Source organism: Pinus tabuliformis, chromosome 2_1, assembly GCF_031772625.1.
Source record: "Pinus tabuliformis cultivar Carrire ecotype Pingquan chromosome 2_1, CPIR1, whole genome shotgun sequence".
NCBI classification, from domain to species: domain Eukaryota; kingdom Viridiplantae; phylum Streptophyta; class Pinopsida; order Pinales; family Pinaceae; genus Pinus; species Pinus tabuliformis.
Window position 1 is genome coordinate 827,733,505 of NC_142299.1, and position 72,089 is coordinate 827,805,593.

A 72,089-nucleotide genomic window follows, 5' to 3' on the forward strand; every position below is an offset into this window, starting at 1 on the left:
GTTCAATAATGGAGCACATTGAGGAGTTCCAAAAAATGAACATAAGGGTAAGAAATATTCCAGAGGAGCATAGGATTGATTTGTTCATAGGGACTTTAAAGGATAATATCCAACATGATGTTCACCTTTGGGAACCTAATTCATTAGAGAAGGTATTCAGGCTAGCAAGAAAAATGGAAAGAAAAATTATGGCAACCAGGAAGCATACCACTCACAACTATAAAGATGGAAGTGTTGTTGCCCCTAGTCTTCCACAACCTATAAGGTTGACACCACAACAATTGGAAGAAAAAAGAGAAAAAGGGCTTTGTTACAGTTGTGATAGAAAATACACTAAAGGTCATAAGTGTGCTGAGAAGAAATTATTCTACATAGATTGTGAAGAGGAAGAAGAAAAGGAGCAAGAAAGGTCAAAAGAAGAGGATATACTCCAGGAACAAAGCCTAGATAAAAAAGAAGTGAATCTGACCATATCTTGTAATGCATTGGTTGGAATTACCACTCGTCAAACCATCAAGATAGAAGGACAAATCAAGAAGAAAAAAGTAATAGTGTTGATTGATTTAGGAAGTACCCACAATTTTATTCATTGTAAGGTAGCAAAAGAATTGAATTGCTTCCTATATCTAGCACCAGATTATCAAGTGATGGTTTCAAATGGAGGAACAATAAATTTCTCGGGAAAGTACCATAATATCAAGCTATCCATGGGAGAATATGTATTGACTAGCCCAATGCTTTCCATTCCAATGGGAGGTGCTGATGTTGTACTAGGAGTCCAAATGGCTACAATCCTTGGTTACAATAGCTTTTAATTTTCAAGAACTTTTCATGAAATTTTCTGCGGAAGGAAAGGAAGTTGAATTAAGGGGTATTGCAAGGAAACCGGGAAAGATAATCAGCTCTAACGGTATGACAAATCTTCTAAAAAAGGAACAAATAGGTGTAATTTCACAATTATGTTTTCTAGATGTTTCCACATTGAAATCATTTATTTCTCCAGATCTCCAAAAATTCTTGGACAATCATTCCAAGATTTCGAGACTCCCAAAGGTCTCCCACCTATTCGTGATCATGATCATCCTATTCATCTGATTCCAGGAAGTGTTCCTCCAAACATCAAGCCGTACAGATATCCCTATTCCCAAAAGAGTGAAATTGAACATATGGTTGCAGAAATGATAGAGGCTGGTATAATTCAACCTAGTCAAAGTTCTTTCTCTGCTCTAGTAGTATTGGTGTACAAGAAGGATGGATCATGGTGCATGTGTCCAGATTATAGGGAGCTCAACAAGCTCACTATTAAAGATAAGTTTCCCATTCCTATCATTGATGAATTACTGGATGAATTGCATGGATCAATTTACTTCACCAAGTTGGATCTTCATTTAGGATATCATCAAATGACAATGAAGACTAAAGACATTCCGAAAACAGCATTTAGAACTCATGAGGGTCATTATGAATTTTTTGTCATGCCTTTTGGCCTTACCAATGCACCTTCTACATTTCAAGGTTTGATGAATTCCATTTTCAAACCCTTCCTTAGAAAATTTGTGTTAATATTTTTTGATGATATACTAATCTACAGCAAGTCTTGGAAGGATCATGTTGAACATGTTGACAGGGTGCTACAACTATTGGAGGAGAAACAATTATATGCAAAAAGATCCAAATGTTTCTTTGGAGTACAAGAGGTGGAATATCTGGGTCATATTGTATCTCATGAAGGAGATAAGGTAGACCTAGCAAAATTAAAGACATTAAGGAATGGAAAATCCCCACATCCATAAGGCATCTATGAGGATTTCTCGGGTTGACAGGGTATTATCACAAGTTTGTTAAGAATTATGGGAGAATAACAGCACCTCTAACAACATTATTGAAGAAAGATGCATTTTCATGGACTCTAGAGGCAAAAAAGGTCTTCAAACATATTAAAGAGGCAATGTGCCAAGCACCAGTCTTAGCTACACCGGACTTCACAAAAACCTTTATTGTGGAATGTGATGCTTCGAGAAATGGAATTGGTGTTGTTTTAATGCAAGATGAAAGACCCGTTGCTTTCGAAAGTCGTCTAATTAAGGGAAAGTTTCTACACAAAGCTATTTATGAGATGGAAATGTTGGAAATACTACATGCACTTAAGAAATGGTGACCCTAACTAATGGGAAGATACTTCAAGGTAAAAACGGATCATGATAGCCTTAAATACTTTTTAGAACAAAGACTATCCCCTGAAGAGCAACAAAAGTGGTTCACAAAGATGTTGGGTTATGACTTTGAAATAATCTACAAAAAAGGGAAGCAAAATGTGGTGGAAGATGCTCTCTCAAGAATGGACGAGGATGTGGAAGCATTGTTGTGTGCCATTTCTATTATCCAACAAGATTGGATAAACGAAGCAAGGGAGGAATGGAAGAATGATGAAGCAGTGTGGGAACTTATTCGAAATTTAGAACAAGATTCCAGTACATCTGATACATTTAGCTAGAAAAATGATTCATTATGGTACAATGATCTCTTATACCTCTGTAAGAATTCCCAACTCGAACAAAAGATTCTTATGGAATTGCACACTTCTCCCTTAGGAGGGCACTCAGGATTTTTAAAAACTTACCACAGGGTTAAGAAGGAATTTTTTTGGGATGGCCTTAAATCGGATATTCAAAACTTCGTGGCAGAATGTTTGGTTTGCCAACAAAATAAATTTGAAACAATTAAGACCCCGGGTCTATTACAACCTTTATCCATTCCAAGCCAACGTTGGGAGGAGGTTTCAATGGATTTTATCACAGGTTTACCCAAGTCTAAGGGAAAGAGTGTCATCATGGTGGTAGTTGACAGACTTACCAAGTATGCACACTTTTGTGCATTATCACATCCATTTAAAGCTAGTATGATTTCTACTGTATTTATGGAAATGATTCAAAAGCTACATGGAAACCCAATGATTAATGTAAGTGACAGAGATCCCATTTTCACTGGAAATTTTTGGACAGAATTATTTTCTTGTCTCGGTACTCAGTTAGCTCATAAATCATCTGATCATCCTCAATCTGATGGGCAAACTGAGATAGTGAACAAATTTTTGGAAGGATATCTTTGTTGATTTTTATGTGATAAACAGACACAATGGGTCAAATGGTTGCCTCTGGCTGAAAGGTCGTATAACACTTCCTTCCATACAGCAATAAAAATGACCTCATTTATGGCACTTTATGGATATCAGCCACCATCCTCCGCATCATATTTAAGAGAAAATTCTAAGGTTCAAGTAGTGGAACATCACATCGAGCATCAACAACACGTCCTCCAACTCTTTAAGGATAACCTCGTGTTGGTGCAGAATAGAATGAAACAACAGGCAGATCAACATCGCAACGAAAGAAGTTTTGATGTAGGTGATTGGGTATTCCTACGACTACAACCATATAAACAAATGTCCCTTAAGCAAGCTAAGAAAGATAATAAATTATCACCAAAGTATTATGGTCCATACAAGGTGTTGCAAAAGATTGGTACCATGGCATACAAATTGGAACTTCCTGCAGATTCTCGAGTGCATCTAGTTTTCCATGTTTCATGTTTAAAGAAGGTTATAGGCGACAAGCTCCCAGTTCAAACAATATTGCCAGAACATAACGAGGAAGGAAAAATTATATTGGAACCAGAAGTAGTCACAAAAAAAGAACTCGACAGCTACGAAATCGATCAATTTCGGAGTATCTCATCAAGTGGAAGAACTTATTCACTGAAGATTCCACATGGGAGGATGAGAATTTTATACAGAAGCATCCAGAACTACTCAAGTGTTGAGGTCAACACTTTTTTGAAGGAGAGGGGCATGTTAGGTCCCTATAATACTAGTGATTAACCCATTACTATTGTAGTTGTATCCCTTATTAATATTGTTGTGCCCCTATTATCCCCATATTGTTATTACTATGGCCCATAGAATCCCTCTATTGTTATTTTTGTGCCTTTATATTATTATTGTTAGGTCCGCTGGGTTATATTGTGACTCCATAGACTCCTATATATAGAAAGGAGGTTTTGTCATTTGAATCATCAAAGAATCATTCGTTTGTGTAATGTAAAGGAGGTTTCCCCCTTGAAGAGGCTGAATTCTAAAGCGTTGATCTATATTTTCTATCTTTTTGTGAGATAGTTTCACAACATGCAAAGGTGATAGACTTTTAAATAATGCCAATGCTATCTTAGTAATAATCGTAACTTAACACATACATGATATCTATTATATCAGATAATAATTAAATGGGTTAATAATAGTAACATACACATCATTATTTTCATAAAATAACCTTAACAAACTTATATTTTAATATAAACCATAAAAAATGTTAAAACAGATAATGTAAGGAATCGAGATTAAGATGTGAAAGATTTGCTTTTGCAAGTTTATATAAATTTGTTTTATAAATTTTATCATGATAATTTTTACACAAAAAATGGTGAATATCTACATTAAAATTAGTGAACTAAGTGACTTTCTAATTCCTCATTTTTAAAAAGCTTAATATGGTTAAAGTTCTAAATAATGGTATATATTGGACACATTACTAAGATCATTTGTCATTAAATAACTTTATACTTAATATATATCTTGCATATTAATCTATTATTCATAAAGCGAGCCTCAATCAACTTCTTTATTAACATAAAAGTACAAATAATAAATAATAAATAAATTATGCTACTACTCACATTCAACATTTAATTTGATCCTAAATTTATTTTTCTCCTCAACTCTAAAATGGTGCAAACTTCCTACAATAGTATGTAATTATGATGGTGATAATGATGATTATCATCCACTAAGACCAAATATGGTAAATAAGAAGGTAAAAAGATATTACTAAAAGTTATTTCAAATTTTATTGTTATGCTAAAAAAGCATTAAAAGAAGTCTTTCAAGATCATCATAATTTTGTTTACTTAAACAATCAAGAAGGTTGGTAATGTCACAAATATTTTGAAATTTAATTCCAATATGAGTATAATCTAGATGATCTATGAGAGTTTTTTAATCTTCAACCATATTACTAGTGTTGCAAAGGTGATAGACTTTTAAATTGTGCTAACATTGTCTTAGTAATAATCGTAACTTAATACATACATGATATTTACTATATCAAATTATAATTAAATGGGTTAATATTAGTAACATACACATTATTATTGTCATAAAATAACCTTAACAAACTTATCTTCTAATATAAACCATATAAAATATTAAAATAGATAATGTAAGGAATCCAAGATTGAGATGTGACAGATTTTCTTTAGCAAGTTTATATAAATTTGTTTTATAAATTTTATCATGGTAATTTTTACACAAAAAAAGGTTAATATCTACATTAAAATTAGTGAACTAAGTGACTTTCTAATTCCTCATTTTGGAAAGTCTTAATCTAGTTAAAGTTCTAAATTCTAGATACACGGAATACTTCCAAATTTAATGAAATATGTGTTAAAAGCTCAATTCAATCAGAACTAATTCCAGAAATATCATTTAGAATAATCAATTAACAAATCTTAAAAATAACATCCTAGTATAGATAATAACATCATCTCGACATCGATTCTAGAGTTTGACATTAATTTAGATAAAAATAATATAATCACCTTAACGACATAAACAACTTCTAGCACATACAATGCACTTGTATTTCATCAGTTTACCTACCTTGGTCCTTACAATTTAAGAACATTAAATTGACTAAACATTTATTTGTTGTTTCGGGGGAAGTACAAATAGAAGTTAAAAAAAAAATCATCAAATGAAAACATGATATGTGAAGGGAAAGGGACTCTAGAGGTAGATTTGTAGGAAGAGGAAGAAGCTTAATTCCCACAAATCTGCTCACTCCACCACGACTTTGAAGTTCCACACCAACCACTCAAACTTGAATTCCATTCGTAGGTCAATAAAGACTTCATGAAATCTTAAGATATGAAATCCAAGAATTTCACATACTTCATCTACTAAAGCTATAATCAAAGAAGATCCTACATCCCTAAATACATGAGTAGTTTTTTTATCTTTCACTGGTGAACAAATTCTAGGAGAAGAATTAGAAATTCCTGGTGAAGAAGAGGAACAAGAAACTTATCTTGATTATCCATTGATAGAGGAACCAGAAGAAGTAGAAGATGCTTACATTAGTTCTGAAGAATCTATCATGGTTGAAGAAGGAGGAGGAGAAGTACACAATGTCAATGGTGAAAAAAATAGGATTAGAGGAGGTAGAGGTAGAGGATGAGGTGGAGATATAGGGAGAGGAGGAGATAGAGGTCCAGGAGATGAAGACCCTTTTCGTTTTCCTATATTTGATGAAGATACAACCTTCACAATGAAAAATATTTCAACTTCTATTCTTCCTAATTTATTTGGAAAAAGAAGTGAAGAACCAGAGACATTTCTCTTTGAATTTGAAGTATTATTCAGATCATATGGTTATCTACAAGATGCTCATAAATTAAAATTGTTCCCCGCTAAATTAAAGGATTCAACACTGAAATGGTTCATGAGTATAGGAACTAATTCTATAAGGACATGGGCACAAATGAAAGAATCATTATTAGTGAAATATAGGAACTATTGTATGCCTCAGAACATTAGCGACAAAGTCTTCAAAATGACACAGAAAGAATATGAGAATATTGAAGTCTTAGTTGAGATATTTGTTTATAATCTTAAAAGGGAAAAAATGGATAGCCTGGATGAGGAAACTTGGAAAGCCCTCCTACTCAAATCTATCAGAGTTGAGTGGATTGATCTCCTTAACATGAGAAGAAAAGGAGATATTTCTCAACTACCATTTGTAGATATCTGTGATTTATGTGTACATATCTCAAGGGGTAAAGCACGAGTTGGAAAAAGTCTTAGGGACCCTCTCTTATCAAGAATCAATAAATATGATACTTTTAAGAAATATATTTTAGGGAGTATGAGTGAACAAATTGGCACCATTAAAATAAAAAACAAGAAAAAATCTAAAAATGTTGCATTATCCATCTTTTGTCCTAGGTGTGGCATGCTCTAAGAGAATGTCCTATAGATCTAAAAATTGTAGAAACTTGTGTCATATGTGCAAAAAACCATGACACTAAATAATTTCCTTCTCTACCAAGTCTTAAGGTTGTATTTAATGATGAAGGGATATTAGAACAAGTAGACCCTATTATTTTATTGTTAAAAGACCATGGCAGAACTCTCAGGCAAATGAACCACAAGGATTTAAGTCACAACAATTCGTTCAGTCTTCACAAAATAAGTTGAATCCATATTGCGATCCTTGGGCTTAGCCACAATCACAATATTGGAATCAAGGATAGCAAAATCCTTATGGGGCTTATGCTCAATATCAACAATATTCACCATCCTATCCTAATTTTCCACCACAATTCTTACCCCAATCTAGTCATATTCTTCAATATAATCAAATTCCTAAATCTAATCAATTACCTCAATTCCAAATCCAAAATTAAAATCCACATCTCTGCCTATCATTTGTACAAAAACCAGATCAATTACTCGCTCAAACACTTTTGGATCCAAATAATAAATTGTCACACCTTGTTTATAATATGGAAGGGAAAAATACTTAGACCTATGTAATAACTCCATTAGATCTAAATAATGTTCAATTAAGGTCTGGTAGAGTATTGCAAAGAAAAACCCCTGTTGTTATTCAGGAAGCAAGGACAAATCTTCAAAAAGATAAAAATCAATATGAAGAAGGAGAAATCTCTCTTTCTCAAAAAGAAAATAATCAAACAAAAAATGTTCCTTTAAATTATGATAATACTCCTATTATAGAACAACCCTCAATATCCATTAGACCACCCCTTCCTAAACAGTTGAAAATTGATTAAGGAGTAGAAAAAAATCACATTGCCTCATTAAAATATGTTGGATGAATTAAGAAATGTTTGTAGAAAAAATCCTTTATTGCAATCTATAAAAGAAATACCATTTTTTGCAAAAACAATCAAGGAATTGAGTACTCAAATATTAGGAAGAAAAAGAAAATACATAGAAAGAATTCAATTAGTTGGGAAAATTGTAGACATCATGATGGGTAAAGCAACAATACAAAAATATCTAGATCCAGGGAGCCCCATTGTGAAAATTCACATCAATGGAATTGAAATACAAAACACACTGATTGATCTAGAGCAACCATAAACATAATGAGTAAACAAATCAGGGATTCACTAAGGCTTCCTAATCTTCAATACACACCAACATTGTTGTAATTAGCAGATAGGTCTATAATTAAACCTGATGATGTGTTAGAAGATGTTTTTGTATCCTTAGATTATTGGGAATATGTTGTCGACTTCATGGTTTTAACAGTCAAGAATACTCTAGGAGGACATCCATTAATCCTAGGAATACCTTAGTTAGCTATGGTTGGTGCTTTCATTGGTTGTAGATCAAGTGATATGTTTATCTCAGATGGAAGTTATACAAAGAAAGTTACATTGTATCCACCTGCAAAAAAAAAAAAAAAAATAGAGAGTGAGGAATGGATAGATGATGATGATGATATACAACCTATTTTCACTATTGAACTAGTAAGAGAGGAGGACGAAATTTTAAATTTAATGAAAAATAATGATTCCTCCTCACATTATGACCATAGTCGAATTGAATATCTATCATCTAGCCAAGTGTCTCTACACTCTGTGGAAAAATTTCGACACTCTTTAAGAGAATTTTTTCCAGGAAAAACTTTGAACATTAATGAAAACCTGGAAGAATTATAGAAAAACCAATTGTTATAATTTAATAAAAACACTCTTCTACTTATGCATAGGAATACACTGACATGAGAGGAATTAATCCTAAAACTTGCATGCATCATATCTACATTGAATAGAGTGTGAGACCAGTTAGACAACCACAAAGAAGAATGAATCCAAATCTTAAGGAAATTGTTAGGGAGGAATTCCAAAAACTAGTCAATGTAAACTTCATATATCCAATATCAGATAGTCAGTGGGTTTCACCGCTAGTAATTGCTCCTAAGAAAACTGGGAAATGGAGAGTATGTATCAATTATAGGGAATTGAATAAAGCAACATTAAAAGACCACTTTCCAATTCCTTTCCTAGATCAAGCCTTAGACACATTAGAAAAGAAAAATTATTTCTCATTTTTGGAGGCTTTTAGTGGATATAATCAAATCTAGGTAGCACCTGAGGATGAACATAAAACACATTTACCTGTTCATGGAGAATTTATGCTTACCGATTACTTCCTTTTGGATTATGCAATGCTTTAACAACATTCCAAAGAGCAGTCCTCAGAATTTTCTCTAATTTTGTTCATGATTGTGTCGAAGCATATATGGATGATTTCACAGTTTATGGAAATTCGTTTGAAGAAGCACTTGAAAAGTTAGAAAAAGTTCTAATAAGATGTAAAGGAACAAATCTTTTGTTGAGTCATGCGAAAGGTTTTATGATTTTCAACAAAGGAATTGTTTTAGGTCACCATATTTCAAGATATAGTATTAAGGTAGACTCGTCTAAAGTAGAGGTCATTTCTAAATTATGAGTGCCAAATTGTAAACAAGATGTTAGAAGTTTTCTTGGTTTTACTCGATACTATAGAAAATTCATAGAAAATTTCACAAAAAATGCATCTTCACTCTTCAAACTACTTACCAGATATTGTGAATTCAGTTGGGATCCTCATTGTCAAAATGCCTTTGAAAATTTAAAAAAGAAAATCTCTGAAGCACCTATTTTAAAAGGACCTAATTGGAAATTTCCTTTCCATATATCAACCAATGCTTCAAACACAGCCTTGGGAGTTGTGTTAGGACAAAAAGACCTTAATCCTTATGAAATATATTATACAAGTAAAAATTTAACTCCAACAAAGCTAAATTATACTATAATTGAGAAGGAGATTTTAGTTGTATTTCATGCCATTAATAAATTCAGAAATTATATAACTAGCTATGAAACTTTCATTCACACAGACCATTCTTCCATTAGATATCTAATGAATAAACCAATCACTAATGGCAGAATAAGTAGATGGCTCTTATTGTTGCAATAATTCAACATCACCATTCCAGATCGACCTGGAAAAAAAAAAAAATTTGTTGACTTTTTATCTAGAATTCAGAATGATAACAATGATAAACCTTTCGAGGATAAATTTCCTGATGAATATCGTTTTTCAGTATCTACTAAATCACCTTGGTATGTAGATATTACTAATTATTTAGCTACAGGGAAATTACCATTTCATTCGTCTCCTAGAGAAAAGAGGAGGGCAATTCACAACATCACATCTTACTCATGGATAAATGAAGAATTGTACAAAACAGGACCAGATCTCATCATCAGAAGATGTGTTCGGGAAGATGAGATACTTGAGATACTTAAAGCATGCCATGATGAACCATGTGGAGGGAATTTTTATGACAGAAGAACTACTTATAAGATCCTTCTCTTAGGATATTATTGTCTTCCATTTTCAAGGATACCAAGGAGTATGTTAAGAGATGTGGCAGTTGTCAAAGGATGGGGAAACCTACTCTTTCAAATGAAATGCCATTACAACTCAGGTACTCATTCAAAATTTTGAGAAATGGGCACTAGATTTTGTTAGTCCAATTAATCCACCTTCAAAACAAAAAAGGTATATTCTATTATGTATTGATTATGTCACTAAATGGAAAGCTAAAGCACTTCCTTTTGCTACTGAAAATGTTGTAGTTTCATTTATTTTTGAGAATATTTTCACTCGTTTTGGTTTCCCAAGATAAATTGTAATAGACCAAGTAACACAGTTTACATCCGGATTGGTGCAGAAGCTCGTGGAACAACACAAAATCAAGCATCAGAAATCTACTCCATACCATTGGAAATGGACAAGTTGAGTCTACAAACAAGGTGATTGAATCAATTCTCACCAATATTGTACACTTACATAGGAAGGACTAGGTAGAAAATATTCCAGAAGCTTTTTGGGCTTATAGAACTACATGGAGAAGCACTACAGGACATGCTCCCCATGAACCTGTTTATGGGAAGAAGGTATTACTTCCAATAGATTTCCATATCCAAACCTATAAAGTAGTAGTCGATTTGGATCTTAACTTATTAGAAGCACGAAAGAAAAGGACAGGTCAACTCAATGAGCTTGATGAAATAAGACAAGATGCCTTCTAGAAGACCAGCATAGTTCAGCAATAGAGATCCAGATGGCATGACAAATATATCAAAGAAAGAAAATTTCATCTAGGAGATTGGGCATTAATTTTTTATTCAAAGTTCAAAAACTTCCAAGGAAAATTCCAAACTCACTGGCTTGGACCTTATGAAGCTGAAAATGTCTTTGACAATGGTGCAATCAGAATCAGGACTATTGATGAAGAGAAGATTCCTCTTTTAGTGAATGGAAATCGGCTTAGAATTTATTAGAATCCATTGACAAAAGAAGAATTTGTAAAAATTTTCCAAGACAATTCAGAATTGAAGATGGTTGAGAAAAATTATTCTTCTTTTCCACCTTAGAAATTTTTTCTCTGTTTTCATAAAAAAAAAAATTAATAATAATAAAAATAATAATAAATATAAAAATATAATAATGTATAAACATGAAAACCAACAAGTTGTTGGCATGCTTATGCAAAAAATTTAAAGTGAAAACCAACTCTTGTTGGCACCTTAAATTTTCTCTTAATCATTTAAAAAAAAATCCCTTTTTCTAAACATCCCTTTCTTGAAAATCTTTTAGCTACAAAATTAGTGACTTTCTGCAGCTCAAGCAAGTTTCTACAGCTCTGACAAAGTTTCTGCAACCAATCTAACAGGGACACTTGGTGGCTCAAATTGAAGAAATGATTGACTCCTTTCAAAGTGAAAAGTACCTACAAATGACATCAAAGGACAAATAAAGGTTAGCAAATAAATCTAAGGTATGTAACACTTTAATTTTACAATAGGGGTTAACATATTGCATATATGAACTACTTGGACATAACATTACCAAAAAAAAAACCAAAATCATTGCAATTCATGGCTGGTAGTCCCTTGTCAAATACATTGTAGTCTGCCACCATTTTAACTCCTATCCCATACTCATTTCAGATCCATCAATTTGATCACCGAATCATTGAATTAAATGCATCCAAATGACTAACTCATCTCTGCGAACCTTCATTATACTTGCATGTTCTCTAATTCTTCCAAATTCATACAATCTCTCCATTCTAAAAATGAAACCCTACTAAAACCATTTTCCCTGTCAAGTAAAATAGTTCTTGAGATGAAACATCTCTAACCATGGGCGTTATTGTTCAGACATAAGAAACAAGAAGGAAAGTTTTGGAAGGATACCCCGAGACTAGAGAATTATTACAAAAAGTTTAGTGGTTAGATTTCATAGAAAATTTTGATGGTTTCCACAGGGAGGTGACAAAAAGCTTTGCACAATATTTTGATGGAACAGAAGTTGAAATAGGTGATGTCAAGTTCACAGTAATAGATTCCCTAATTGCAGAAGCCACCAAACTGCCTAGAGCTGGAGAAAAATGGTTCAAGAACAAAGAAATTGAAGGGGAAGACTGGAAATTTTTCTTGAAAAACCCAAGCATGGATACTATTTTCTTAAAAAAAGTTATTCCTAGTTCTACCCTCAAAAGTAAATGGAGAAATTTGCTCCATGTTCTTCAGAAATTTATTACTTGTGAAGACCGATTTGGGTGTATTTTTTTCTATCAGATTAGGCTATTGATGAATTTCCTTGAAGAGCATCAAATGAATCTTCCATACTTTCTATTGCATAGCCTTAAGAAAATGTTAGTAAATGTTCAGAAGAAAATCCAGCTTATAGACAACACAATGTACCATCATCGGTTAATAAAAATCTTGATTGAGTTTCATATTCAAAGCATAGGTGATAATTGGGAAGATTTTGTAGTAAGAAATCACTTTGAAGAGAAAACCCCAAAACAACCAAGTGGTAGAAAAACCCTAAGGGGAAGAAAGAGAAAAATTGAGACAGTAATAGAACGAGAACCACAACATCAACAAGAATTATCAAAGGATGATCTACCAATTGTAGAAATTTTGCAGAAAACAAATAGAGAAAGTCTTAGAAGAAATAAAGCCAGCAAGGAAATAGAGGTTTTACCCCAAACAAAAATCCTTCCTCAGAAAGAAAATCCAAAAGTTAAAGAAAAGAAAATTCAAGAGTTGCCAACCACAGGTTTGAGAAGAAGCAACATATTGAACACAGTGAACGAAGCAACCTCAGAAAGTTGCAGAACATATTGATCTTGAGTCAAAAGATCAATCTGAAAATGTTGAGAACTCTCTAAGAGAATCACGGAGACTATCACCAAGGGCATCACCACCACCCTTCAGTTCACCTCCAAGGAGTCCAGTACAAAGCCCAGGTATTGATCATGTTCAACAAGAAATCTATGATTACATAGAATCATTAGAGAGAAAGGAAGAAACAACCAAAGGATCAATTCAGAGCCCAGAAGAAGGAAACAACCATTTTAGTGAGCCACAAGAACCTCCAGCATCTAATGTCTTGAAACAAGAAATCTTTGAGGTGGAGACATTAAACAAGTACCTCAAAAGTGAAAATCAAACCTTGAAGGTACAAAATGGAATTCAAATTCCCAAAAGTGATAACCTCATTCTTCACTTAATTCTATGGTATAAAAAGAACAAGAAATTGAAAAAAGAAAACGAGACCATGAAAAGAGAAATCATTAACCTGAATTATAAGACCCTTATGAGGAAACCAAGGATGCCAGTGACTGGCAAGAAAAAGAATAAGAAAGTGAAATTTGGATGTGCTGGAAAAGGTATACAGGAAAACAAAAATTATGTTTTGTATGAGGACATACTAAACCTTGAGTGTGGGGCAATGTAGAGTCCAATAACTGCTTTATCTTGACATCCCTTTTGTCCATACTTACCTCATCTTTCCTATTCCTATCATCCAAATAAATGCAATAAACATAAGGTTTTCATAAGGTAAACATTCATATGTCCTCCTTTTCATATTTTTCCAATATGCCTTATTGTTTTCTTAAATTTAGATGCATCTACAAAATTGACCTAATTCTGCAGCTAATCCATAAATCTGGAGCTACTTCCATTGTTGACAGGGTTCAAGTGTGTTAGCTCAACAAAGAAGTATATGGGTAGATAGGGAATGATCCTCTCATGGACTTATTCATGTTTACTCCAGCTAATTCATCATGATATCCGCACTACAACATGGTCAACCATGACAATCAACCGCAAGACAGTGCACTGGAACAAAGTCCAAGTTTCAAGAGATTTCATCGATTTTCTTTTTCAATAGAAAATTGATAAACAAGCGATATGATTTAGTTTTGATAAGGATTGTAACGAAGTTTTTTAGGCTTGAATTTCTCATATTGTTAATTAGAACTCTATAAAAACAATGGCAGCTCTATGTAATGGGTGCGCCGTTGTATGTAATTTTGAGCATCTTGTAGAACTATTTTTCATTTAATGCAAAGGTCTTGGTTCATACATTTTATGTGTTGTTGATTTAAGGCGACTGACTGCCTCATCAAGGGCCACTACGCACAGATCAGGTCTTTTATTCACTACAATTAGATTTTCTTTTGTTTCATAGATTTAATTCATGGATGCGCTGTTTTCATATTTTTAAGATGTAGATCAATGAAGTTCGCAACTAACTTCACTTGATTGATCTCCTTATCGTTAATTTCGTTCACTTAATATCTAGCATAAACTCAGTCATTTCATTTGCTTCATACCTAGTATAAGTTAGTAATTTCATTTCATTCATAGCTTAGTAATTTCATAGCTTCGTAATCTTGTTTTTGTTTTACTTTTTGCATTGAAATAAAGTTGCAGTAGATAAGAGTGACAATCTTTCTCAGCATCTGAATTCAGGCACAATTCATTTCCAATTTGATAAATTAGGATTTTCTTTATGTCATTTCATGCTTTATTAATTAGCTTTGTTTATCTGCAACATAAAAATCCAAAAAGAATTTAGATAACAATAATATAATCACCTTAATGACATAAAAAACTTCTGGCACATACAGTGCACTTGTACATCATCAGTTTACATGCCCTCGTTGATAATTTATTCTTACAATTTAAGAACATTAAATTGACTAAACAAGGATAAATAAAGAAATGTACAATAAAAGACCTGACTTAATCATTCCAAGATGTGTTAGAGAGGATGAAGTACCAGAGATATTAAAAGTTTGTCATTATGAGCCATGCGGTGGACATTTCACTAATAAAAGAACTGCCTATAAAGTCCTTCTCTTAGCATACTGTTCACCTTCTATTTCTAAGGATGCCAAAGAATGTGTTAAGAGATGTGACAGTTGTCAAAGAATGGGAAAGCATGTTGCTTTAGATGAAATTCCTCTACAACCTTAGGCACTTATTAACCTTTTGAGATATGGGTTTTAGATTTTGTTGGTCCTATCAATCCACCATCAAGACAAAAAAGTTATATTGTCGTTTGTACAAATTATGTCACAAAATGGGTAGAAGCTAAAGCACTTCCTTTTTCTACTAAAAATGTTGTAGTTTCATTTCTTTCTGAGGATATTTCCACTCATTTTGGTGTCCCAAGGGAAATTGTGACAGATCAAGGTACTCAATTTACATCCAAGCTGGTAGAGAAGATAATGGAGGAGTACAAAATCAAACATCAAAAGTATACTCCATATCATCCACGAGCAAACGGACAATTTGAATCTACAAATAAAGTAATTGAAGCAATTCTTACCAAGACTGTCCATCTACATAGAAGGGATTGGACAGAAAATCTTCCAAAAGATTTATGGGCATATCGTACCACATGGAAAAACACAACAACACACACTCCTTATGAACTTGTTTATGGAAAGCAAGTCCTATCTCCTCTTGAGTTCCAGATAAAGACTTTTAAAACAGTAGCCAAATTGGGTCTTGATCTATCAGAAACCAAAAGACAAAGAATGGAGTAATTAAATGAACTTGATGTGATATGAAAAGATGTTCTTTATAGAACCAATATAGTCCAACAACAAAGATCCAGGTGGCATGATAAGTTTATCAAAGAAAGAAAATTATAGCTTGGTAATTGGGCATTGTTTTTTGATTCAAAGTTTAAAGATTTTCAAGGAAAATTTCAAACTCATTGGCTTGGTCCTTGTGAGATTGACATTGTCTTTGATAATGGAGCAGTCAAAATTAGAACCATTGATGAAGAAAAAATAATCTTCCTTGTAAATGGTCATAGATTACAAATATATCATAAACCATTAACAAAGGAAGAGTTCATAAGAAATATGCAAGATAATATGAATTTCAATTTGGTCAAGGAAGATTCTTCTTCCTCTCCAACTTAGTTGTCTACTTTCTTTTTCAAAAAAACTAAATCTATATATATATATATATGAAAAAAAAATTGTATAAACATGAAAACCAACATTGTTGGCATGTTTATACACAAAATCTAGGTTGAAAATCAAGAATTATTGGAAGCATAGATTTTATTTTTAGTTCCCTATTCTTGTCCCATTTATTTTTATTCCTTTTCTGAAAAAAATACTACAGCTACATGATTGTCAGTAATCTGTAGCTCTCATGGAATTTTGTAGCTGACTTGATAGATTGCAACCAAGGAAACTGAAGATCATGGAAAAAACATATTGAATGAAGATCACAGCTGAAGCAACCTGAGTATAATCCATAAAAGGAAAAATCCAAAGTCAGTAAGGCAAGATAGAAGGTATGTAAATATTAGTTAGATAATAAAGGGAAAAACATTGAATTATGAAATTAAATAGATGAATGACTGTTGCTACTGCCATTTTGTATAATGATTACCTTCATTACGACATGACTTTAGCTCTAACGAAAATATCTTCTCAAAAGGATATGAACCCGATATGAAACCTTGTTATCCTTCAAATTTACTCCCTTCCTTCCGTATATCATCCCACTTTGTTCGCATACCATCAGAGTTCCTTGCATCATATATATTCCACTCAGCCATGTTCCATTGCCGAAAACACCTCATCCATTACCCAAATTCCATCTCTTTGACCTACTCCATAACCAAACTCCTTCCATAACCCTGTCAAAAAGTGAAATTAGGGGCTAAGACTTCTTCAGCATGGGAGCCATTGTACACTCAAATAGGGCTGTATTTCTTAAAGGATACCCATGGGTGAAAAAATAGTTGCAGCAAGCTCATTGGTTAGGATTTGTTGAAAACATTGATGGCCATGAGAAAGAAGTTATGAAATCTTTTTCTCAGGCATATGACGGTATAGAAGTAGAGATTGGAGACATTAAATTGTTCTAACAGAGTCATTTGTAGTAGAAGCTACTAGATTACCAAGAAACAGGGAAAGTTGGGTCATAAACCGGAAGATTAAGGAGAGAGAATGGGAAGTCTTTCTTTAAAATATAGGTATAGATATCTCTGTCTTTAAGAAGGGAATTCCAATCACAACCTTAAAGAATAAATGGAGAAATTTTCTATTTATTATTCAAAAATTCATAACTTTTGAAGGTAGGTTTGGAAACATGTTATTTTACCATGCTCGCCTAATAATGATTTTTCTTGATGGTAATGAAATCAACCTACCATACTTCTTGCTTCGTAGTTTGAGAATAATGGTTGGAAACATTCAAAGGAAAATAAAGTCCAAAGATAATGCCTTGTACCATCATGGGTTAGTGAAAATTTTAATTCAAGCCCATCTAAAAATAAAAAGGAGATAACTGGAAGATTTTCATATTAGAAATCATTTCAAAGAAGTTAAATAAGAAGAGCCTAGTAATAAAACAAGAAAGAGTAGAAGAAAGTTTCCCTAAAACCCTAAGGAAAATTCACCTGCACAACAAAGACAATAAGATCTGTATCATAGTGATGAAACCCCTCTTGTAAGTGTGTTGGAAACTCTTAAGCAGAAAAATGTTAAAAGAAAGGTAGCCGACAATAAAAGGGAAAGTACATCAAAAGGAGAAACAGAACAATAAAAGGTTAAAAAGCATCCTCGTACTACTGAAAAATCACCATCAACTATAAGAACAAGTGCAAGACTTAACAAACCAATACATGAACAGTCTCAGCAATCTCTAGAATTCATCAATTTAGAAGAAGAATACAAACTCACAGTTCCATCACTAGTTGCAAGTCCAACTAGGAGAACTCCAAAAATTGATCTTGTCTAGCAAGAAATATATGACCACATAGAATCTATGGGAAAAAGAGCTACAGGAAAAATTATTGAATCATTTGAAAACCGAGAAGAAATTTTCAGTGAAGGAATTCATTTTAATCTTCTAGAAGAATCCCAAATTGTAAACACTCTTATGCAGGAAATCTATCAATTGAAGGTGTTAAAGAGACATTTGAAGTAGGAACATGAAACACTAAAGGTACAAAATTAAATCCATAGAACTCAAAATGATAACATCTTATTACATCTTGGTTTATGGTATGAGAAAAATAAGAAATTGAAAGATAAAAATAATTTTCTTAAGAAAAAGGTCACAACTTTGCAAAACATGATCTTGATGAAGAAACCAAAGATAACAACAGTAAATATGAGGAAAACAAGAAGAACTAACTAGATGTTCTTTCTTAGGCCTCTAAATAATCTACGTAACAAAGAAGGATTACAAAATTTTGGAATTTTGTGCATGACGACATGCAATGTCTTCTATGTGGGGGAATGTTGAAGCCCAAAATTGTCTCTTTTTGACAACCTTCTTACACTCCATCCTCCTTTTTTATTCTAATAACTCTAATTGAGCACCAGTTTACAAGGTTCATGGAAATAACAGGTACTTAGACATATTTTATTTCATAGGCTTCATAGTTCTTTATTATTTAACTCAATATTTGCATAAGCTATTGAATTGCACCAATTCTACAACTAATGATTGATTATGCAGCATAGTTGAAGGTTCAATGGGTTTCAAAACTCTAGCCGAGGAACGAGACATATGGGAAGGTGGCTAATAGTTGGCATAGTGATATTTACCTATTTTCATGACCTAGATCGATAATGAGAACACCACATAAGCCTAGTCAACATGGAAGTCAGCCAGGGAAGAAGAAGCCAGAGGTGAACTAGGCGAGCGAGAAAATTAATGGAAGCATATATTTAGCCTCATGATTTGCTTCTCTAATAGAAAATCATGAGGAAATCATGATATATTATCTTCTTATGTTATGTTTAGTCTCTGTCGTGTAGGATAGGCTCATAAATCTCTAAAACAGTTATTGGTAGAGGTTATAAATCTACCTCTCGGCATGATAAACATAGACCTAAATATTATTGTGTTTCGAAACATTGTTTGCATTTATAAAGGTGGGTTTGATCATTCTGTTGAGTAATTGTCTTGATGTGTATTTAGTTTCTAAGTAATCATGCGTAACTACAACTTACAGGAGGGCCCCTTGGAGCTGTAAGGTCTTATTTGTTTTTAGACAACAATTCAGTTTCGCATTTTAAATCACCTTGAATTATTTTATCTAACCTTGCAGTCTTGATTGTTAATGACTACTTTTGACAATGATAACAGAGTTCATAACAGAGTATGTTTCGTTTAAGGATCAATGAGTGAAGTCGAGATCTCTTATGCACATGAAAAATAGTATGACATAGTGTGGATTGAGAGACATTACATTTGAGTGAAGAGGATTTCAAGTTCTAATTAGTGTGATTATAGAGTTAATTTCTCTTTTTCTGTTAGAGTGATTTAGATTTAGCTTCATTATTTAGTTAAGAAAGTGTGATATCTATTTTAAGCAAAGTGTGACCTTTCCTTTGAGCAAGTGATAATTCTAGTTTTATATTTCTTTCAAACAAGTGTGATAATTCTAGTTTTATATTTCTTTTAAGCAAGTGTGATAAACTAAGTTTAATTTTTGTTAAGTGTGACATATTTACTTTCATGTAAGAGTGATATTTGTTAGAGAAAACATGTGCATCTGGATATCTCAATTTAATCTAGGAATTGCTTGAATAATAAGGACTTCTAGTACATAAAGTGCACATAGATTTCATGAGTATCATAGCCCTGGTTGATAATTTATGTAGTAATTGAACATTAATTAAATTACCAAACAAGGGGTACATAAAGGAAATGGCAAAGGTGAAGCGGATGATTTTTGATGGAGTATGAGATCATATAGTATCCCATATTTCTAGCAAGAATACTGCCATGGAAATGTTGGTACCTCTCTCCATGTTATATCGGAGTTCTTTCGAACAGTGGAAGATGTTTCTCAAGGAGAATATGAGAACCATCAGGATGCAGAATGGTGAAGGCATCAATCCCTTCCTCACTCATATTTAGGAGGTATGAGATCAGCTAGCACCAATTGGGGAGGCACCCCAACTCCTAGAGATTGTACGACTAGAACTAAACAATGTCTTAGAGGATTGGAAAGTGTTTTCCCAAAGAATATTAGGCATATACACTTTTACTGTTTGGGACATGATGTGGGCCAATATGCATCAGGAGGAATTGAGGTGAGCTCTAGTAAAGAGTACCATTACTGGAAGCAACAACAAGGGACTAACGGGAGAAGAGGATAATGTGGCCCTAACATCTAAGTGTTGTAGTTAGGGATAGGGGGAACAGAATAATAAGAAGAAGAAGAAGGACTTGTCAAAATTTAAGTGATTCAAGTGTGGTGACTTTGGTCACTACAACATGCAATGTCCTCTCAGGAAGAAAGACAAGCGGGAGAAGAAATATGAGCAGGAAACATGCATAGAAATAGAAAAAAAATTCTCTAGGTCAGAGGAAGATATTTCTATGTTAGCAGATATACCTCTATCCTGGAGTGAGGTGGAATGATTTGGTGTTGTAGCCGTAGAGAGCTATAGAGATTGGGAAGGGCCCAGTAAGGATTCCACCTCATAGGATAATTACCTAGCTACAGGGGCCCACAGTATTCAGTAGTAGGATGGATCCATCTTAGAGATGCAGCCAAATTCCAGGGTGACAGTTGCAGACTAGTAGTAGTCAGGTGCTAAGGAGCGCAGTGCGGTGTTGGTAGCATTATAAAGTGGCAGAATTCATAGTTAGCAATATTGCAGATTCTTCAATGAAAGTGTTGAGACTAGTAGTAGTCAGGACTTGGGAGACAAATGCATCACACTGAACATAGTTGATTCAGTATTTTCGATACTTCTCAGTTGTAGTAGTTGTAGTTTCAACAACAATAGATAAGAGGGAGTGGAAGTGCAGATGCAGGGTTGGTAGCAGCATAGCAGTGCTAGCAGCAGGACAAATGTAACATCAGAGTTACATAGTGGTTGGTTAGTAGCAGTAGCTAGACATGAGTAGCGTGACAAGAGATAGTATAGAGATAGGGTGTTGTGGCAGTGTGTGCAACACTAGAACGCAATCCTCACTAAGGGGGAGTTTTCTCTTTTGTAGCATCAGATGTTTTCTAGTCACGAAACTTGGTGGATGGGATAGAATACATTAGTTCTCCATAACCCATAAATCATTTCTGGAAATTCCACCTCTAAATGGCTTAACTAAATTACTATCCCATTTATAATTAGTTCCTCATTTTAAATTTATGGAAAGGGGTCAATTAATAATAATTAATTAATTAAAGGTGAGAATTCTCTAGAAACTCGTATGGATCTATAGGGAATTAATATGGGCCCTTGATTAAGTTTTAATCTTGATCGTTGGAGTACCAAAAGAGGATTATCAGAAGAATTAAATCGGTAGATGCATGATACACTTTGGAGAACACTCGAAGGTGGGGAGCACTTGAGAGTGTGAGCAATTGCAAATACTCTATGATCTAGGTAGATTGATCCTCCAATGTAGGTCAACAAGTTTGATCAAGTCAAAGATCGAGTAGCAAAGTGTTAGAGGGGCAGAGATAGTGATCCAGGGGAATATTTCTAGATCCGAAGAGGAAAATGGTGAGTGACTAAAGTATTCCACATGGTAGCTAGCCTAGACCAGTCGCAAGGGTAACACTGATTTTTTTGATGTAGTAGAATAGGGCAATGAAGGCTTTCCCAACAAATTCATCTGGATCGTTAGAAGCAAATTGAGCATGCGCAGAGGTTGATGACCAGATTTCAGAGGTCATGGATTTTCTTGTCGAGGAGAGAATTATTCTCTCTAAGTATTTTCTGTTAGATCTTTTTTTTTGGACAACCTGTTGGGCTTACAAAGATTGTACTGATAATTCATTGTTGCATAATAAATTAAGCCCTCAAATATTACATTGGTTTTCCCAAGTTGGGTTTTCGCGCGTACTTTTGTCCAAAATTGACTATGTTTATTTTTCGTGTGCGTGTGTTAAAGGTTCTTAGTTCCTATTTTTCTTCCGCGGTATTTAATTTTAGTGAAGAATTACAATATGATTAATTCAATATTAATCTGAAAATTAGTAAAATGTTAATAAGTTAGGAGAATTAATCCCAGTTGTTGTGTTTCAAGGAATTTTCACAGATGATACTATGGGCCTCCTTAATATTATAACAAAGTGTTTTTTCCTCCCTTGTTGTAGATGACACCTAGCAAAATTTAGAGAGATCACATACAAAAATATGTCAAAACTAGCATTTCATAGAAAGATAACGATGAATAAGTATCATAAGTCATTTTGAAACATAAAATACCAAAATGATATACATGTTATTAAACATTCAAATTCCCAATAAGATCTTGTGGAAGTAACAAAAATCATATGCACAACGTTTAGTACTAGAAAACCATTAAAAAATTAATTTATGTCTTAAGGGTTGCATTAATAATATACATAATCATTGTTACTTTAAACATAAGCAACATATATTGTAGCTACAAGATCAACAGTGTCATGATTGGGCTTAGCCAACAAGTCATTTGTGATGGGCCATCGTTCTTCGACAACTAGTTGCTTCCATTTAATATTTTCCTATTGATGTAGGTTTTCAACCTCTAATATGGATAGAGGGATGCATAACTCCATCTCACCCAATTGTGGTTGAGGATCCTCATCATCCTAACTATGTATCATTCTTTAGTGTCTTTCACATGTTAAAATTTAAGTACATAAGCAAAACTATTAGCCCCCAAAAGCTAAATATCCTTATAAAATATTAAAATTATGGTTGGATGATATCTTCAAACACATATGCTAACCTAGGAATAAACAAGGCACTGTAAGAGGGAGATTAATGAAATTTGAGATGTAAGAGTTGTTGAAAGAGAGCTTCTAGATAAGGGGAGGTCGATACTCACAAATTTGGCTAGAACATAAAATGGAGGGCTTGAAAACTAGAAAAACATCATCAAATTTTCATTTGATGAGGAGAGGGGATTTGAAATCCGAAGCCTAATCACAACTATTCTTAATACCTCTGTCATTTTAACTCTAAATGCTAGAGTTAAAAGTATCATGCATTATTACTTTATCTCATTTTTATATAACAAGTTCTGATACCAAATGAGACATCGACATACAAAAATGATATAACATAAAAAGTAAAATATACTTTCTTTAATACAGAATTTAATGCAAACGGCCAAACCTCAACCCTTGTTGTATCAATGTGCAAGTAAATGCAGTGTGGAAGTAGATGCATAGGAATAATCTCTAATAAATTAGTAATAATTACTTATAAAGATAAATATTAAGAAATGATAGGCTTCAAAAGGTTCTTAAGATTGCAAGGATGAAATAACTAACTGAAAGAAGGTTGCTAAAGTTGATTGATTGGAGGGTATCTAACATTGATAAAATTGCAATCTATAAATCTTATTAGAATAGTTACAGTCAACAACACAAATAGAATTTACGAAATATTTTGTCCATTTCGACATTAATTGTGAAGCATTATTATCCATTTCGAGATTAATTTGAATCAACATTAGTTTATTTCAAAAATGTGCAAGATCATGTAAGTTAAGAGTTGCAATATCAACATCTACATAGTAAAAATTAGATGTAAAATTTTATAAATTGATGAAGTGCGATAGTTAGGGAAAAAAATCCAAATCACCACAACTCAAAGTGCCAAGAATTTAGTTTAACCATTTAAAAAGCATATAGAATTTTGTCTCATTGTGTATATTTAAATGCAGTAGTGTATATTTCAATAAAAATAATTACAAATAGATAAATTATTACATACTTAGCTATCACGTACTGGTGAAAAGGGTTGACCTTATGGAATCCATCTACAACTACAATTAGCATATGAGTATTCATATGTCACTGAGCGTCCTTTTCTGTATCAAAGCTATGGTTGAATGAAGTTACGTAATATGTAATAATAACCTTATTTCTCTACAACTGAAATAATATTCAACCAAAGTTTGGCCTAATGGAAAAGATCATGCCCTAATGCTTGTGGTACCACCATTAGCTGTGGAGAATAAATTCATTGAACATTCTTCAACAAATGTTCCTGGCATTTTCAACTAAGGTACTATATCAGTAGGATTGACATAACTGGGGGCACTTCTGTAGGAAACCATAGGATTTTATAAAACCTGTAAAGGCAATAGTTGTTGAAACTTCTTTAATTAGATCTCACTACTTATTCCACATATGGAGTTCAGAAAATTCAATACCATATGATTGACATGAATATGCATTCTACTTGCTGCTCGAGATAGGTAACTAGTATTATTTTAGGAAAAAACACAAAGAGGAGTAATGGAAGTGAGTCTCATTGGAAGAATCTATAGAAAAACCTTTCTAGATGTTAATATAATAGAAGTACAAACATTGATATTTTATTAATCTACTAATAAGTACGCATAGTGGGTACTCGTTGGATGTGTAATTTAATTCGACATCCAACAGGTGTCTACACTTGACATTTAAGTAAACAAGGAGATAAGTTAAAAAATACAATAAAAAAATTAGTTTGATTTTGTTTTCTTTAAAAATTCATAACTCTTTATTATTTTAAATGTTATTATATTATATTCTTTAGGGGGGCCATTATATATCTAAAAATTACCTTAATGCATTAGCACATGCAAAAGTCAAGGAATTCAATAATAATTTATAGTGTCATATACTCCTGAACAAAATGGTGTCACAAAAAGGAAAAGCAAAGCATTGGTTGAACGTGTTTGAAGCATGATAAAAGGTAAAAAAAATTAATGATTTTTTGGTTAAAGCAATTAGCATTGTTGTATATTTGAAAAATAGAAGTATTACAAAAGGTATAGAGCACAAAACACCTTATGAAGCTTTTCCTGGCTATAAACCAATAGTGTCTCATTTGAGAATCTTAAAAAGCATAACTTTTTCTCTTTTTCTTGAAGAAGATAGGAGAAATCTTGATGCCAACGAAATCAAGTGAATTTTTAGTGGTTATTGTTCTGAATTCAAATCTTATAAAATGCATGATCCAAAGACTCACAATTTTTTTCAAGAAGAGAGGTCATATTTCACCAATGTATAGACAGGATTTGAAAATAGGAAGAGCACAATGTCTTGAAACTACTTAAACATAGTAAAGAAAAAGAAGGTGAAGAACAAGAGGTTGATGAAGAATAGGGTAGCATTGAAGCTAGTAGCACACAAACAAGAACTAGAGCAAATCCAAAATGAAATGAGCCTTCAGGAAGATTAGTAAGGAAAATTCATGCACCAATTAGGAATAAATATAATGCATTAATGAGCTTATCATAATACAATGCAATACCAAGATGAAAGGATCAAAGGTTTTGATCTGATATATCGAAATCCATCACATTACTATTTTTAATTGACGTTCAGAGTCAATAAGTGAGGCTCGTCATCTTGATGATGAGCCACACTTGGTAGCTTGAAACGTCAACTAAAAATGGTAACATGATCAATCCAATATTATCATATCAAAATTGATATTCTCACATAAGCAGCTACTCTAAAGATCAAAGGTTGTTTGTCATAGGAATTTGAAATGAAGGATCATGGAGAGATGAATTATTGTTTATGCCTTGAAGTTTGGGGAGAGAATGGTAGAACCTTGGTCACACAAAGTAAATATACACATGAATTAATCAAGGGATTCAACATGAATGGATGTGAAACAATGTCTACACCATTGTAGTATAATGTTAAACTCAACAATGATAATGAAACAGAAGAAGTGAATGGTACATTGTATAGAAAAATGGTGGGAAGTCTTAGTTATTTAACTATAATCAGGCTGGATATTGCATATTTAGTTAACACACTTAGTCAATTCATTGCTAAGCCACATGAAAGTCACTAGAAAGCAGCCAAGAGAGTCCTTTGGTATTTGAAGGATACTGAAAATTTTGTTATTGAGTACAATAATGATTTGAATGTTGAGTGGACAGGTTATTGAGATTCTCATTGGACAAGGATCGAAATGTTAATAAGTCCACGTCTAGATATACATTTACTATTGGATCTAATATTGTGCCATGGAGTAGCCAGAAACAATCAATTATTTCTTTGTATTCCACTAAAGCTAACTATAAGGCCTTATGTAGTGCAACCTGTGAAGCAATTTGGCTAAGAAGAATTCTTGAAGATGTGAGAAAAAATAAAGAATGACCAAGAGTCATCAAATGTGACAACCAAAGCTCTATCAAATGGGTGAACAACCTAGTCTATCATGCAATATCAAAACATATTGAAATATTAAGTCGTCTTGTATGAGGAAAATGTAATCAAAGGAAATTAATTTGATTTGTTGTTATGCAAATGGTAATGTGACGAACATATTTACTAATCCTCTAGAAAAATATAAGTTCACATTATCTAGAGACAAGTTAGGTGTGGTAAATAATTCATTTTCTCCATTAAGAGGGAGCGTTAGAGATAATAGAGAAATGAATGTTCTAGGTTATGTGAGTTTCAAGGCGATGTTTTAGAATTTGTTGTTTTTCAATGTAAGTGAATTGTAGCTAAGTAGGAGCCTTTATCCTCCAAGTTGTTATGTTTATTGAATCTATCAACCCCATTGCTATATAATGAGACACAATCATATACTTAGTACATACAAACTTACCCCAAGTTTTTTTGACAAGTTTGATTCATTCGTCAAACTTACCCGAGGTTTTTTGACAAGTTTGACCCATTCACTATACTTGCCAAAGTTAACAATGGAAATTTTAGTCTTCACACACTGTTAGCTTTTGATTATTTTTCTTTTTCTTCAATATGAAATATATTATGAGACATGTAGAAGTCTCAAACTTTGTCTTTTTCTTGGTTGGTATATATTTGGTTTGACAAGTTGGATCTTTCAATATACTTGGGAATGCTAATCTTAGCATTGATATTTTACTCTCCTCATGTTATAAGAGAGGTGGAAGTCATAAACTTCATTTGTATATATTTTAAAAAGGTTGAGAAGAACATACTTCATGAACATAGCACATTGAGGACAAACTGAAACATGTATTTGACTTTATAAAGAGGTAATATATTATAATATATAAAATAAAAAACCATATGCATATGCAATAAGAAGCCCATACAATTTAAATAATTATTTTGGAAATAATTTATCTTTTAATCATGAATTATAATAATAATGTGATCTAAGTATGTGTAAATAATAAGATTGCATAGCAATTTAAAATCTTTTTTATATATAAAAATGATTAGTAAATTAAGTTATATTAGGCATATTTTAGCTAATTGTAGGTAGTTTTCTATGGAGCTTTATTCTCTAGCCAATGTTAAATTACAAAGATGAAATTTTGAATTCACCTAAAATGGGGTCAAAACCTAGATAATTTTCACTACAAATATTTTTTTAAAGATAGAGAAACTCTAGACATCGGCATTACCTACCCCACACAACTTAAGGTAATGTTATTTCTCTATATTTGAAATGTATCCTTCCTCTTTTTTAACTATGGGAATCAGTAATTCCAATGGTATCCAAAAATTATTGAAAATTTTCATGGTTTCTTACAATTTTTAAGAGGTGCATATGTTCATGTTCATTGTTTGTCTTCATATTCATGGATGGTATATTCTAAAATAGAATGGCCCATATTTATTGTTGGTCTAATCTAAAATGGAATGGCACTTTTTAATTATTGTTCCTTTCTATAGGACTTCATTTTCTTGTTTTTGTTTGAGCTTTTACTTTCTCATTCAGATTTCCATGTGTCAACATAACTAAGAGAGGCCCCCCACCACTACTTATGGTTCCAAGAATGTAGGGGAGGGACCTTGCTAAATTGTACCAGTAATGGATGAACTCTAACAAATGATATATTTTCCAATACTCATGGCTTAAGTAAGGTGAAGATGATAAGATAAGCCAAGTAGAAAAAAAAATAAGATTGTTTTTTATTAACATGAAAAAAATTGTTATCAACACTCATGGATCATAACCCTTATAGATGTCCATGGTCTCTAGATCTTGATCGTGATTTTTTTACTAACTACAAAAGTAAAAACACATATAATATTCATATAATATTCACAAGAGCATGTATTTTTCCTCATGGTAATAGCCATAAAAAAATTTAACAAATTTAATCACAAATATTCCCAAGGACAAATAATTTTTGGGTATTACAAATTGACTTTAGAAGCATTATTAAATACCAAAAAGTGTTGGTTGTGCCAATGTATAATCATAGAAATGGTAAATGGTATTCAATTAGAATATGCCCCTTGCAAATTGATAACAATTTTACATTGATTTAGTTATACTCACCCTTGAGGACAACACTACTTTTGAAGGGAGAGAACATGTAAAGATATTATGCCAATCCCCTTAATTAAAATACTTTATTCATTTATGAAGCCACCTTTCTTGAATAAGACTCATTAGATAATTAATTAATAGTTATTCAATGTAAAAAGTATATATTTTTATTAATAAATCTTAAATTAGGCTCTACTTATATCTTATAACCACTCATAGTCAAAGTTCTCTTGCGATAGCTATATATTGTGATAGCTATATATTAAATAGAAATTTATGTAATATTATGTCAAAATTTATTATTGTATTTGGAAATTTGTTTTGAAACATCCCATCATTAAAATAGAAATAAAAAGATAACTGAACTTTTTATTTTTAAATATAAAAAATTTATTTATTTTCCTTTATAATTAGTTCACATTTTTAAAAAATCACATCACACTTCTCCTCTTCAATTATATATATAATAGCGTTGCTATATTGTGATTCTTTAAATTTAAATCCTCTTCAACGACTTTCGAAGATATTGTACCTCTGGTTTTAGTTTCCATCACTTGATCGACCATAATAGTACACTCAATAATTGGTTAAATTTCCATAGGATTCCCCATGAGTAGATGGTCCTTCTCGGAATATTGCATATCATTGCTTTCTCCATAGGGCGTGACTTCATATCTAGGATTTTTCTAATAATTGGTTAAATTTCCATAAGATTCCCTATGAGTAGATGGTCCTTCTCGGAATATTGCATATCATTGCTTTCTCCATAGGGTGTGACTTCATATCTAAGATTTTTATAATTTTGGCTGGCCACACTCCACTACATTCCCATCTATCACTGGATGATCCTCCTCGGAATATTGCTTTCTCCAGAGGACGTGGCTTCATATTTGCTGTACTTGAAGCTTCCTAGCGGTCTTTTTCTGCAACCCCGTTTCTTTTGTTTTGCTAGTTCCCTTGATGCTACCTGTTTGAACGAGGGAGCTCCAGTCAAAATCCCACTGCACTCACAGACAAACACTAACACAACTGATGCTAATACCTTCATCAATTTAACTATAAACGCTCCAATTAGAAGAAAATTTATTATTACTTAATTTCATTTTTTATATAAAAGTTGTTCTCCGAGCAAATAGTACATTGAAATAAAAAATGATATAATATAAGAAGGTAAAAGAGACTTCCATTAATATGGAAGTTACTGTGAGGGACCGAACGTCAAACCCTTCTTGTGTCAGTGTGGAAGTTAATGCAGTATGAAAATCGATGCAAAGGAGCTCTCTTTAATAATAACTATAGAGATTGAATGTAACTAAAACTAGCAAGATAAATGATTAAGGAAGGATAAGCTTTAGAAGGTTCTTCCTGAAGAAAGTTCCTAAATGATTAAGGAAGGATAAGCTTCAGAAGCTTCTTCTTGAAGAAAGTTCTTAAATTTGATTGATGTTGGAAAGATAAGGGAGCTAAAATACAAATTTCACATAAAAATTTTATTACATGAAAATTTATTCAATTTTATTATAATTCATCTGGTGAAGGGTATTTAAACGGTTTTAGAAGGTTTTTTTGAAAAAAGTCCTTAAATTTGATTAATATTAGGAAGATAAAAGAGCTAAAATACAAATTTCGCATAAAAACTTTATTACATAAAAATTTGATTCTAACTTTATTATAATTAATCTGATGAAGAGTATTTTGATTCAACTTTATTATAATTAATCTGATGAAGAGTATTTAAAAGTATTTAAACCTTTTAGAACAAGATTCAGACTACAACTTAACATACACTTACTAAAATCAACCTTTCCAAATATAAGATTAACTCACACCACTAATAATAGAACTCGCACTGACTACACTCCATGCCTGAGTAATTGTTATTTCCAACAATTGATTAGACGGTATCTAAGAACAAAGCAATGTTTAAATCTTATCAAAAAAATTACAGTAAACAAAAGGAACAGAATTTGTGAAACATCGCGTCCATTTCGATATTAATTGCGCAGCACTCTTAGATCATTCCAAATATGTGCTTAAGAATGGTAATATTGACATCCAGATGGTGAAAATTAAACATTCAGTTTTAAAAATTAATGAAGTGCCATAGTTGGGGAGGAAATTCTAAATCGCCACAACTCAGAGGGCCAAGAACTTAGTTTTGCTGTGTAGGTTTAAATGCAATAGCGCATATTACAGTAAAAACAATCACTAATATATAGAGAAATACAGACTTTAACAATCACGTACTGATCAAGAGGACCGATCTTATTTATCCCATCTACCACTTCAGTTAGCATATGAATATCTCAATATCTCACTCAGCCTCTTTTTATGTATCAAAGATATGGTTGAATGAAGTTACTTAATATGTGATAATAAAATTATTGTCCGAGCTTAAATACTATTCAGATACATGTAGCTTGGAAAACCCAACCAGTGTTTAGTCCAGTGAAGGAGACCATGCCCTGACGCTCGTGGTACCACCATTAGCAGTGCAGAATAACCTCGTCGAACATTCTTCAAGAAATGTTCCTGGTGTCTGGAACTGCGTCACTGTATCAGCAGGATCGACGTAACTGGTGGCAGTTCCGTATGCAACAATAGGATCTGGGAACGCCTGTAATGGCAGCAGCTGCTGAAAGTTCACTAATCAGGTTTCACTAATTATTCTACATATGGAGTTTAGAAATTCAATACCACATGATTGCCCTTAATAAGCACTCTACTTACCACTCGAGACAGGTCACTAGTATTTTGTTGGTCAAAAGAACAAAGAGGAGTAACGCAGGCGAGCTTCATTGAAAGAATCTGCAGAAAATACCTTTCCAGCTATTAATATAATCAAAGCGAAGAAATGAAATCTAAGTACAAATTTAGGTATTTTTTGGTGCGCCATTTTAACCGAAGTAATTCTTACCTTCACCTGGCTCTGCAAGGACTGCACATAGTTGATGATTTCCTCTAACACAAGTGCCTTGCTGGTAAGCTAATATCTCACACACACCACAATTTAATAATTTCCATTTCAATGACCGGACAATATTAAGCATTAATTCAACAGTAACCCAAAAAATATCGAATAAAAACTCACAACCGTATTAATCCATCACTAATTCAGCAACTGAGTGTAAGCCAACAATTCGGTAAACAAGGAAAAAGAGAAAAAAATTGTTTACAGTCTCACGATATTTTGTAGGATTTATGAGAAAATGTAAGAAAATTAAATTTTCCACAAAACTGTGGCATGGCAGGAAAAGTGTTGTTTCCCTTGAAGTTCCTCCTGCATTTTCTATATATGTCTTAGGGTGATAATTTAGCTTTTAATGTTGTGAAAGAAACTTCTTAATGGTGAGAAAGAAATTAAGTAAAAGGAGCAGCAATATTATACCTTCGAGCAACCAGGAATAAGGTTTTGTAGAACATTCATGCGATCGCTGATTTTCTGCCTTCTGACCTGCATTTGATAGAAATTTAATGAAGACAAGCTACTATTTGTCGAACTAATAAATCATTAGTGTTATATAAGTATATATACCCTTTCTGCCAAGCTATGACTGTCAGTAGCCTGTCCTCTTCTTGCTCTCACGTGGATATAATCCTTGTGAGACTCGGTCTTTGGTTCGTTCTTCACAATATTGAACAGCGATTGAGGAGGGTCACGCCCTGTAATATCTAATTTAGGGTTCGAATTCTCCCCCTCATTATTGGAAGCACTTGAATTTTGGGGAGATTTGCATGTCTCCCTTTTGGATTTCTGAAACCACATGCCAAATAAATCTAGAGTTAAATCATGAAATGGAATGGAAAAGGTAAAGTAAAGGAGTTTAAAGTTCGTGGAGGTGGAACTTTTGGTCTCCACATGTTGTGGTCTAATAGTAAGCTGAATTATATATAACTATATTAACTGAAAGCTGCTTTAGACATGATTTCTTTACTTGAAAAAATAGTAAAACATAGTAAAAAAAATTCAAATGGTATGAATATATACTAATCTGTAACCTAATCTAATAAGGAAATTTTATCCATCAGTGGCCATCAGATTAATCTGTGATACAATAAGTTTTCCCTTTAAGATGGAACCATGGTGGTTTTTGACTGATCGACCTTGAAAATGACAGGCACATTTGTCTCAGGAACACTCCTGCTAACACATGGATCGGTTTTTCTTTTCTTCATCCTCCAACGAGCAGTTTTATTTTTAGCAAGGGGCACTTCAATGCAAGAACCTGGACACGAATGAAAATTTAGAGCTTTAGAAGGTTTAGTCCTACACTTTCAATAACTATCAAGACACTACCTTTGATTTCAGCCAATTCTCACCGTCTCCTGGAATGTCAAAAGTTAGGTGAGTGGCATCACAACCCTTTCCTTCTTGTCTTCCCGTGCTTTTAGGCGTTGGATACACCACCCGATCACCATGATCGACACAGACAGATGGCCCATAGATTGCTTTAGCTGCTACGTGATCCTCGTTGATTATGCTGTGATTAATAATCTCCTGCTGTCCTAATGAATCTATTGCTGACTCATAAGAATAAAGTGGGGCCTTCTGAGCAGCATGAGAACTGGAAACGGGCCGTAGATCAATATCCTGCGTTGTGATTGCTTCACAGGAATCAGAGCTCGTCAGCCCATCCAGTGGAGCAAACTCCATACATTGCCGATGAGCAAGATGATTCGTAACATTGTACTGCGATTTTCTATCCAGAGAATCAGAGATCAGGCCGCTCATCCCTACGGATTCCTGAAAAACCTGGTAGTAATCCGAAAATGCTGTCATTGCTCTTCAATTTTATAATCAAAAGACGAAATGCGGTATCTACTTTAACTGCTCATCCTGCAAAGGAAAAAATAGAAATCTGTTTCAGAATGCAGAATTCTGAGTGCTGGACAAGGTTGAGCTCGAGCAGATAGCTCTTTCTGGCAAGTTCTATATAAAACAAGAGTCTGACTGGGCTTGCACAACTTGCAGTGTTGTACGACGAATTGTTTCCATCACTGTACGTTCGAACTTATCAAGAAACTGCAGTATTATTTATGATGGGCTGTACTGCTCCCCCATAATATTATCTCAGTAGCTCTCAGTACGGGCGATGTTCATTAAAGTTTCTCAGAAATTGGAGCACGGAAGCACCGCAAAGTAATTTATCTCTTCTCACTCTGCCCACGTAGAAAGCAGGCAATTGTGTTTTCTTTTTAAAATTTTTGTTTTTTTGTGTTATCAAAATTTGTGAGATACACAAAATTATATTTTTTGTTTTTTAAGTGAAAAATAGATTTAACACCATTAAAATTTGTGATATATTTAAAATATTAAGACAAAGAAAATTTAAGTTTTCAAAAATTTAAACTAAATTTTATCATAATCTTATCAAAATTTCTATTATTTTCTAAACTAATTTGTGAATTTTTTCCTGACACTTTTTCATATTTATAAATACCAATTAAATACCAAACGAAACATTTAAACAAAAAATAGTAATCAATATCTTTAGTTGCACTTATAGAACAAGATTCTTGGCCTGCATCCAGCCAGGGAGTTCTTAAAAACATTAAAAGCAAAATCACCGAATTGTAGCCACATTACCCGTGAAGTCAGACTTTACAGAGTATCGGTTGTATGTTAAAGAAATCTCAATGGACGGGAAGGGCAATTAGCTAACTCGATCGTCCGGCCATAGATTTAGAATTTAATAAGCCTGTAACATGTACTAATAGTGATCGTTATCTCTATGATTAAATAATTATGTCAGTATTCACAGTTTCTATCAGAACCACTCATGAACTGGCTTATACTTTAAAAAGAAATAGCATGTAAGATATCCTCATCCCATTTAGATTTCTAATCATAACTCAGATTTAATTAATTACGTCATACACATGATTATAATCCTGATATATGATTAATTAAGGTAGGAGATTAAGATTGGTTTGAAAGATAATTATAACATTTTAACTTTTCAATTTAATTAATTTTAAATTATTATATTCACAATTACTATTAATGTTTGATTACTCATTATTAATTAGAATTTTAAAAAAATATTCTGTCTACTACTATTATTTTAGCATTCATTAATATAATTTATAATATTTAGTTTTAAAAAATAAAAAACTATTTTTTTAATATTATTAAAAACTATTTTTCAAATATTTCATTGGACTAATTTTAGATACAATATTTACTATCTGGTTTCATGGCTTCATTCTGGCATAGCTCACGTCTCTGCTTGTGGGTCGATCGATTATTTCCAATTTGGACCAAGATTTGAAGGTTTAAGGGGAGAGTTAGAAGTTCAGAGTTTTAATTGTGTCCAATCCTCCGGATACTGGTATATTTGGTGTTTGCTGTGCTTTCGCGCCCATAATCTGGTTCGCCACCCTGCAATGGCTCCCCGACAGCGCAAAATTCCCCGCAGAGGTAGCAATTATGGTGGTCGTGGGGTTAACAGGGGCAGAGGAGAGCCCGTTCCTCCCTGTATAGTCCCGCTCGCCTCCAAATCTCCGTCATCCTCGTCCTCTGAACATTCTTGTCCTTCTCTGCATAGTTCCCTTCACTCCTGTCGGTTCAAATTCAAAAGCAAATTGCACAAACCCACCATTTCTGCCCTGCTCACTGTTATTTTTTCCGAGGAAGAAGAGGACTCCTCAAGCTCAGAGGAATACATCAGGGACAGTCCTCTCTCCCACAGCCCCAGTAATTCTCATGAAAATGAAGCTGGTGACATTCTCAATGCCCCAGACCCGCTTCGGACTGAAGAGCAGCGCGAGGATTCGCCCCTGCATTCAATCTCTGCTAATGATGATATCATTCCTTGCGCTCCAGCTTCCTCCTCAGGCAATAGGCTACACATGATGTCTCTGCCGGAGCGCGCAGAACAGGTTCCAGAGGAGAACATGGGGGTCGAATGGGTCAGTTCCACCGGCCGCGACATGGACGCGGATGAAGACATGCCACCTCAGGCTTGAGCAGTCTCAGATTGAAGTTTTTGTTTGAACTTGCGTACAGTGGTTTTCGGTTTTCTCCAGTCTTCTCACTACGGTTCACTACTATCTTCCAGCTTATAGGAGCTTTTTTCTAATCTTTTGTAAAAGTCTCAGAACTGTTGTATGGCAGGAAAAGCAGGATGTTCTATTTTGGGGTTATTGTCTTTTGAAAACTGCATTATGGATTGTAATCAGATATTTCAGTGCTGTATGCAGCAGATTTTGTGATAGAGGGCGGGATGTAGTCCCCTCAGAGGTCTATACCTCTCTATAAATATTTTTTACCTTTTTTTATATAATAGATAGACTTTACTTAGAAAAATATATATATATATTTATAATTAGTTACCTCATATCATAATTTAAGTAGGTCTTTGCATAAAAAATGGATAGAAATAAGATGTAATTAAATATACTTCCCAAAAATTACTTCAGGCTATTATTTATGTTTTTCTAACCATTTAAGTAGGACTAAAATTGTAACGTGTAGACTTACTACTAGTTACTACCCACCAAAATTTATGGAAGTCCTCGTGACCAAACAATTAATTAATCCATTTCACATCCCATCTTATTATTTCTTACCAAAGAGAAATTATATTATTAAATTTGTTCACAAGTTACTACCCATCAAAATTTATGGAACTCCTTGTGATCAAACACCTAATTAATCTATTACACATCCCAATTTATTATTTCTTACCCAAACAAAATTATATTATTAAAATTTTATATTAACCACCATTAATTATAGGATTTTATATAATTTTTTTCACAAAATAATTTTTATGTTAAATACTAAACACTAACTTCCCTTACCATACTTAATTATTATTATTATTTTATTATATTTTTATATTTTTAAATATATCATAAATATTTTCATAGTGCTTATGCCTTCGTACTTATTAAACCTACCTAATAATATGCCCAAAGAGCATTATTCATAACTTCGATTTCAATCATGAATTTGTTTCAAAGTATAACATTTTTCAATATAATTAACTGATTTAACTGTATTTTAAATTTGTTTAGAGAGATTAATCCCAACTTTATAACAATACAAAATAATCTGTACATCATTATTTTACAAACCTATTGAATTTAATGAATTTTTAACTTCCGAGCATAACTTAAATCTCACGTTATTGCAAATAAGCTCAATTACAAATTATATATGAGCATTAATCATGGCTTTGAATTTACATAAAGATAGGTAAGCTCATCAAAATATTGCATTTTATTTTAAATTGGTGTATATTCATTTTAATTTTATGTTTATAATTTATTTTGTCATCGAGCATTCAGGACACAATCGCAATACAATCTGTAAGTGGAAGCTTGGAATTTGGTACCGGGTTTTGTTCTATGAATCCTTTGGAGGGAGCACAACTACCATATGTTCCATAACTCTTAAGAATATGACTTAATTCTTTGCAAGACCCTGCTCCTTAAGTGCTCCACACTATCAAAGAAATTGTATTTTAATTTTCAAATGGGCTACTTCAAATTGCGAACTGAAGCATTCAAAAGCCCAAATTTTTATATACCTTCAGCTCTTTGTTGCTGCGTGAACATACTCTCCTTTGAAGACCATTCTTCTCCCTTCCCATTAGTCACGCCCACCTTCAAGTTTTATCAAACTTGATTTTGATGGAGCCTCTAAATGTTATCATAGTCTAGTTGGTTTTTGCTGTGTAATCTGTTCTGATAGGGAGTCATCCTTCATTTTTTTTCATGATATTTGAATTACAATAATAATAATGTAGAAAAGTTAATTTTTCTACGGTTTGGTTTTGGATAGTTATTTCATTATGCTATTCCAAACTTATTTGCATGATCATCAAACTCATAAATGGTCTATCCTCATTACAAATAGCTTGAGATTTAAAGGTTTTCTCTCTTGCATTGACAACCTTCTCACCTGTATCCAAACCATCATTCCCCCCATATAAGATGATAGAGAAATAAGCTAGCATACATGCTTGCTCAGGAAGATTGCAACACTCACTTGTTGTTATGTAAATCATAATGGATATCCCTCCCTTCGTCCAAGTTAAAGGAGGATTGCAAGGACATGGCCACCTAGGATATCGTTACCTCGATGACGTTGTTAATGTATAAATAATGAGAGCTTGGGTTCATAGGACTAGGCCTCCTACAACCCCTCCCCTATGCATGGCACAACATGAGATAGAATTTATTGTGCCTCGTGTACCAAGGAAGGTGGTAGAGGGAATTGGAAAAGTCTTAATTACAACACCATCAATGATGTCAAGACCTTTCGCAATGTTATTTTGGATCGACAGCCTATTAGCTCTGCTTACGATCCTCTGTTATGTCTTCATGTTATTCCCAATGCTAGTCATGTCTTTCAATTGAAGATTTGTTCCTTAGGCATTGGATTCGTACCTCACTTCAGTGGATTTCCCCCAATCTTTGGAGTATTATATAGAAGCGAGGGGCTCCTTCAATCTTATGTGGATGTGTTACCCCTAGAAATATTATCTAGCTACCTTCTTTTATCAACATCTCCTCCATCTCTCAACTCCACACCAACTGAGCATCAATTGTCCCTCACTACCTCCCGCCACTATGATACATCAACATGGATGATCTCGTAGAGGAGGGGGCCACGTGGAACAACGATTGGCCTCAACGTGCTTCTTTGAGATAATTCATTGGCTTATGGATTTCAATAATACGCTCCTCCTCACATTCAAGAATAAAATTTGTTGGGTGAGGAGGAAATTCACTAGGAGAGACAGGAGCTCTTGGAATCAAACGCTATAGTAGGAGTAGCTCCATGGGTATCAGATATATGAATTTTCATGGGTGGAAAAATCATTACCATCATACAATGGACCTCTAATAGCATTTCAAGTTTTTTCTTGGCAAGGTTATGGTAGATCGACACCAAACTCAAGTCAATTTCAAGCATAGGTTGGACAAGTTGAAGAATTTGATGCTAGAAATCAAATGTTGATTGGCACGATTAAAGATGGAAGCACCACCTAGTTCCCCAATTACACCATGATGTAAGGTTTAGGAGCATTATTTTGACCTTGTAACTTCTTTGTCATCTTGAGGGACAGGTTCTCAGATTATGTTGTTTAATTTATTGATTATTATGTTTGTTCTCATGGGGTGTCTCCACCCCAAATTTGTTGATATTCTTAGTTTCTGTACACATTTATCTCAGACTTCGTAGACTCTTAATTTTTCTTTTTCATTGAATTTCATTGTTGGTTGACTCACTGACCATGGGCCATCAATCCTGCCTTCAACTCTCTAAGAAATTACTAATATTGTCAATTTAATTTTTCTATTTTGAAATCCATATTCTTTTTTCTCTAGTCTGTCTTCCCCAGTGGAAAGCCAAAGATATTGAGTCTCCCAAATATGATGTAAATATTTCCATTCTGATGCAAGGATAATCTTACAAAAAAAAAAAAATCTGAACTTTTGATTTATGAAGCACTAAGAATGATCAAACCTCTTTAGTTGTAAACCTCTTTTTGAGTCCAAAACATGAAGCAATATTTACCACCTCAACAAATTTCATTCATTTAGGAACTTGATAGATCTAGGGTTAAGGTTGATCTAAATGAATTCTTTGCATACACACACATCATTAACTCCATGCTAAGCATGGAAGGAATTACACATCTCCTTCATTTTGACTATCAAACCAATAAAATGTTTTAAACATAAGATTTTTTTTATTTTCAATTGTTTTATATAGTATATATATAAGTTCACACTGAAATATTTTACCTAACATGGGAATTGGAATATTGTATTTATGGTGCACATTATCAATATTAAAATATTTCTTTGTTATCAATAAAATTTTAAATGCATGTCTTTTTTCTAATAGAATGTATTTCTAAATATATTTGATATCACTCTATTTATGGTTGACACTAAAGTATTTTACTTAATTATTTATAAGGACATTGAAATATTTTTAAAATATCACTTATCAATTTCAAATTAAATATTAAATGAATTATATATCTCTTTTAACTTTGAATCACTTATTCTCTATACATATTATGTTGTTCTAAAATTATTTTATTTAAAATGAGCATTGAGATATATTATTTATGGTCAACATTTAAATATTTTTTTTCCTATTTTCTCTTTCTATAAAATTATTTATGAAAATTTTCAAACATGTAAAAATATACATCAAAATTGATATTGATGTTAGACTAAACAAAGCACAACTGAAATAATAGAAACATACACAGTACAAACAAAAAACTCATAAAACCATAACACAGAGATTTAACGTGGTTCACCCAACCAATCTGGGCTACATCCACCAGAACAGAGGCATCAGCAATCTTATTATTCAAAGGAGATTACAACAAATCTAATAATTCACACATGCTCTCAGCTCTCCACTATTTTCCTATTTTCTCTACACACTCTTACAATCCTTTACGGATTACATTTCTACATAGTTGGAGCATAAAGCTGAATCATAAATTCCCTCACAACAAATATAGGATGCATTAACTCCTCCTCAAAAAATATTGGAGCTAATATAGCAACTAATCCTATTGTTGTCACATACATGAGATTTCTGCCCAATTTAATAAAACCAAAAATCTCAACAATCTCCACCTTGACAACAATTAGCCTGATGCCTTGTTCATTTATTATTTTTTCTGCAAGCCAAGAGAAGCCAAACACCAACGCAACTTCTCTAACAAAACTGGTTTCATGAACATGTCTGCACAGTTTTCCTTCGTATGCACCTTTTCAAGAGAAACGCCCCTTTTAGTGATACTTGTCTTACAAAATGGTACTTGATTGGTATACGCTTTGATTTACTATGATAGGCTGGATTCTTAGCCAAATGAATTGCACTTTGACTATCACAAAATAATTTGATGTTGTCCTGCAACCTACCAAACTCACCAATCAAACCTTTCAACCAAACCGCTTCTTTGCAAGCATGCGAAGCAGCTATGTATTATGCTTCAGTAGTGGATAAAGCAACAATATTCTATAGCTTTGACATCCAACTAATAGCTCCACCTGCAAGAGTAAAGACGTACCCTGAAGTTGACTTTCTCTTATCCAAATCACCTGCAAAATCGGATACAATATATCCACAAAAAAATTCACTACTTTTATTATAAGTGATACAATAATCACTTGTGCCTCTCAAATACCGAAGCACCCATTTCACTGCTGACCAGTGTTCTTTACCTGGATTTGACATATACCTGCTGACAAGCCCAACTGCATGTGAAATATCTAGTCGAGTACAAACCATCGCATACATCAAACATCCTACTACATTGGCATACGGAATTCGAGACATATAATCCTTTTCTTCATCTGTATTAGGACATAAATGGGAAGAAAGCTTAAAATCGGAAGCTAAAGGGACTAAAACAGGCTTCAGATTGTTCATACCAAACCTCAAGAGTATTTTCTCAACATACTTCTGTTGTGATAGCCAAAGCTTACCATTGCTCTTGTCTCTGAAAATCTCCATGCCCAAAATCTGTCTTTCTGCTCCCAGATCTTTCATATCAAACGTCCTTGCCATCTGAGCCTTTAACTTGTTGATCTCCACTATGCTTTTGCTTGCTAAAGGCATATCGACAACATATAACACTAAGATAATGAACATGCCATGATTTAATTGCTTAAAATAAACACAATGATCATATTCACTTCTTATATATTTCTGACTCAACATGAAAGAATCAAACTTCTTGTACCATTGTCGAGGCGACTGCTTCAGACCATACAATGATTTTTTGAGCCTGCAGACAAATTTCTTATTGCGATGCTGAACAAACCCTTCCAGTTGTTCCATATAAATTTCCTCATCTAAGTCTCCATGTAAAAATGCAGTATTAACATCTAGTTGCTACAATTCTAAATCAAGCAAAGTGACTAATGCTAACACAATTCTAATTGAAACTATTTTAACAACTGGTGAAAAAATCTCATGAAATTCAATGCCTGCTTTATGAGAAAAACCTTTTGCGACTAGCCTTGCTTTGTACATGTCCTCAGTATCATTCACACCCCGTTTCAACTTGAAAACCCATTTACATCCCACGGTTTTCCTGTCTTTCGGAAGTTCAACCAGATCCCATGTGCCATTCTTGTGTAATGCCATCATTTCTTCCTTCATAGCTTCTTTCCACTTTTCACTTTTAGAACCTTATACAGCTTCCTGATAACACAAAGGTTCATCATCGTTAGCGGTTAAAGCAACTGAAGTAACATAATCATCATACCTTCTAGGAGGGCGTTTGATTCTTGTAGACCTCCTTAAGGATGTTTCTGGTGCTTCCACAATTGGCTGACTACCATCTGTAGGAACTTCTTCATGATCAGCATCTGAGACCTGTTCATGATCTACATCTGAACCTTGTTCATGATCTAATTCTGAAACCTGTTCATGACTAGTATCTGAACTATGGTCATCATGACTATCATTAGAAGTGCTTTCAAACTGAATGTGTTGAAAATCAGATACATCATCCTGTTTCAATCTATTATCTACATCTAACTGTACAAGAGAGGATTCATTAAACTTTACATCTCTGTTGATGATGATCTTGTGGGTAGTAGGATCTCACAATCTATATCCCTTTGTTCAATCACCATATCCAACAAAGATATACCTTTTTGACTTTGGATCTAATTTATTTCGCTGATGTTTAGGCACTAGAGAATATGCATCACAACCAAACACTCTGAGTTTAGAATAATCACAAGGGTGACCTTTCCATACCTCTTGAGGAATCTTGCAACCTATCGCCGTGGATGGTGATCGATTTATCCCATAACAAGTTGTAGCCACCGCTTCTATCCACAATTCCTTCTGCAAACCGGCGTTACTTAGCATACTCCTTGCTCTCTCTAAAAGAGTCATATTCATGCATTCCGCAACTCCATTTTGCTGAGGAGTATAAACAGTGGTCTTATGTCTCTCGATCCCTGCATCCTTGCAATAGTTTTCAAACTCCTTGGAAGTAAACTCACCACCATTGTCAGTTCTTAAACATTTTATAGTTCTACCAGTGATGTTTTCTACCAATGCTCTAAACTGTTTGAAAACTGTAAAAACATCAGACTCCCTTTTCAACATGTAGACCCACACTTTCCTAGAGAAATCATCAATAAACGATACAAAATATGACGAGCCACCATATGAAGTTGTAGGGGCTGGACCCCAAACATCTGAATGGATATAATCAAGTATTCCTTTACTAGTATTTTTTCCTGTTTTAAACTTTTGCTTACTTTGTTTTCCAAACAGACAATGTTTACAGAAATCTAATTTTCTAGACTTTAGATTAGGAAGTAACTTGCGACCAGCCAAAATTTTTAACCCTCTTTCGCTCATATGGCCCAACCTTTGATGCCATAAGCGAATGGAACTACTGTCATATTCAGACACTGTAGACACATGATTTGACCCTGTTCTTCCTTCTAACTGAAATAGATTTCCTACCTTCTTGGCTTTCATTACTAGTAAAATACCTTTGTAAATTTTCATTACTCCACCTTGAATTACAGTTTTATATCGATTTGTGTCAAGTGCTCCTAGTGAAATTAGATTTTTCCTTAAATCTAGTACATGTCTTACATCAGTTAACATTTTGGTTGTCCCATCAAACATTTGCAGCTGTATACTCCCTATTCCCACAATATTACATGTGACATCATTACCCATGTACACGACTCCATCATTAATTGATCTATACGTCTTAAACCATTCTCTATGAATACACATGTGGTTTGATGCACCAGAATCTAACAGCCAATGTTGATCATGATTTGACAAATTAACTGATAACACTTCATCACTCATACCTGAACCAGATGCCGAACCTGTATCTGTCGTGTTTGCTTCTTGCTTCGCTGTCGAAGAGTCTTCTTTGGATGCTTGCTGTCTCTTCCAACAGTCCTTCTTCAAATGTCCCGATTTGCCACAAAACCAGCACTTTACCTTACTCTTCTTCCCTTTCGATTTTAATCGTGAGTCACTCTGCTTACCTGAGCGTATTTCTCTAGAATGACCTCTAGCCATCATTGCTTCTGATGTAGAGGATTCTGCATTTGACCTCTCCTTGTCTCTTCGGACAACAAAGCTCCAACAACATCATCAAATTCAATTGTTTCTGATCAACTAAGACTTATAGAAGTAACAAAATGATCCCATGACTCGGGCAACGAGCACAATAAAGTTATAGCTTTATCTTCTGATTCAAATGTTACTTCTATACTTTCTAATTGCACCAGGAGAGTATTAAAGACATTTAAATGATCAGCAATAGTTGTACCTTCCTTCATACACAGACTGTACAATTGTCGCTTCAGAAGAATCCTATTGGTCAAGGATTTTGTCATGTACAGCTTCTCCAGCTTTGTCCACAAACCAATAGCAGTTTTCTCTGACACGATGTTAAACAAAACATCATCCGCCAGACACAGTCGAATACCGCTCAGAGCTCTTCCATCTATTTCATTCCATTCATCATCTGTCATGGGGTAAGGTTGTTTGGCTCTTCCCAACAGCGCCTTCGCCACACCTTGTTGCACAAGCAGATCGTGCATCTTCACTTTCCAGATCTCGAAGTTATTTTTGCCATTAAACTTCTCGATCTCAAAACGAGCACTTTGAGTTTTTGCCATGTTGTATCAAACAAACAATCTCCAATTCTGAATTAAAAAACACCTTTGTCGTACTGTGTAATCACAATTTTAAAAGAAAAACCAAAAAATTGCAAATTTACTAGAGGGAAAATCTGTTGGGTGCTCCTGGACAGCGAAAAAACCGCGCCTAAAGCACATCCACTACTTGGCGCTCCGCTGATAGCCGATCAACCGCGCCAGAGAAAAATCCATTTAAGTGTCGCAAAATTGGCGCGCTTAATCCATTCGATTCCACGCCAATCTGAACGTTGGATCTCTGGCGCGAGTATCAGACTCTGATCCATGCCAATTTGCGCGATTGTTCAAAAATAAAACGCGCCAACCAGCTCACTGCTAAAATTGGCGCGACTGTCTCTGCTAAAACCGCGCCAATCGCTGAAACTCCACCTTCAGCCGATCTCTCACGCGCACCACCTCCACAACCAGCGACTTGTAGATTATGGGCCCTCCACGCTCTGTTGCGTCGCTCTGATACCACTTGTTAGGCTAAAAAAAGCGCAGCTGAAATAATAGAAACATACACAGTACAAACAAAAAACTCATAAAACCATAACACAAAGATTTAACATGGTTCACCCAACCAATCTGGGATACATCCACCAGAACAGAGGCATCGGCAATCTTATTATGCAAAGGAGATTACAACAAATCTAATAATTCACACATGCTCTCAGCTCTCCACTATTTTCCCTATTTTCTCTACACACTCTTACAATCCTTTACGGATTACATTTCTATATAGCTGGAGCATAAAACTGAATCATAAATTCCCTCACAACAAATATAGGATGCATTAACTCCTCCTCAAAAAATACTGGAGCTAATATAGCAACTAATCCTATTGTTGTCACATACATGACATTTCTGCCCAATTTAATAAAACCGAAAATCTCAACAATTGAAATGTATTAATTAACATAGATATTCACATATATTTTTTAAATCTAGTAAAATAATTTTGAAAGATAAAATTAAAAATATAAGATTTATATTTTTTGAATTACAATTTTCTTTCTGCTTTATGATGATGATGATGATAATTAACTTCCACTAAGACCAACATGGTCTATAAGACCTTCAGAAGGTAAAATATTAATTGGGATTCCTTAACCTTTTATTTCTATGCTTGAAAAGAATTGAGAGAAACATTTCTAGATCATCATAGTTATGTTGAATTAACAAGTCAAGAAGGTTGTATTATGACAAATATTCTGAAATTTAGAATGAATGTGAATAAAAGTTGGAAAATCCAAGAGAAAGTGTTTTTCGTGTTCAACCCTCTTAGTATTGCATATGTGACAAACTCTTTCATCCCATGGGCTTTTGCAAATTGACTAATGCCCATTTTCACTTTGAATCTCATGAGAATTAGTTCTTATCTTAGCAATGTTCATTGGGATTGATCACCTCCCTATAATATCTTAGTTTCATTTTCCCCTCTAACACTTTATTTCCCATGACTTATCCTTAAATTTCGAAGTATAATATTTTTATTACTATCCTTCTTCTTCAAGATGATCTCCTCATTTATCCCCTAATGGTTTAGCTAAGATTGGGCATCCTTATGCCATCCTCACATAAAGTTGATGTAAAATTATGTTTCTTAATATAGGCTTTGAAATATTTTGTTTATATTTGAGAGTGAAATACCTTTTTTATTATTAATAATTTCCTTTAATGAGATTGTCAACTCTATGTTATTGAAAAATAAATTACACATCCTCTTCGTAATTAGTTGCAATATTGATAATTAGTTAATTAAAACTAATCAATATGTATATTTACATATCTTTAGTATCACCGACATTGTTTTTTATTTATTTAATAATTTATTTATTAAATTATAAAATATGTAATATCTTTAAATTTACTTAATTTTATTTCAATTTTGGTATTAAAAAAATTGGGTTGATTAAGGTCTTCTATTAAATGATAAATAGTGACATACAAAGTTCATTGCTTTTGCTACTTGTCCTGGACTACCATACAGGAAACCAAACCAATGGTAGTGAGGCTTACTAGTTTTCTATCTATCAAAATGCTCAAAAAAATAGATTCAATGTTAGTTATCCTACTCAAAAATATAGATCCAATGTTAGTTATCCTGCATTTAGACAATTGTCGAGAAGGCTTGTCAAAATTATTACATACCTTTTATTAGGGGTGGTTGGCCATCCATCTAACTACGAAAATAAAAGAAATTTTATGAATCCAAAACATGGGATAAGAAACATGAGGGAGTAACATTTATCAAAGGATGTTACCAAGGTTGGGTCCTACACCCTTGAGCCTACTGAAGGTCGGTGACTACATTGAAGATGTCACTTGATATGTGTCAAATGAAAATTGAGGATACTCGAACAAGAGCATTGGTGATGTTGGACCCTTTCAATTTCATTGAGGCATGCAATTATCTCATTGCAATCCTCATATTCTTGCTTCAAAATTTGATTTAGAAGCATCTTCATTTGCTAGTAAGGGGTGATGGATTTAAAGTATGACTTCATCATACCATGGTGTGGCCAAGGTGAGGGATCCAACTAGCAACTTCAATTTGTATTTCAAACTCTGAATATCCTAAACAATCATTGGTAGTTAAAGCTTCTAATTCTTGAATTTCCACTTAAATTTTAGGCGGGTAGTAGAATACAAAATCGTTGCCACATACTAAGCTTGAGCCTGGGTTTAGGGTCTACTAGAAGAGCTTTGAACTATAGACCCCTAGTAAGAACATATCCTCTATTGTGCCATTGCTTCGAAGAACATATAAGAAACATTGTTGATAAACACCTAGGTGTGGTAAGGACCCATAGGCTAAGAACAATAGACTCGGAACATGGATTTGTGGAGAATGGGAAACTACACCTAGCCTATATAAGGGGTGTGGTCATAACACAATAGTTGAGGGTGCAACTCAAGGGGGTATATTTGGGCGTGAGAGTAAACCATAACAAGCCATAACACATAAAGAATTTTGAACACCATCAAAACACCATGTTTACAAAAATCGAATTCCAACATGTAGAGAGAACCAGAAGGTGGTCATAAATTATTTTACCACATTACTTGTGGCCATTCGGGCTTTGTTTTGTTGTGACTACAACTCTACTTGTTGTTGGATGATTCACTTTCCTGGATTGTCCTCCCTCAAAATTGCTCTAGTGACACAAGTTCTAGACCTTGTTTAAGGATAGATGATGTGGTGGTACATGCTAGGGGGTTCTTGGCCTTCACTCATCAAATTACCAAACAATATAGCATGGTGACCAAACTTCCAATTGAACAACAATTGAACAAGAAATCACCAATTGAACAAAAAAACTGCGATGGAACAATAGTCAATTTAAACAACACTTCGGATTGAACAACAATCCGTAATTGAACAGTAGTTTGGATTGAATAGCAGTCGGATTGAACAACAATTCGTAACTGAACAACAGTCCGTAATTGAACACCAGTTGAGATTGAATAGTAGTCGTATTGAACAGCAATCCATCACTGAACAACAGTCCATAATTGAATAGCACAACCCCCATGTTCACTTCCTGGCTTGACTTTCCCTTTAGAAGACAAGCGCTTCAATCCGGGCAATTGATTTCCTCTCTTCAGGTCTAACAGCCAGAATTAGTCGTCATCCCATTCTACGGCTTACGACTCTTCAACTAACACGTGAGTTAAAGACAATTTAAATCCCGCAGTTGATCACAACCAAAGGTTTGAGTTTAAGATCTATGGCTGGTAATAAGTACGGAACTTTCACAGATCAAGAAATTTTGAGCTTTTCTACCCCCGCTATTAACATTAATAACCATGATTAAAAAAAAACACTGAGATTAACAATTAAGTGCGGAAAACAAAGAAAATACCCAGATGTACTTCCAAACGCAAATACACAGTGGTAACGAGAGTATTCACCAGAATCGACACATAGTCGCACACTGAAATAATTTCTTCAAATAAATAATAGTTACTTAGTCTCGGCCTCTTGGCTCGATTACAACAAATTACAAACCTCTATTTCAATCTCAAAAGCTAACTCTCTCACTCAAACGTCAATCATCCCAGCTTATTCTTTTTCCATTACAATTTCTTCTATTTATAAGTCAAATTCTATTCTAACAACTCGATCTCAATCTAACAATCAAATCACTATTTTTTAGCTCTGTCACACACCTACGCTAACAACTTATCTTTTAATATAAAATAAGATAGTTTCCTAACTATTACAATAAATGAATTACAGATCATCTTCGAGAGATCCAACCCTCTCGACTAAACATAATTTTGACCACTCAGGTCAATAAATTGCGACTCGTTTAGTCACAACATGTGAACAAACCTTCACATTGCTGGCTAAGTCTAGATGCTCCTGCATCAGTCTCCTGGGGAAGAAAAGAATCATCCCTCAAACTGTCAGTGTTTACTGCATACGTCTACAACTCTGTTGTTGTCAACCAACTAGCATCGTCCACTGGCTATCCTTTCCATTTGACTAGATATTGAAAATAAATCTGTCCTTTGGTTCTCTTGGATACTCTTTTCTCTAAAACAACTTCCACCTCTTTCTTAATTGTCTTTGGCATTTGTTCTTCCCAGTTCATAGTTTGAACTTCTTCTTCTATAGTTTCCTCCTGTAGCTTTGTCTCTATCTCTTTTTATGGATACAAATCTACAACATTGAAGATAGGTGATATCCAAATCCCTTCTGCAAATTCAACTTCATATGAATTTGCTGAAAATTTCCTCACTATTCTACATTGTCCTATTTTATTCATTTTCAGTTTGTTGTAGGTTCCAATAGGAAATCTTTCCTTCCTTAGATATACCATGACCAATTCATCCACTTGGTACTCCTTTTCTCTTCTTTTTAGGTCTGCTCTTTGCTTATACTTACTGTTGCTTTGCTACAATCTACCTTTCACCTCTTCTTGTAGTTTCTACATTTGTTCAGCAAACTCTTCAACCTTTTCACTTCTCATCTCTTGTATCCCCAAATTTCTCAGCTCATATACACCTCTATGATTCATCCCAAATACAATTTGAAATGGACTCATACCAGTACTCTGATTAGGAGTGCCATTATAAGAAAACTCTGTTTGCGCTAGTGCCATATCCCACTGTTTGGGATTGTTGTACACCGAGCTTCTCAATATGTTTCCCAAGCTTCTGTTTACTACTTCAGTTTGCCCATCTATTTGGAGATGGTATGTTCAACTGAAACTAAGGTTTGCTCCTAGTTTCTTCCAAAGAGTTCTCCAGAAAATCCCTACAAACTTTGTATCCCTATCAGACACAATACTTACAGGTAATCCATGTAATCTTACATTTTCTGAAAAAAATAAATTCGCAATGTGAGTTGCGTCATTAGTTTTCCTGCAAGCAATGAAGTGAGCCATTTTTTAAAATCTATCTACAACGACATAGATAGAATCATGCCCTCTATAAGTTTTTGGTAAACCCAAAACAAAATCGATGCTAACCGCATCCCAAGGCCTGGTTGGTATGGGTAATTGCTAGTACAATCCTATATTCTAGATTCTTCCTTTAGCATGTTGACATATCTTTCACTTCTCAAAAAATCTCTTAACATCAGTCTGCATCTTGGGCCAATAACAAAAAATTTTACCTGAGCAAAAGTTTTGTCTTGTCCAAAGTGTCGAGATAATCCTCAACTATGTTTCTCTTTTATTATGTTTTCTCTCATAGAACATTTTGGAATGTACATCTTGTTGCCCTTAAACAATAAACCTCCTTGGACAAGACAATCCAACCACTGACTTTTGTTATGAGCTATTGGGTTTTGTAGTGTGGTATAAATATCTTTGAAATCTGCATCATCTTTATACATATTAACCATTTCATCAAGTCCTACAACACCAACTTTTAATTCTTGCATAATCAAACTTACCCTGCTAAAAGCATCAACAACCTTGTTCATCTTACCGCTAGTATGCTTTATTACAAAAGTGAAACCTTGCAAGAACTCTACCTGTTTCACATGTTTCTGACTCAACTTCAGTTGGTTGTTAATAAACTACATTGCATGATTGTCTGTATACAATATAAACTCTTTGGGTAACAGATAATGTCTCCATTTCCTTAAGGCCAGTACAATGGCATAGAATTCCTTATCATAAGATGAATAATTCTTTTTAGCACCATTCATCTTCTCACTAAAATATGCTATTGGTCTCTATTCTTGGCTCAAGACCGCTCCAATTGCTACTCCACTAGCATATGTCTCAACTTGGAAAACTTTACTAAAGTCTAGCAAAGCTAGAACTAGCTTTTTTGTAATTTTCTTTTTCAGTAATTTAAAATTTCGGTCTGCTGCCTCTAACCACTTGAATGGCTGATTAGTCCCTTTTATTATTTCAGTAATAGGTGCGCAAATCTGAGTAAAACTTCTAATAAATTTTCTATACAGACTAGCCAGACCATGAAAACTCCTTACCTCAAACACATTTCTGGGTTTTTCCCAATCCACAATCACTTGGATTTTCTCAGGATCCATTATTAATCCTTCTTTCAAAACTACAAATCTTAAGTAGAATAATTCCTCTTTCATAAAACTATACTTCTTCAAATTTATCAATAGTTTCTCCTTCTGTAATGTTTTAAGAACCAATTTATTGTGCTCGAAATGTTCTTCTTTGCTTTTACTAAAAATTAAAATATCATCAATATAGACAATAACGAAAATGCCTGCATATTCCTTCAGCACTTCATTCATCAGCCTCATGAAGGTACTGAGTGAATTAGTGAGCCCAAAATGCATCACTAACCACTCATATAAGCCATTGTTTGTCTTGAATGTTATTTTCCACTGATCTCCTTCCCTGATTCTTATCTGATGGTAACCACTTTTTAGATCGAAACTAGTAAAATACTATGACCCACTTAGGCAGTCCATCAGGTCATCCATACGCGGCAAAGGAAACCAATACCTGATAGTAATTTTGTTGATGGCTCTAGAGTCTGTACACATTCGCCATTCACTACCTTTCTTTGGGCTTAACACTGTTAGCACTGCACATGGGCTAAGGCTTTCCCGAATTATCTCTTTATCCATCAGCTCCTGCACTTGCCTTCTGATTTATGCATTCTCCTGAGGTGTCAACCTATAAGCGGCTTTGTTTGGTAAATTCGCTCCTGGTATCAAGTTAATGTGATGACTGATACTCCAAATAGGTGGCAACGCATTCGGCAACTCATCCATAATGATGTCAGTAAAATCATCTAACAGAATTTTAACTTCTTCAGGAAAATCTTCCAAATTTGTGGAAGTTAAAATTACCTTTGGTTTGCCCACAATAGAAAAATGCATTTCTTCACCTTTTCCAACCTCTTGCAACAACTCCTTTCCACTCATCAGCATAACACTGTTTCCAGGTGCTCCTTTGTCAGTGTCTTCCTTCAATGGTAGCAGTGTATGTCTATTTCCCTCCTTCTCCAGAGCATAAGTATTTTTTCTCCCATCATGAATAGCTTTCCGATCAAACTGCCACGATCTTCCCAAAAATACATGGCATACATCCATTGGCATTACATCACACAATATCACATCTTTATACATACCAATCTGTATCTCTACCTTGCATTGTTTTGTTACAATAATCTGATGTCCTTTCTGCAACCATGACACTTTATAAGGAGTAGGATGTACTATCATCACTAATCCTAGCTTGTCTACCATCTATGTAGAAACAAGGTCATCAGTATTTCCACTGTCAATTATCACTTTACAACACTTACCTTTGGAATTGCATGTAGTTCTAAATAAATTCTTCCTCTGCGCTGGTTCTCCAATCTCTCTCTCTGCCTTAAGCAATACCCTTTTCAACAGCAGGCATTCTCCGACTTTAGGGGATTCTTCCTTTTTTGTAATCTGTGGTGTTTCCTGCTTTTCTTTAGCCACATTTGCATTCCTCTGACTTGCTATTTTATTACGAGGACAGTCCCACGATCCATGTCCCCATTCTCCACACGTGTAACACTGAATATCTCTTCCTCGTCCTCTTCCTCTGGGAGCAAATCTTCCTCTACCAGAGTCTCCTCTTTGCGGTGGTTTGTTACTTGAACTCCCTGCTTCATTTTGCTGATGTTGAAACCTTCATCTATTGGTTCCTCTACCTCTTACGAAACTTTTCCCTCTATTCCTATGATTTTGTTTTCTCAGCATCTTCTCTTTTGCCTTCAAACCTGCTTGATAGGCATCTTCAATGGTCTTCAGACTTACCAAGCTGAACTCATCCTATATGTCATATCTTAATCCATTGATATATCTGGCTACCTTCTCCATGTCATCCTCTGCATGTCCTGCTTTAATACTCAATCTATAAAACTCTTATGTGTATTCTTTAATAGACATTCCTTTTTTCCTTAAATTCTGTAATTGTTTAAAAATATTTAACTGGTAATCTTTTCGCATAAATTTAGCTTTCATTTTAATCACCATGTTGTCCCATTGCTTGATCTTGGACATCCCTTTTCTCGTTCTGGATGTTTGTAGTTCATCCCACCAAATAGCTGCATGACCCTTCAATCTGGTAATTGCAAATTTTACCTTCTTTTTTTCATCAACCTTTTCATTGTCAAAATATTTCCAGTGAACTAATCCAATCCATTAGCTCCTCTGCATTAAGCCTCCCTTCATACGTAGGAATTTCCACCTTTGGTTTTCCACCGACTTTAGCCAACATTTTGATAACTTTAGTAGTTTCATTTTCTTCTTCTTCTTCTTCCTCAGAAGATTCTTTTGCAGCACTGTCAACTCCTTCATCAGGTGCCCTCCTCTGAGCAGTCTCCATAGTGTCCATCCTTATACGCAGACTTTGGATCTACTCCAACAGACTTGCATTTGCTTCAGGTCTTCCTTGACCTATGCCAACTCCTCTCCTTGGTGGCATGTTTACTGCAGTCAAACTCAATCTTTGTGCTATGATACCAAAAATGACGCAAACTGCCAATTGAATAGCAATTGAACAACAAATCATCAATTGAACAGGAAATCTACGATGGAACAATAGTCAGTTTGAACAGGACTTCGGATTGAACAACAATCCGTAACTGAACAATAGTTTGGATTGAATAATAGTTGGATTGAACAGCAATCCGTAACTGAACAAGAGTCTGTAATTGAGTAGCAGTTCGGATTGAAGAGTAGTCAGATTGAACAACAATCTGTAATTGAACAAGAGTCCGTAATTGAACAGCACGACCCCCATGTTGACTTCCTCCATTGACTTTCCCTTTAGAAGACAAGCACTTCAATCTGAGCCGTTGATTTCCTCTCTTCAAGTCTAATGGTCAGAATCAGTCATCATCCCATTCTACGGCTTACGGCTCTTCAACTAACACGCGAGTTAAAGACAATCTAAATTCTGTAGTTGACTGTGACCAAAGGTTTGAGTTTAAGATCTACAGCTGGTAATGAGTATGGAACTTCGACCAATCAAGAAATTCTAAGCTTTTCTACCCTCGCTATTAACGTTAAGAACCATGATTAACAAAAAAACACTGAGATTAACAATTAAGTGCAAAAAACAGAGAAAATACCCAGATGTACTTCCGAACGCAAATACACAGTTGTAACGAGAGTATTCACTAGAATCGACACATAATCGCACACTGAAATAATTTCTTCAAATAAATAATAGTTACAGAGTCTCGGCCTCTTGGCTCGATTATAGCAAATTACAGACCTCTGTTTCAATCTCAAAAACCCACTCTATCACTCAAACCTCAATCATCCCAGCTAACTCTTTTTCCATTACAATTTCTTCTATTTATAAGTAAAATTCTATTCTAACAACTCGATCTCAATATAACAATCAAATCGCTATTTTTTAGCTCTGTCACACACCTATGCTAATAGCTTGTCTTTTAATAAAAAATAAGACAATTTCCTAACTATTACAATAAATGAATTATAGATCATTTTCGAGAGATCCAACCCTCTTGACTAAACAGAATTTTGACCACTCAGGTCAATAAATTTCAACTCGTTTAGCCACAACATGTGAACAAACCTTCAAATTTCTAGCTAAGTCCAGATGCTCCTGCATCACATGGATATGGAAATATACCACTTGCAAATGGGAATGAATGCAAGTGTAGCAAAAATTCTTGGAGTGATAGTCGGTTAGGTGAGAAAAACACCAAAGATGTGGAGTATACCATCTTACTGTGCTTAGAGATCAATATTTGTGAATTGTGTGAGTACATGGAGAAAATGGCTACACCATACCCTTTTAATGTTGAGAGAGGCAATTGGTAGTCTAACTATCTTTGAATTGAAAGTAGATATCCTAGCATGATGTTAAAGAAAATATATATGAAAAATCTAGGAGGGATGATTGAGAGGAAGAAGAACCTGAACGAGGATCGAAGTTGACGCTAGGGTTTTGTATTAGGGTTCCATTGTGGGAGCGCAGGGGGGAGCGCCGCTCCCTCCTACAGTCAGGTAGTCACAGAAGGGGGCAAGGAAGCAGTAGGGAGGCATTTCAAAAAACCGACAAAAAAGAGTTTAGAAGCAAGAGGCAAGGAGACAGTTGGAAGAAACGAATCCCAGGGTTAGGAAGGGAATCAACAGGAAACACGTAAAGAAAAGGAGAAGGAAGGCAGCTCAGAAAAAAAACTTCCGCAAGAACCGAGGGAGTCTGCAAACCCAAATCTAGCATCATACCCCCTGTCATATTGAGTGATCCAGTGATTCAAGCACACGGGGACCATATGAAAGAGCATGCAATCATCTGCAAGTTCATGGGGCTATGCCCAATGGATAGAGCCTTACATATCTGGATTAGAAGCCACTGGAATCCAAAGGGAGAAATACATTTACATCTGGGCTCTGAGGGCTTCTTCACAGTGGTATTCGCGAACCCAGAGGACAGCGACAGAGTGTTTGAAGGGGGACCTTATTTCTATACTGTGGAAGGACTCTACATGCAGCCATGGATGATGAACTTTGTCCTGGAATGGGAAATATTTACATATGTACCAGTTTGGATCAGATTATACTCACTACCTTGGATTACTGGCTACCATAATCATTGAAAACCATAGGCAACAAGCTGGGGCATTTTCTGAAGATATCAGAGGCAACTCTCAAAGGTAAATACACCTCCTTTGCCCGAATATGTGTGGAAATGGATCTATCAGGAGCCCTTCCAAAAGCAATCATTTTAGAGGTTTATGATGAGGATTGGGTGCAAATGGTGGACTATGACCACATACCTTTTAGATGCCACAAATGTCATGAACATGGACATCTATTTAGAGACTGCCCAACAAATAGTATGGAAGCCAATGGGGAAACCTCTTTGGATAAAGATCACAAGGGTTTTACCAAGGTTGGAGCCAAAGGGAAAGGGGGTAAATGACCACACAAGAAAAGCTCTGAAGACAAAAATACTAGACACAATAGTTTTAAAACCCTAAAGGAAGTGGAGGAGAATGTGGAGGTAATTTAGGACAGGGAGAAAGAATCTAAGGAGAAGGAAACAAAAGTTGAAATGGAGGATATCACAATAAACAACCAGCGGAAGGAGGATCTACCAAGTGGCATGGAGATAAGCAAAGACTATGAGATGACTCCAAGTGAGGTAGGAATAGAGGACCATGAACTACAAGAGATTCTAGACAGGGAAAATTTGGATCTAGAACTATTTCTGGAACAAGGTAGGAACAAAGGAGTGGACTCATTGCCAAAAGAAGAATACGCTAGAGTTCAAAAACTCTTTCTATGGAGGGATAAAAAAAAGGGAACTAGTGCCAAGAGAAAACACGAAAGCCAGGAGTAGAGTGGGGTCGAAAGGATGGAGAAATTACAGGTACAATCTCCAAAGAACTCAAGAAGGAAACGAGGAAGGAAAGGACAGAATGAACTACTAAACAAATGTGGACAACTACTGATTAACTCAGGTAAGATGAAAGATATTACCAGCTATTCCTTCACTAACCTTTCTTAATGAAGCTTACAAGATGGAAAATTAGAGGTTTAGGTAGTAGAAGGAAACAAAGGAATCTGAGTAACAGAATAAAAGAGGAAAAACTAGATATGGTCTTTATTCAAGAGACTAAATGTTCAATGGAAAAAATAAGAGAAATTCATAATAAATGGTTAATCAAGTATGATTATTTAAAGGTTAAGGAAAATAACTCGGCAAGAGGGATTCTAACGCTGTGGGATCCACAAAAATTTGGAATCCTAGAGGCTGAAGCATCCAGGAGCTATCTGTCTTTGGTGTGTAGTCCTGTGGGTGATAAGGAGACTTACATGATAATAAATGTTTATGGACCTCAAAAGCAAGCGGATAAACTAAAGCTTCTTACCTCTCTGGAAGATCTAAGAGAAAGACATCCTAATATGCCCTGGATATCCGCAGGTGATTTTAACATGATAAGATCTCTTTTGGAAAAAAAGAGGTACTAGATAGCTAGGCAGAGACTCTGAAGCCTTTCAATATTTCATTAGCAAGATGGGACTAGTGGATACTGAAACTATAAATGGAACCTTCACTTCGAACAATAAATGGGGAGGGGCTTCTCAATTGGCTACCAAACTTGACAGAGTTCTTATTTTTTAGGATCTCCTCCTCACTAAACCAGCAATCACCGCTTCCATTCTACCATTTGGTGGTTTGGATCACTGGCTAGTTTAGCTAGAAGCTACCTTTATGGGCACTCCGAGATACAGGCCCTTCAGATTCGAAAATGCCTAGCACTCTCACCCCAAATTCATCAGTAACATTGACAAATGGTGGAGAGAGGAGTTAAATATACAGGGGACCAAAATGTTCATCCTCCAGTAGAGACTCAAACATATCAAATCCAAACTCAAAGCTTGGAATAGAGAGGAATTTGGGGATATCCTCAAGGCCCGAATAGAAACTGAGCAGAAATTACAGGAAATCAATCAAATCAATATCACAGAGGGCTTCAATGAAGAGAGGTAAAAACTAACTCACTATCTGTAAGAAGAATGGGAGGATTGTTGTCTGCAAGAGGAAATTTTCTGGAGACAGAAATCTAGAATTCAATGGATCAAAGAGGGAGAAAGAAACACAAAGTTCTTTCACAAATCCACTATGGTACACAGGGCACACAACAGAATCATAAAGATTAAGGGTTCTCAAGGTATTGAGCTTCTATCTCATAGTGACATGGAATCAAGTCTAGTTCAACACTTTTCCAATATCACAAAGGAGCCTTTAGAGGATAGATCCAGATACATTGATCAATTCACCTAGTATATTCCCAAGCTGGTCACTAGAGAGGACAACCACAATTTCAATAGACTGGTCTCGGAAGAGGAGGTCAGTGAGGTGATTAAGGAAATACAAAGTGTAAAAGCACCAGGCCCGGATGGATTCAATGTAGACTTCTTCAAAGCCTGTTGGGATACAGTCAAGCAGGACATCCTTGAGATTGTGGAAGACTCGAGAAAATCCAAAAGGGTTCTGAAAGCACTGAACGCCACCTTCATAGCCTTAATCCCCAAAAAGGAAAATGCTATGACTCTGGATGGATTTCAACCCATAGCGTTATGCAATGTGGTGTATAAAATCATCTTCAAAGTGATAGCTAATAGACTCAAGCCCCTGCTACCTTCCCTCATCTTAGAAGAACAAACAGGCTATGTGGAAGGAAGACAAATTCTCAACAACATCATCCAAGCACATGAGGTAATACACTCTCTTAATTGCAACAAGAAAGCAAGCATGATCATTCAGTTGGACCTTGCAAAAGCCTATGACAAACTTAGCTGGTCTTATATTAGAGCTATTCTAAAAGCCTATGGCTTTGACCATAACTGGATAAGATGGATTATGGCACTAGTCACCTCAACCAGCTTCTCCATTCTGCTTAATGAAGCGCCTTCAAGTACCTTCTCACCTTCCAGAGGGCTTAGACAAGGAGATCCGCTCTCACCTTTCCTCTTTGTCCTCATGATGGAAGGGCTAGGTAGGGCAATCAAAATGGCAAATGTTGCTGGTCGAATTCAGGGTATTAAGCTCACCCTGGATGGAGAGGCTAACACTCATCAACAATTTTTGGATGATACTATGTTGCAAGGCATCCCCACAGTTAAGCAAGCAAGAGAAATCAAAAACATTCTAGATGACTTTGCTATGGCAGCAGGAACAGAGGTAAGCCTCAACAAGTCAAAAGTTTTTTCTTTAATACCAATATTGCTATACAAAGAAACATTACTAGGATTCTTGGTTTTCAAAGGGAACAGTTACCGTCCAAATATCTCAGCATTCCCCTTACTGACAAACCTCTAAGCAAGAAAATATGGGAATCAACTTTAAATAAGCTTCAGGATAAGATCAAGAAATGCACTTACAGATCCCTAAACCTAGCAGGGCGACTTGTGCTCACATAGGCGGTCCTACAGGCCATTCTAATTTTCATGCCTACAGCTCTCCTTGCACCTCAAGGTATTAAGCAACAAATAAGGACCATACAAAGGGACTTTCTATGGGGCAAAGAGGAGGAGAAGAAGAAGTGGGCTTTAGTGGCCTGGGACAAGCTTTGCAGGCCCAAAAGCCACGGCGGCTTAGGGCTGCAAGACCTGGAAACTCTTAGCAAAGTTTCAGGAGCCAAGCTCCAGTGGAGATGGATCAAGGAGCCGAATGCCCCCTGGGCCAAAATTTGGAAACAAAAGTATGCCGAGGATTGGCAGGAAAAGGATCATATCAAGATGTCATGACAGATTAGAGGCTCGCACATTTGGAAACTTGCTTGGGAGAATAAAAGCATAATTCAATAGCATTGTTTCTGGGAAATCCGAGGAGGGGATAGGACTCGATTTTGGGAGGACAGTTGGCAACAGGAACCCATCCTGAAAAAGATTGACTTAGCAGCCCTCAAAATAGACATAGAGAATAAAGGTCTGCTATTGGTAAAATATTTCTGGGACCAGGGAAGTAATAATGTTAAATGGAGAAATTGGAAGGACCTAGCTTACAGTGAGGAGAATCCATTGAAGGCCAAAGCAAATGCTCTTACCTAGAATTTAGAGCATAGGTGGAATCTGCATTCCTCCTTACCTGACCAACTAAGATGGGGGAAGAACAATGAAGGCAACTTTAACCTCAAAGAAGCAAAATAGGCAGTAACAGGTTTTAACTTTGTAAATACAGAACAAGCCTGGAAGAAGCTTTGGCAAACTCCTCACTGGATGAAAATAAAGTTATTCATTTGGGTGGTGCATCAAAGAAAGATCCTTACTTGGGAAAACCTTCTAAAGAAAGGCTTCATTGGCCCTTCCAAATGTCACCTCTGTGGCTCACATGAGGAAACAATTGAACACCTTCTCAACCTCTGCCCTTTCTCTACTATGGTATGGAACTGGGTGGCCTCAAGCTTCAGACAAACCGACAAGGACAGTCTCAGCATATCCAACACTTTGAAAAACTGGAGGAAGAACTTCTCAGAGAATGAGATCATCAACAAAGCTTGGATGCTAGTTCCAGGCTTTGTCATTTGGAATGTATGGAAAGAACACAACAGGAGGATCTTAAAAAATAAAGCTAGCGAGCCCTAGCACATAATCAATCAAATTCAAAAACAACTTAAAGAAACAGTTAAAAGCCTTTTGAGGTCAAGTCGTAAGGATCCTCCTCTGCCTCACGAGGAGAATATTATTCTTAATTTAGGACTACAATCCATCAGTCCTCAAGGTACAAGAAAGGAAGTGAGATCAATAAATACAGGGGCCAGTAGTTGGCAGCCCCCTCCACAGGGCTTCTTCAAAGTAAACATCGATGGAGCTTCTAAGGGAAATCCAGGGATAGCTGGCTTTAGGGGTGCGATAAGAGATCATCAGGGGCACACAAAATACATCTTCCATGGCCACTTGGGAAAGGGTACCAACAATATGGCTATACCTCTGGCATTAGAACAATGCTTGGAGATCCTGGTGGAGGAAAATCTACAGAATGTTATCATTGAAGCAGATTCGGAATTGATCATTAGAGCACCCAAGAAGATTCACAATGGAACTTTGCCAGATAAAGTGTCGAAGCATTGGAGGCTACTGCAGATTTTTTACCCCATCCACTCTCACTTGCAAACCATTAGAACGATAAGATTTGTAAATGTTAGAAGGAAGGAAAATATGCTAGCGGATCGGTTGGCCAACGAAGGAGTGGCCAATAAGGATAGGGATTCTTGGAGTGCTTGGGAGTCATTACCAGATGGAAAACTATGAGAGGGTTGTTTTTTCCTGGCTACCAAAGATTTGGAACTATGGATGAACAGTACTGAGAAAAGGGAGTCAGGAGACAGGCGTGAGGATGGCATCACCTAAGTCATCTTCATTTGTTGGTTTTGGCTGCTCTCCACTTCTCTGTTCGCTTTTGAATGAAGGATGAAGGTTACGATTCGGGCAGTGCCAAAGATCGGTGGCCTGTGTGCTTTTGGCTCAGAGGGTTTTTGATGGAGACTCCAGGCGGAAGGCTCAGAATTATCGATCGGAATGGTCAGAAGGTCTTTACCTAGTGACAAAGCGTTTTGGTTTTTCCGCGAAACCACGGACTCAAATCCACAATTGGTATATCATGCGGGACACATATGGTATCTAGTTTTTTGCAAGTTGCCTCCGATTCCACTCAGTGTGTGATAAGTGGCTACGAGAGGTGAGAGAAAACCGCCCTCATTGGGCAGTTAACCTCCGTGCTTTTCGTCGGCGCGATATCAATGATGGTTGCTCGATCGGGGTTGTGTATTCAACGGTGGGGATTGGTTCGTGCCTGTTGATGGAGGGTTCCGGACCCGAACTTGTTTAGTGGACCCATTCTATTGTTGCCGCCAGGTCCATTTTGTTGGCTGTAGTAGGGTACAAAACCACAAATAGTATATCGCGCGGGACATAGATGGTATCTGGTTTTTTGGAAGTTGCCTCTAATTCCATTCAGTGTGTGACAAGTGACCACGAGAGGTGAGAGGAAATCGCCCTCATCGGGTAGTTAACCACTGCACTTTTTGTCTACGCGATATCATTGATGGCCATTGGATCAGGGTTGTGTATTCAACGACAGGGATCGGTTCGTGCTTGTTGCTGAAGGGTTCCGGACCCGAAATTATTTAGTGGACCCATTCTTTAGTTGTCGTCGGGTCCTTTTTGTTGGGTGCCATTTGGTACACCGTGGGTCCCCCTGTGGACCTCTGGTGGGATGCTTGTAAGGCTTTGTGGGCCTCGATCCCTGGTTTTCTGCAGTCCCTGCTAACTGGGACACTTGTAAACTATGTAATTTGGTTTAGATTAATAAAAAGTTTGTCTCTTGCTTATCCAAAAAAAAATGTTGAGAGAGGCAACTAGGTAATGGGTTTCCCTTCCCCTTTCCATAATGTCCCTTTTTCTACACCCCATGAGGAAAATTCAGTAAAAAAATCTTGTTTTAAATTTTGTAAATAAATTTGATATATTATTTAATTTCTAAAAAAATAAAATATTATTATGCTTTATTATAAAATTGTAATAAATATTAAAATAAGTTTGAAAACTAATTTCTTTATAACTATTATTTATGAGAAATTATATTATTTAAAATATATTATTTTTAATTAATATAATTTTATTAAAATAACATAAAATAAAATATTAATTTATTTTCTTATATCTAAAATTTCATAATAAATACTAAATAATACGTGTAAATATATCCGAACTTTATATTAGCGTTGTTAAGACTATTTTCCTTTCTCTTATTGGAAATCAATTTTATCTTTAAAATTAAATAGTAACAAAAATATATATATATAAACTATGTAACTCCACTACCGACGCCTTTCGAGAGTATCCCTTTTCCACACTCCATTGAGGAAAATTTAGTAAAAAAATTATTGTTTTAAATTTTGTAACTAAAATTGACATATTATTAAATTGCTAAGAAAAATATAATGGATTATTATGCTTTACTATAAAATTTTAATAAAAAATAAAATAAATTTTAAGAAAATATTTTTTAAATCAAATATTTTATAACTGTTATTTATGGGAAATTATATTATTTAAAATATATTATTTTTAATTAATAATTTTTTATTTAAAAAATAAATAAACTATTTGGATATATTTAAGAATTTCATTAAAAATTGTAAATAATACCTGTAAAAATATCCAAACTCTGACTTAACGTTGGTACGACTACTTTCCTTTCTGTTATTGGAGCTTAATCTTATATATATATATATATATATATTATTTTTTTTATAATTATAAAATTATAAATTTTTTATATTTTTTTTAAGTCTTTCTAATAAGAAATATGTAATTATTATGATTTTTTTTGGCTTTTTAAAATTTTTTTGGCCAAATTGTTTGAGTCTTGTTTAATTTTTGGCTTCAAAAATGATGATCCAGGGACATTTAAGCTATCAAAATCAGGTCGAGCTTAATATGACTCAATTTTTTCCACAAAGTTTCAAACCAGTAATCTTCACATCACAAAGTACCTTAAAAATACCCCTGTCACCATCTATTCTACACCTCATTACTTTTATTTATTTATTTAAATTTCAACTTTTACCTTTTAATAAACATTTTAAATAAGTTTAATCTTGTAATAAACCATTTAAATAAATTATAGAAATCTTACCATAAATTAGGTCACACCAGCTTAACATGACTCAATTTTTTCCCATAAAGTTTCAAACCAGTAATCTTCACATCACAAAGTACATTAACAATATCTACATTAACAATACCCTTGTCACCATCTATTCTAAACCCCATATGTTTTATTTATTTATTTAAATTTCAACTTTTTCCTTTTAATAAACATTTTAAATAAATTTATAGAAATCTTATAATAAACCATTTAAATAAAATTATAGAAATCTTACCATAAAATTCTAATTCAAATGGGATGTCCAACTGTTTGTAATAAAAAATCTTTAAGTATTATGACCATGTTAAAGTACGTTGTTTCTAAGTGTTTATTATTATAATATTGATTTTAGTAATATTAAAAATAAATGTGGACAATGCGATCCTAGATAGAAAATGGTCGAACCTCCCTTCGTAGTAACTTCGAAGCCAATGCCCAATGTAAGGAGTTGATAAAATAGGATTGACCTCCTAATGGCTGGTGGAAATGCAATGCGACAAGGAGGGATGAGAGGTAGATATCATTCAAATGGAGAGGACATGGTTTTAGGTGGGTTTCTTTTTACGCAAATGATCATGTTGTTGATATCTAATCCTTGGGATTATAGTTTAGGTTAGTGTGTTATGATAATTAGCTATTAGAGTTCAAGAAACTTAGGAAATTGAATCAGTGATTTACCTATTGTATTTAAATGTATTATGTACATCATTCTTTATAGCATTCTTAACAATACACAATAGAATTAGTTTCTAATTTCTGTTTCTAACAGTGATATCAGAGCACAGTTAATCTGCTTTGTTGAAATAGTCTGAGTGACTAGCTTCATGACCTTCTATAGTTGAGCCACTAGTTTTGTTGCCTTCCAGAGCATATATGTCTGGGTGTTTTTCTTTGTTGAGTTTATTTTTGTTGAGGAGACATTGTTTGAAGTTATTGGACGTGCTTGAGAAGACATTTTATATAGAGTAGAGCCATTTATGTTTCAACGCAGAGTTGTTTTCATTGTCAGGGCCTATCTTTGACTCCTCATTGTGCATGTTAGTGACAAAGAAAACCATTTGCAGTATCATTGACTCTAACAAAGCTTCCACAACGAATGCATGTTTGTTGATGACTTTCCCATTTTAAGTTCTTTATAAGCCTAGAGTTATTTCTTTCCTCTATGTGCCCTCTGCATGTTCTTGACTGTAAAAGTTCTAAAGGTTATCTCCATTTGGGTTATTGAATTTTTTTATCATTCTAACAGTTCACAATAACATTTTTTAGTTATCAAATAATCTTTGCATTGGTTATATAAATCATATTAATCAACTGAGCCTCTCCATAAATAACTAAAACTCTCCTGCCATGTGAATTGCACATGATACTTCTATAACTTGATGGATTAGTGAAGGAGAAACTTATTAGGCCTCAAGGAACTTTTATGTTCTGCCTCCATTGGCTCTACATTTGTTAGGTTTTCAATGTCATTTGTTTAGAAAATTGGCACCTTGAATTTGTTGTCAAAACATGGAAGGGTTTTACACTCTCATTGACTGAAAGAAAAAATATTTATTTTGGCATATTGTTACACAACAACAAGCTTGAGTTTGTGTGACATACACTATTGACGCACTTGTTATTCTCCCTGGTTGGGATCAGTGGAATATCATATGAATATGCTATCCTTATTCAGGGATGAAGGTATTTATTATGAAACGCTGACAACAAAGGCATCATGCCAATTAGATCAATCTATTGGCAGGAAAAGGGAGTGTAGAGGTGATGTGGCTTAAGTTTCCATGTGTCAATTATAATTTGATGGAATATCATCCATGTATGAAGCTTTTAAGTTGTGAATGCATTATTGAAGTTACTCAAGGGGCTTGCACATTTTTAACATAAAATTAGCATTCTAATTTTGTTTTATTGTACCCTCTGCACTATTTATTCTTAACGGTGTTGATGTAGGGATGGAAGATTATGAACAAATAACGATTTTGTTCCTTGAAATGTCACGATTGTCGAATTAATGCTTGGCATGGATGATGTCGTTTTTTCTTCCATTAGAGAAAGAAAAAACAAAAAATATGAAAAGTGAGAAATGTTTTGTTTGAACATGATGTTGTTGAGGAGTGATGTTGGACCTCGTCTTCCAACAACAAAGGCTATAAGAATGACTTTTGCTCAAGATTCGTGACAGAAGCCGTTAAACAAAGTATGAAGAGCGGTGTCACTCATAAAGAAACCAAAGAGCAAAGGTGTCATATCATCGTCTGTGTCCACATTTGCATCCATAATTTTGGTTGCAATCAGTCCTCTCCATATTTTTTTCCTAATTAAGGCACAAAACTTATTTTTTTGCACTATTCCTCTATAAAGACAAAGGCTTTAGTTTTAATTCCTTCAATTTCTAGTCATAGAATCACTAAAAATTTGCAATTCAAAGGTGGTAGACGAAGGGGGGCATTGCTTCATCGCATTGCACAAGAAGTTGACATCGGTTTTGACTTTTGTTAAGATTTGATTTTGATTTGGTTAAATTTAAACTATAGAATTTATGGGTATAAAATCATGAAAATAAATGACATTATGGTCAGAAAAGATAATATAGTTATATCTGGTATATTAAAGGTCACAAGTTTAAATCCTTGTGCTTGGTAATTTATTTATTTTTACAAGAGGAAGGTAATTTTGGAGGTTGTGATACTCACAACACTTGTTGGGAAGCAAGAAGATAACATCATATGGTTTTTTCGTTCAATTAGTATTCAACATCAGATTGGATTTTTGTTACATGACTTTGGTTTTCTTGGGTCAACAGTATCAAGAAAATCAATACGTTGCAATAAGAATTATTAGTTGATTTGCATAGTTGTTAATTGTTGATTGTAAAATGGGTGCATTTTCGGTTGAAGTTGAAACCCTTAGTTTGACCAATATTGATAAAGTATTCAAGTTTTTGAATACCCTGGTACAATCTAATGTTGATAACATAGTAAACATAAAAAAAAAAATACTCTTGTTGATATCAAATATGATGTACATGATGTACATAACACATTTAAATTTCTCTAAATAAAGTCACAGCTTTAAAAGGATGAACTATGAGAACTAAAAATGAGTTGTAATTATGAACTTGTTTTTGTTTAGAACAACCTTTTTGAGGATGACTCAAAGATTTATCAACCACCAGAGGTTGATCTACAGATATAAAATGATAATCACGAAATTTAGTGCACAACAAAGTAATTGTATTCAATGGTTATTTTCATACATATATGTAACCTGTCATTCCCAAAATATTTATAATACCTTGAGAATAAATTGTGCATAACAAAAGTAGAAATAGTGTTGGATATAATAAGGATGTTTCTTTTCATGTTCATGATTTTTCAAAGCCTATACAGTTTTGTAGTGGTGGATTTCTGGATAATGGTGTCCCACGACAAATTGTTAGATGCCAATATTGTGACATAGTTGGATATGAGAAATATCAATTCATCCTTTTGAACATTGTGGAAAGAATAATCATGATTCAAATAGATGTTTCAAGAATAAGAATATTGCAGGAGAGAAAATTAATTTTGTTCTAAGACAACCAAGAAGAGTTACAAGTCATACCAAAGGATATGCTAGAGAATATTGACCAGTATTGCAGTGATGATTACTTCTCTTCTCGCCCTATAAATGACAAGGGAGAAATTGATGTAATTGATGGTCTGCCACAGGTTAAAATATTTATCAAGAAAGTTCTGAGTTAGAGATAATCAGAGTTTACTGCTACAACCTACAATATGAGTTCATAAATCAGATTCAGAGTTGTAAACAAAGTTTTTGTTTTGAAGATTTATCAAGCGAGTCTCAGTCAGAGATAATTAGAGATTACTGCTACAACCTAGAGTCCGAGTTCAAAACTCAGATTCAGAGTTGTAGAAATATTTCTTTTTCTCCATGACCATTATACTCTATGAACATGATTGCATACTTTTTGCATGATGAGATTTGTGAAGGAGCACTTCCACTAGCAGAAGATGCTAAAATAGGAATTATTCTAGGAACTGCTTTAATGGTTCTAAAGTTGGTTTGTTTGAGGAATTGCTATGATAGTTCAAGAGTTGGTGGTCATGCTTGAATCATAAATGGTTGATACTTTGAGTTCTACCACATTTTTGTATCATTTGTGGTTTTCTATTAAAAACCACCATCCTTGGTTTGTGGTCGTCCTTGAAAAACATTCCTGAGACACATTCAACTCTTGTTTGACATGAATTTTTACATTTTCAGCTCTCATTCCTTGAATTTGAAATATCCCTTTTGATTAAGGGGGGAATTTTGACACCTAATCCTTGGGATTATAGTTTGAGTTAGTGAGTGTTACAATAATTAGTTATTAGCATTTAATCAACCTAGGAAATGGAATCAACGGTTTAACTCTTCTATTTATATGTACTATGTACATCATTATTTATACCATTCTTAATAATATACAATTGAATTGGTTTCCAAATTGTGTTTCCAACGCCTGTGGGTTTAGCATTGCATCATTTCAAATGGGTTTTCCCTAATAGTTTTTATGACGGCTAGTGGTGAATAGATATGAAAAAGAAAACCCCTAAATTTAGTGATTGTAACATCCATCATATTCATGTATGACATGGTTTTTGCTAGAACATGGGTTAGAAGATGGGTCTATATATGGAAAAATCATGGCAGAAAAAGTGCAAGGCAGTTAAATTCACGTAATTGAGTTCTTGATAAACTATCCTGGTCTTTCTCCTTTCAGTTTCCATGGTATCTTGCACTGATTCGACTTAGGAGACTAATTTGTAATTGTCTTATTCAATTAGTGTTCTAAACTTCACAACAATTATACATCAATTAATTTGGAATAAAGAAAGCATGCTTTGTTCTGTAAGCTAGAACCCAAGTCTTGAAAGTTAATTTCTCATACCTCATCTTTGTTTTGGATGCTATTTTTGGTTAAGTTCATCTCTGAAAAATTTGACCTGATCTTGTAAGTCAATTTTTCATAGTTGATCTTCGTTTTGGGTGTTATTTTTAGTTAATTTCATCCCTAAAAATTTGACCTGGAACTACTCATTAGTCATAAGGGGGCCTAATTCCCTGAATGTCATTTATTTAGGTCTTTCTAGAACTTTCCATGGCTAATTTTCTAGTCTGAATAAACTTATTAATACATGTTCATTTCTTTTGTTCCTTTGTACCCCCTCCCTCTTCCCTCACTTCTTTGGATATTCCTCCCCCTGGTATTGAGGTTCTTCCTCCAATCCACTAGAAGGTATTTTTTTTTTTTTTTTTTTATGGTGGACTGCTTATTTTTTTATTTCTAAGGTATTGGTATCCCTTTCTCTTTTATTGGAACTATTTTCCTCAACCTCGTGTGACTAGCAACACCATCCTCTTCTTGGTGGAACATTGGTGAGCACCTTTTTCCTCGGACAATAGTTTTTTATTGATATTTTTATTCAATCTCGAATTCTTTATTTTTAGATGTTTATGTGATTCCACTACCTTATCCATGGCCTCATAACGAAATCCATCCTTACCTTCTCTCAAAACCTCATCCTTGTTAGAGTATAGAAATTGATATCCAATTTGAAGGCAATACAAGGAAATTTTATCACAAGGCAATTTTCTATGTTGTATTTAATAGTGAGAAAGACACCTAGAAGGTGAGTGAGGAAAAATAATTGATGCTAATAGAACTCAATGGTGTTTCCAACAACAATTACAAAATGCCTCAAGTAATATAACATAGGGGGGAGGAAAGGAAAGAGAAACTCCTCGGTAGTTACCACTTCAAGAACTTAGCACATGAACACCCCATCACAAATTAGACACGAAATCGTAGAAGTTGAGGAGGCTTGAAAAGGAAGAAGGTTTATACTCGACATTGATTTAATAAAATAAGTTGGATGCTTGGTTTCATAAACTAGTTATAGAAAATCTTATAAGACAATATATCTTCAAGTGGTGGACATCTACTAGCAGATTAAAAAAATCATGGGGAGAGTCCTCGAAATTTCAGAAGAAAAACAAGAAATACCTTATAGCTAAATCAAGAAAAGATACAAATCAGTAAGAAAGATAGGAAGATCAATATCATGGCTAAACACCTGGTAGACATTGAATTTATAGGCATAGAAGAAGAAAATGATGTATGTGTAACTATTCAAATACACACCCCATAGCCTAGTACATGCTTCTTTTGAATTTATGTTGTGTTTTCTACTTTTTTTAATTTATGTTGTGTTTTCTATTTTTTTATATATTCATAGCTAGTGAAAAGATTTAGGAAAGTCTACGTTAGGTACTATCAAAGAAACTATTTTTAGATATATCTTTCAGGTTAATAGTTCTCTTATATAGGGGATTTATTTTAATACTTCTAATTAATTGAAATTGTCTAAGTTGTCTAATTTTCCTAATGACTTGCTAAGAATAAGTAAATACTCGCAGAATGTACTTCTATGAAATCTAAATTATAATATCAAAATAATAAAAATATATATATTATTTATAAATTATCATTATTATTGTAATTTTTTTTAATTTATAATTGAAAAAGGATAAATACAAAAACATATGTATAAAAAATTAGTTGTAATTAAAATTCATTAAATTAAATTAAATATTTCAAATCGTTTTAATTAATATATTTAATCTTAAAACATATTATTATATTTAGAAGTGTTATATAATTCATTATGAGAAACTTTGTAGTGGTTTTCAATGACTCTAAATATTTGATGCCTATTCAATATAAGAAAGATGTTATAATATCAAGTATTATATTATTATAATAATAACAACAATAATAATAATAATATTTACTCAACTAAAAATATTAAAAATAATAAGTTGATCCAATTCAATTTATTATATTTTTATTTTATTTTTATTTTATTTTTATTAATTAAATTACAAACAATTTTTTCTATTTAAAATTTATAATAATGATGATGGTGGTTAACATCCATAAAGATGAGTATGGTGTATCTAACATTAAGAAAGTAAGTGATTAATTGGGACTCTTTAATAGTTGGTTTCTATGATAAAAAAGAAGAGTTCTGAGATTATTGTAGTTTTGTTAACTTAACAAGTCAAGAAGGTTGGTAGTGTAACAAATATTTTGAAAAGGAGAATGAATGTAAGAGTCGGGAAATTGAAGAGAAAGTGCATTTTTCAACTCTCTTAGTATCATAAAGGGGGAAAATTCATTCATCCAAAGGTGTTTTTGAAATAGACCAATACCCAATCTACCTCGGAAGCTCATGAGAATTAGTTCTTATCTTTGAAATGCCCATTTTCTTCTTAGCACTGATTAAGATCGAAAAATAATTTTGGTTAGCAAGAGTGGGGTTTGATCACCTCCTTATAATATCTTAGCTTCCTTTTTCCCTCTAAATACTTATCATCCCATAACATATCCTTGAATTTGGAAATAATAATGTTTTTTATATTATCGTTATTCTCGAAGATATCTCCTCCTTTATCCCCCAATGGTCAAACTAGGAGTGGGAATCCTAATTTCTTGAGTGGGTGGTGGGGGTTATGATTAGAGTTAGAAGAAATTTTAGGGATACCCTTGGCTTCCATAATGTACAACTTCTTCTTGTGCATCACATACATAAACATAGCAATGATTTCGATGGGGGTGAGGCTATATTCAATCAAGAGAATAGGGTAGGGAGTATTTTTATAAATTGCTTTTGGATGATCTCAATATTTCTCCATGACTCTCTCTCTCTCTCTCTCTCTCTCTCTCTCTCTCTCTCTCTCTATATATATATATATATATATATATATATATTGTAGCCCCAATCCTCACATCCATATAAAATAATAGGGTGATGACAATCTTGAAGAGGAATTTATTTTTACTCTAAACACAAACATCAATTGACTTAAAATTGTTTCCAAGCTCACAGTAAGAATTCTAGCCTCTTGTAATCCTTTTCTCAAATTTATAGCCCCATTTTTCAATGTTATATCACAATAAAATAAATTTCAATAATGAAAATTCATATTTATAATTATAATTATGATAATTCAAAACACATAATTATTAAACATATAAAACTTAGTAAATTTGATTAATAAATGCATGGTATTTTTAAATATCAAAATGCTAAATACATATATAATATAAGTAGGAGCTATAAATTAAGATTCATTTGAGCATATAATTTAAAATAACAATTCATATTTATAATCATTGTATTTCAAAATTTCATATTTAAATTTAATTAATAAACAAATAAAAAAATTAATATTTACACTAAAGCTTTATATATATATATATATATATCTATATATATATATATATATATATATATATATATATATATATATATATATATAATCAATGCCATACACATCACATTAAAAAATTATAAAACATGTGAAATTATTTTGCTAAAATTAAAAATGAGAATATTTCTATATACAAAAATGTGAAACTTATAAAAATATAAAAAAAAATGTTATGAATAATTAGTATAAATCTATATTAAATCGAATTGACTTAGCTCACATCTTAAAAAATTTGATCCCTCTCATTTATGATGATTAATTATTAATAGTTGAAAATTAATCATGACATTTAACATTTATTTCTTTCACTCGCCTCTAGGTCTTGGGTCATTAACCTCTTTCCTTAGTCCATATGAAGACGAGCTCTTAGCCAAAAGGAAACAATTTGAGGGCATACTCCAGCCAAATTAAAATATAATATAGTTAAAATAGCTTTTATAATTTTAATTTTTGTTATAATATTTTATTTCACTTTGATATTAAAATTATGACAGAATAATAAAAATTGATATATTATTTTTATTATTATTATTATACAAATAATAATAATATAATAGGTAAATAATAACAATAACAATAATGTCCTCTAAATTTCATATATATAATATGTTTCCATCTATAACTATGTTGGAGGTTGCTAAAATGTCTCTATCACTATATTATTTTTATTATTAATTATTTTTAAATTTCATATATATAATATGTTTCCATCTATAGCTATGTTGAGGTTGCTAAA

The 72,089-nt window shown here is 34.0% G+C and overlaps 1 protein-coding gene across 4 annotated transcripts; it reads right to left on the reverse strand.

The window, feature by feature from the left end:
• Positions 1-30,781: 30,781 nt before the first annotated feature.
• LOC149203205 (uncharacterized) lies at positions 30,782-33,642 on the reverse strand. 4 transcript variants are annotated; one of them, XM_089400149.1, is made up of 7 exons: positions 33,042-33,642; positions 32,826-32,947; positions 32,257-32,475; positions 32,110-32,175; positions 31,639-31,707; positions 31,452-31,529; positions 30,782-31,338 (listed from the first exon to the last, which is right to left on the reverse strand). In XM_089400149.1, the coding sequence occupies exons 1-7, from the start codon at positions 33,499-33,501 to the stop codon at positions 31,162-31,164; spliced, it is 1,191 nt and encodes a 396-aa protein (XP_089256275.1). In that variant the 5' UTR covers positions 33,502-33,642; the 3' UTR covers positions 30,782-31,161. The 4 variants fall into 4 exon arrangements, with proteins under 4 accessions (XP_089256275.1, XP_089256274.1, XP_089256273.1 ...); XM_089400148.1 differs by having other exon boundaries at positions 30,782-31,347; XM_089400147.1 differs by having other exon boundaries at positions 30,782-31,353.
• Between the last annotated feature and the right edge of the window lie 38,447 nt (positions 33,643-72,089).

Excerpts from the sequence above, each read along its gene's own strand:
- LOC149203205 (XM_089400146.1), bottom strand. The coding sequence starts at position 33,501 with ATGACAGCATTTTCGGATTACTACCAGGTTTTTCAGGAATCCGTAGGG. Across the intron at positions 32,948-33,041 it reads TTTTGACATTCCAGGAGACG|GTTCTTGCATTGAAGTGCCC; the intron begins GTGAGAATTGGC and ends ATTCGTGTCCAG. Across the intron at positions 31,708-32,109 it reads TTATTCCTGGTTGCTCGAAG|CTTACCAGCAAGGCACTTGT; the intron begins GTATAATATTGC and ends GTGAGATATTAG.